The sequence below is a fragment of the Anolis carolinensis genome, chromosome 4 (genome assembly GCF_035594765.1).
Source record: "Anolis carolinensis isolate JA03-04 chromosome 4, rAnoCar3.1.pri, whole genome shotgun sequence".
NCBI classification, from domain to species: Eukaryota; Metazoa; Chordata; class Lepidosauria; order Squamata; family Dactyloidae; genus Anolis; species Anolis carolinensis.
The window spans coordinates 49,662,837-49,734,925 of NC_085844.1; the positions used below are offsets into that span (position 1 = coordinate 49,662,837).

A 72,089-nucleotide genomic window follows, 5' to 3' on the forward strand; every position below is an offset into this window, starting at 1 on the left:
CCATTAGGATGGGGTATAGACAACAAAAACTGTAAATATTATTTCCATTCCTAATATACCAACATATTAATTAGATCATCTCTGATGACCCCATATTGAAATGAAACCTTAGGTGTACTAGCCAGAAAAGCAAAAGATAGTGACTGTGAAGAATGTCAGAAAATGTCAAGAATTCATATGTATGACATGCAGGAAGCTTTTTATATCCATCATACTTCTTGCACAATTTTATGAGCAAAATTTTGCTGCAGCCCAGATATACAAAACCCCATTTTACTAGTCTGGTTTAGTGCAAGTGTTAACATATACTTTTCTTACATTGGGATGACCTTGTTTTATTGGAAAACCATATTTAGGCAATTGTTTTTTCTCCTCTTGGGAAAGGGACTCTTTTTGTTTCAGTAACAGGCAGGAACAGGGTAAGTGATTCAAAGCAAAAGAAAAAAAAAGAGGAGAATAAAAAAAGGTCCATAGTTCATTTAATGATGGAGCATCCTTATGTTAGAATGAGGTACTTACGTTTACTGCAAAAACCCACTTGAGGGAAACTATGCTTGAGTGGCTCTGTCTATTGATAACTTTAAGAAAAAATAATAAAAATGACTATTTAAAACACTTTACAAAATAGTCTAGGAGTAAGATTGCCTTTTTTGGTACTGAGGTTATGATTGCTGTCTACTTGATACTTCTGACACTGACACACACAGAGACACTGAATCTACAAAGAAGTCATTGCCAATTATTCCATGTATTGATATGAAGAAATCAGATTTTTCCCTTGTATCATTCTGCAGGCAATCTAGTCTAGATTAAATATTATACTACTTATATCATTGGGGAAAACTTAAATTGTACTAATGAATAAAAACAGTGTACTGCTATTCTAACATAAACTATTAATTATACAAACTGTATTTTTCTAAACAACAACAACAACAAAACTAAAGTGGAGTGGTTAAGATTAAATGTCAATCTGCAGAGTTTGTAACAATGCCAAAGTGGTTGCATTGCATAATGTCCAGTTAAGAATGATATTAAGAAATTTTAGAAATATCAATCCTCGAAATGTGCTGAGGAATTGATTCATGAGAACCACACTGCATGGATGGGGACGTTTGTCCTATCCCTCCCAAAGGGTAATCACAATGAACAATTAAGCATGTATGTTGTGATCAGATAAAAGCTCTTTTGCTGCCAGTAGGAGAGAAGAGTTCAGCTCTTTCATCTACCTTAGGCTGCTGTCTATTGAAAATTCAGGCCTACTTTAGTACCACAGGGATTTTTCAATTAGTTTCTAATTCTGCATTTAGCATCGTCTACAGTGGCACATGAGAATGTCAGTGGGATAGTGATTCAGTACTTGATTTTTACTCTGAGCTTTAAAAGAGCTAACCAAGAAGCCGAGGATATGGTTCAGCACCTTGGACAATTCCATTAGAATCTGGATTTAAACTTGGAGGAGATTTATTGCCTTACTGACAAGCCATTAGTGTTAGACTGTTTCAGTATAAAGAGAAAAGGACAGGTATCTAGGAACATCTTTGAGACTGATACATTCCAGCATGTAGTCTGACCCTCAGTCAGTCTGGAAATACTGTTTCTGAAGTAATCACAGGACAGTTCCCAAACTGGTAAGGAAAGTGTGATTAACAGTGTTGGAGAGGCTACATATACCTACCAGGATAAATGAAGTATGCTCCACAATTTATATAAAAAGAAATATTGAAATATTTCAATATACCTCACAACCTCTGAGGATGCCTGCCATAGATGTGGACGAAATGTCAGGAGAGAATACTTCTTAGAACATGGTCATACAGCCCAGAAAACACACAACAACCCCAATATTGAAATAGTCCTGTAGTATTCCATTCCTGCTCTGGATGATATGGTTAGAGCACTTGGCTGTTACACAGAATAAATGTTTGACATTTTCTTGGCAATCATGTCTTTTAAATAAAAACAAAACATACACACTCTCAAAGTCCTGGTTTTAAACCTTTTTTTAAAAGAAGTCCAAAACGATAATGGAAAGTAATGATTAAAAATGGACTTTGATCTTATCTACAGAGTTTTGAAGAACGGATAAACAAGACGCTTTGTTTGTTTTAGGAAAGGCATTGAAAGGCCTGGGGACTCTGACCCGTGCCTTCGTAATTGCCATGTTGTACATGAATGCAGAAACTTAGAGAAGTGCACTTGCATGAATACCTAAAGTGCAAATATTATTAGTATTGTGAACATGGGAGAGCCATAGCCAGATACTTGAAATGCTGAAGTTAAGGCAGGGATCCAAAGCCAATACACTTAGCAAGCCAGGAAGATGAAAGAACTCCCAATAACTATTATTTTGTATATCTTTGATAGGGTATTGAAGCTGGAGTTTCTTGATGCATTTCTTTCTAGCAAAGGATCAAGTATCCAACAAAATATCTACAACTATTTTGTCCATGATCCTGCATAAGGAAGTTGCTGTGGGCTAGAGACTGAGAACACAGCAAGCTTTAAAATGTAGTTTGGGAATACGAGGCCCCCAGTGGCAGAGAATGCAAAAGGCCCTGCCGAAAATCTCTCCCCCCCCCCCCCCCCCCACACACACACACCCTTTCCTGCATGCTTTGGATATCACTTTATATGCATGAAAATGAATTTCGGTTTTAATTAATATTTTGGAAAAATACAAATTAAAAACAAAATTATGTACAAGCCTAAATACTGTAGACTACCAAAAGAAGGAATGAATGGGTCCCAGAGCAAATCAATTCTGAATTCTCAGTAGAAGCAGATATGAGTGTTTTGGCCACATTATGAGATGACATATGGGAAAAGATGGCAATGCTAGGAGGAGTAGAAAGCAGGAGAAACAAAGTAAGACCACATTACTGATGGAGTGATTCAATCAAGAAAGTCATAGCCCTGCATTTGCAAGACCTGAGCAAGGGTATGGTGGACTCTTATTTATAGAGTTGCTATTCAAACAAATAAGTGAAAAAATAAACCAGATATTTTAATACTTGTTCATTCAATACTGTATTTATATTTTCTTTGGCTTTTATGCTCTTTCAGTTTCTGCAGTGATAGTTTTTAGACTGACATTCAAAACACTAATTTGCTGATCTATTGGTTATTTTATGGAACAATACTGTACATTGCAAATCACTCTGTAAATATGTAATTGAAAGAACATGGCATAAAAATAGTAAAATCACAAAAGTTGTAAAATTACAAATTAGGATGAGCTACTTTGGAATTAAGAGCCCTGCTATATTGACCATATAGCACTGTATAGTACAAGCCAACACAAGACCACAGTGACAAATCTGGAATGGGCTGCTAAAAAATGGCCAAAGGGCATAGCTGGGCAGGAGAAGGCCAACTGACTCTCTTGGAGTGGTAACTGTCCCTTTCCCTTTTTTCTTCTTCCCATATGCCTCTAGTTCACTGATACACACCTCTCCTGGAAATTGGGGCGGGGGGCGGAGAGACCTGCAAAGCAGTTTGAGGTGAAGCCTTGGTGAGTATAATCACCTTCCTGGCATCCAGGTTCCAGCCATGGCAATCTGATCATCTGTGAAACTGGTTCCAAATCTCTTCCAAGCTGCATTATAGTGTTGGCATAAACCAATTCATACAGAACACCATCTGGAAGAATGTAAAGATAGCAAATTCCCAGCTATAAGATAAAACAAACCTCATGACAGCTATAAATGTTTTTCGCCATTTCAGTCAACTCATTGCTCCAAACTATCTTCCACTGAATTTCTTCTGTCTCATTTGTTGTGGTGGGTAGGATCAAGTTCTATATCTCACAGGAATTCAGAATTGGCTCATTAAGAGCTAGTAGCCAATGTTTGCAAACATTATATAGTGTTTCTCCATAGTTGCAACATTTTAAAATTCTCATAGGTGAATATGAATTTGGTATCCTAGAAATGTGAGAATCTATGTGATACAGTATTTAAATAAAATTGTAACTGTGGTTTAGTGTATTTTAACTGTATTGTAACTTTTTAATCATGACTCAAATATTTTATTTTATTTTACATTTATATTTGACGTGTTCTTCCATTTTAGTGGGTTGTATCATGATATTTTTAGCCACCTTCAGTCCCTATGGGAAGAAAGGCAGGACAGAAATAAAGACAATGGCACTAAGGATAATGGTTTGATTGTTGAACAACAGCTGTGGAAACCAGAATTTGAATTCCCACATAGCAATGGAACCCTAATGAATGGACTTGGCCAGGCCACACTTTCAGCCTCAGAGGAAGGCAAGGGCAAACCCACTATGAACAAAGCTTGCTAAGACAACCTTATGCCATAAGTCAGAAACACCTTGAAAGCAAACAACAACAACAACAACAAACAACAACAACAACAACAACATCCCTGAAAGGAGCTATTGTCATATACAGAGGGCCAGAAGTCCTAAAACATCATCAGTATATTATATGAAATGGAACAATATTGATAAAGGACTGGTAAAGAACAAAGTTTTTATTACTTTGTGTATCTTATTTTCTTCTGACATTTCCCAGGCTTTTTTATTCTATCTCTTTTAAAGGAATTAAATCTGTGCACAAACTTCTGTGGCATTCAGCCAAGATTGAAAAGGCACAATAACAATTTCAAGCTATCATTCTATATTAGCGTCCATTTGTGGGAAATTGAAAAATGTTAGAAAAACATTTGTGCAAAAAAATCCTTTGTGAAGTTTTTACCTCAAATCTGAAATGTAAAGAAAGTATGAGGAGAAGCAGGGACAAAGGATAATAACAGAACACGAGACAGTTGACTTTTGCAGATTTCATTATTTATGAATTTCATTAAAATATACTTGGCTAGGTATCTCTAGGTTGTCCAGTGTAATTCTTGGTCAACTCCTATGGTATAAGTACACAACATTTGTATACTTTCTTGGTGTTTCATCTTTCCTTCTTTCCATTCTTTTCTTTTCACTTCCTCTTCAAATTTACTGAGCCATCACATTGAATTTACCAGATGGTTCCCAGTTATTTTTTTCCAAGAAGTCCATTTTAGCAGACCTAGTCTCCTAACAAGTATCAGGATAACTTAAGTCACGTATAAATTTTAGAAAAGATCACCCAGTATCTCATTTTGGTTTAGTGTCCTGCAGTAAACGTTTACCACAATGCAGTTTTTATTTCTTTCTCCATTTATTTTTACCCAAATGTTATCCACCGATTCAGTTGGATTACTTGTGTAAATTACTTTATAATTTTTCTCTCCCCATTTGATATCCTTCAATTGTTATATTGCAATCATGAAAGTCATCCTACTAAACCTCTGTTTTACTTATAAAGTCATATTTACCTTCCTGAACTGAAGTTTCAAACTCATCTTGTTTGTTTCCCAAATGCTGTGCATTCATGTGTAGGCATTGTTTGTTCTCATAGTTTATTTTACTGTGATTTTTACTGTGGCTCCTATTCTCTCGTTCATCTTTTCTTCTAGAAGTCATATCCTTGTGTTTAGAGCTTGGTTTCAAACAGTTGTTTATACTATTATCCCCAACCCCCATCAAGGAATTAATTCAAAGCCCTCTTGATCAGACCTCCATGTTTTTACAAAATACATTCTTCCCAGTCTTAGTGAAATGTAGCCAATCTGTATCCAGTTGTCCTTCATTCCTGCTTCACCTCTATGTTGGCACCAAAAGAAAGGGGAAGTAGAGAAACACAGTGTAGAACTTAAGCTTTATGGGATCAATGTCAAGTAAAAACAAAAGTATCACATAGCATTTAATATGGATTTCTTAGCCATGGTAGCTAACAGAATTCTTACTTATAAAGGATAATTATACATACATACAAAGATTAAAAACAGCATGTGTGGGTATATTAGGAATTAAATAGCAGCTTTTTATAGCTTCTGTCTATAGGGGAGGAATTTGTCACATTAAAAACGAATCATTATGAAAGATGATGCAGCATTAAATCCATGAGAGTCTGCTGTTTTCAAAGCCAGAACCCCAACAGTTTGTACATTCTCAATTCAGAACTGTGAGATCCTTAAGGGAAAAGATGCTATTTCTACAGTTATCTGACATGACTCAGAAGAAAAATGATTCTTGGTTTAAAATTTGCCATTAAAGCAGAAGGCAGAGAAAGAAAAATCAGTTCTTGGTCTGCTTCCAAGAGCCCCCCTTTTCCTGCCTCACATTCAAAGTGGTTATTTTGACGTAGGCACAAGTACTTTCAGTAAAAGATCTCCTAAGCAATCAAATCCTAACATTTTGTTCACAAATCCTTTTAAATGTATTGCAATATGAACAGGATTCTGGTAGTGCATTTTAATGGTAAAAATAATACCGAAGTGATTTGTAGCTTTAGGCCACAGCACAGGCTAAACCTTCCTGAGTCATGGTGTATCCAAGAACTTATGCACTGTAAGCCACAGCACAACAATACTATAAAGTCAGGGCTGGCCAGAACATCACACTAAAAAAGTACCTATCACGGAAAGCCTAGATCATGCTTTCAAATACAGCTTCAGAAGGAAGGAAGGAAGGAAGGAAGGAAGGAAGGAAGGAAGGAAGGAAGGAAGGAAGGAAGGAAGGAAGGAAGGAAGGAAGGAAGGAAGGAAGGAAGGAAGGAAGGCAGGCAGGCAGGCAGGCAGGCAGGCAGGCAGGCAGGCAGGCAGGCAGGCAGGCAGGCAGGCAGGCAGGCAAAATTAAGAAAAAAAAACTGAAATCCAAAACACTGTGGTCCTAAGCATTTTTGGATATGGGATACTCAAACTGAACTCCTGTGGTTTTCTGGACTCTTGGGGGCAGGGAGGGATGGGTAGGAGTTAAGAAAACCCATTATCACTCATGAAGCTAGCTAATAACACAGAGGGCAAAATATGTCAACTTTGATTCTGCCAAGCCTTTATTAAGTATATTGATCTCATTTGGGGTCAAAGTGCATAGATTATTATGAATGCATAGAACAAGTTCTGGCCATCGTTGAAAGGGAAAATATCTCAAACCCAAGGGTATTTAGATGTCGGTGGATGTCATTTATATGTAGGAATAAATTTACAATAGATTTTGGAGCTTCTCAGTCCACAATGGCTACCTTTGCCCCAGAAGAAGATGATTGGTTCTCCGAGCCTACAGTCAATATACGCAGCACACTAAAAGCAGAGAAACACATCACAACTGCCTATTTAAAGAATTGGGGGCGGGGGGGGGGGGGGGGGAATTAGGTCAAAGGCTACTGCCAGTTAGCAAATAGCTTGGCATGAAGAAAATAGGAAACAAAATCCCTCAGTGCTGCACTCAGCATTGGCAATAACTTCAAAACATATTAATGTTTAAACATTTGAAAATATTGTGATCCAGTTTTACATGCATGAAAACAGCTTCTTAATGGATGCGATAGATAACACAAGAAGCTGCTGACATGGATTTGTTTGTTTATTTTATTGTGAGAGGCAACCACTACAGTACAGCAGTTCACCGAAGGAAACAACTTTCTGAACTGCAGCTGTATAAGGACATAGCTTGTTAGAGAACATTGATCTGCATAAACAACAAGGCTTGAGCTTTCCATGCCCTGGAATTCTAGAGGCTGCCCTTTCCTCTAAATAGCTACCCATTGCTACTTATTTGAATGAAGTAATCACAGAATGCCCCACTAAAATTAACCATGCTGAGCCTGGAATTCTGTGAGTTGTTTTCCAAAAATAATGAGCAAAGCTCCTCACCACCATCACAATCACCTCGCTTTTCTAAGATCTGTTAATTTTGCTAGGACGGATTGGCATGGAACCTAATATAGTGAACAGATGAGTTTCAAAGGCACCTCCATTCCATGTAAGAGCAGATTGCTTCCCATCGCCACCACTATGAATACACACAAAAGGGAGCCAGATGATGTAGTGGTTTAGGCATTGAAAGATTCTTGAGAGCAGGGTTAAAATCCATGCTCAGTCATTGAATCCCACTGGGTGACTTTGCATAAGTAACATCATTTCAGTTTCAGAGAAAGGCAAAGACAAACCTCATCTGAACAATCATGCAAAAAAAAAAAAAAAGGTTCATTTTAGGATTACCATAAGTTGGATGAAGGCACACAACGATGACAAGAACAACAACAAACACATAGAAGACACACTCTCACCCTCTCCCTGTTGTCCTTACATGTATGGGCATGCAGATCCTTTATGGACAGTAATATCCTGACTAGGGGTAATTCTACATTGTAGATGCCCACTAGGCCACAATCAGGGCCGTAACCAGAAAAAAATTTCGGGAGGGGTTTTGAAAATTGGGGGGGGGGGGGGGGTTGAACCCCTAGCACCCCCTCCCCCGGCTACAGAGTTGTCAATATCTGCTTGAGATAGTGCCTAGAGGGACTCTTAATGTTTTGCGTCTCATAGACTTAGCATGGGGATTTGGTTAACCGGTTAAAATTCATGAGTAAACCAGGGTTTTTTTTAACCTGAAAATTTTCAGGGGGGGAGTGAACCCCTAAAACCTCCCCTCCTCGCTACAGGCCTGGCTACAATCCCCTTCTCTCTACCAAGGTATTTCTATGCATACCTTGGCAGGCACACAGATTTCCTTGTGAGGCTCTCTGAATACTCAAGACAATAGAAAGCATTACTTAAAGGGAACATTGGCAGCAAATGCCCTGCCTAAGGGTGTCTGTGAACTCCTCTTTGTAAATGAATTGAATACTTCAAAAGCTGCCAAGAGTTTGGAGTAGTATTTTTAACATTAATATAATTTTTAAAAATCATTTTAAGATAAAGAGCACACAGTTACCGACTGATTTCCCCAAATCAACATTCACTATAAGACCTCCTATTTTAAAGATCCTATACGCTCTCAAAAATTGTAAGAGGAGCCACTGCTCTGGAGTTGAATCAGTTCAGAACCATCCAAATGATTGATTGCTTTTCTTTTCTTCTCCATCTTTTTCTCCTCCATCATCCTCCACAATAGCCTCAGCAAGGAAGACAATGAGGTTTCCAGTTAAAACAACGGTGATGCCAATGGTGGAACCAATGGATTAGTTCCACTGGGGTGGGGCTGGCTGCTTTGAGGTTTCCCTCACCCTGATTCAACATGGTATATACCTTTCCCATCCTTGGAGTTCTACTCCTGATTGACCATTTCCTCCACTCAAGTCAGTATAAGAAAACTCAAACATTAAAGAAAAAAAAATCCAGTCTGGACAAAAATTGTAACTCTGAAAAAGAAGACATGTCCAGAAAATTGGATGATACATGGTAACCATAGTCTAACCTGAGGCTGTGCACATATAGGTACTTTTTTGCATAATACAAAAAAAATAAAGACCCCTCAGTACCCTTGAAACACCTGGAGTACACTAGCATGACTGTGTTTTGACTGGGGGGAGCAGAAGAAGGTCCCCAGAGAATACTTGGAGGGGGGGCAGTTGATGACCTCATCTTCCTGGGTCTCCAGGTTGTCCTAAGCTGGGTTTTTTTCCAGATGCCAACTGAATTTAGATATTACTTGGTTGCCTTCTCCAACCTCCCCAACCAGAACCAATACATGGACATGGCAATGAAGCCCATATGCATCAAAACTGCCCTCTGAGGTCAGAAGAGATTAGTAACTGCATGGGGAAAATGGAACACTCTGTGTATCTGATATAAGATAGCCACTAATGTGTTACTTTTAGAATTTTCTTTAATTAAAAACAAAAATGGTCTCAAACACTCCAAATTATTCTCCAATATCTGCAGCTTTGGGGGGAATAAATGTGTAAATGTGAATTGGTGCATCAGCAAAAAAAGGGGACATTAACAATCATTGGGATGATGTATAAAAGTAATGCATCCATGGTCCCATGATTGCATAAGGTAATGTATTGTAATTAATGTTGTCACCTGTAATTCATTACCTTCAAGCCTTGAAAAGTAGCTGGTGCTCAGAGTTAAAGCATTAATTTGAAATAGTGTAGAATCAATCCTCTGAAGAGACTGTTGTCACAATGATTCCTCATCTTCACCTCCATTGGGAAAGGAAACAACAAGCAACAGTGTGAAAATATTTTAACAATCCTCTTTAGTGGACTGTAAATTAATCAAAGATTATTTCAGGGATCTCAAAGGATATGGTTTTGTTCCAGCCTCATTTCCCCAGAAACTCTAATGGTTACCGCTGTGGGCAAGAGCACAAATAAATGACAGGTTGTGGTTTGAATAGTGTCAACAGAATTATACTTTCACACTAACCGATCTTCCTCTTATATACTTAATACAGTATGTGTTTTATATAAAGCCTGACTGAAAACAATAAAGCAGGATATAAATGGAAAGTCAATGGAGACCCGCTTGTTATTTTGAAATACAGGGTGTTTGAAAAAGAATTCCCTATTCACCATTTGGGGGCCCCTGGTGGCACAGTGTGTTAAAGCACTGAGCTGCTGAATTTGCGGACTGAAAGTTGCCAGGTTCAAATCCCGGGAGCGGAATGAGCGGCCGCTGTTAGCCCCAGCTCCTGCTAACCTAGCAGTTCGAAAACATGCCAATGTGAGTAGATCAATAGTTACTGCTCCGGCGGGAAGGTAACAGCACTCCATGCAGTCATGCCGGCCAAATGACCTTGGAAGTGTCTATAGACAACGCCGGCTCTTCGGCTTAGAAATGGAGATGAGCACCAACCCCCAGAGTCGGTCACGACTGGACTTAACATAAGGGGAAACCTTTACCTTTTTTTATTCACCATTTAATTTAAATGGTGAATAGGGAGTTATTTTTGAAACATCCTGTATATGAACAGCACCCTTCACTTTTCTTTCTTGAGCATTGACTGAAAGCATTTACCCAGATTCAGCAGTGAAACACCACTGTAGCAGCTGGAGTTGATCCACATGGAATGCATTCTACAAAATAGGTCATTGTGCAAATCTGAAATCTCAGCAATCCTTTAAGTTTCCAACCCAGCTTTGCCATGATTGACTAGGTGCTGCTGATGTCACAGAACATCTGAGGGAGGATGCCCTCAGAGGCAGGACTGTGGTGCCCGCCAGCCAATGGGAAAACGTTCCCCACTCCTAATGAAGATTCCTGCTCTCCAATGGCAGATGAAGAGCAGGGGAATCTGGGAGACAAAGGAAAGATGATGAGTCTTGAGTGGATTATCAGGTCCCAGCCAACGGACAAACAGAGGAGGCCATCAGGTCCCATGTGTTTTATTGTAAAGATAACAATATGAGTTCCCAGAGAATGGGTCCAGTGCCTCTGGCACTGCTTTCCAGTGAGTCTAAAAGCAGAAATATTGTCCATGCTGATAGGATTAAGAGGTCTGTTCCTGGGAATGTGGAAATATCTGTTGGAGAATGGGGTATGACTTCCTGGCGTACTAGTAGTCATGTTAGATGTAATGTCCAGATGACTGAGACAAAGGATGGGTGGCCCTGCGAATGGATCATGTCATCCTCTGCACAGTCAGGGGTCTATGGGATCAGTAGAGATGGACTGGGCCAAAGGTGATGGGTGACTGAGTCCTTCATATGTAGATGAAGCCCAAGAAGACAGCTGGATGAACTTCCCGGGGCATGAGGTGCTGGCGAAAGGTCAGCTAGAGGTCTCAGTTGGTGGCATACTTCTCCAAAAGGATTTTTGTATTAATGATATAAAACAGAACACATTAAATATACACAGAGAGAAGGGTCCATGGACGCCGAGGGAAACCCTGTGGATAGTATCTGGACACCCAGGGGAAGGGAAGACATACACAGAAGATCCATGGATACCAGGGGAATCCTGCAGATGACTGTCTCGGTATCCATGGGGCAGGTTAGAGTTGATACAAGGTTATTGGGGCAAAGGCTAAGTGAACGCAGGGAAAGCAGGAGAGAGTCCTGTATAAATTATACATACTAAAAGGGAAAAATAAATATCTGTGAGTACCAGGGCTCCCACCTAAAGAATCAGGGCACCCACAGAGGTGGGAGGTTGGTGAAGGCATTCAGGGAGGTGAGAGGGTGGGGTTTATTTGGGGGGGGGGAGAGAGTGCACCCCATTCCAGGGCCATGGGGGCCACGAGGGTCATATAGCCCAAGCGGCCACTGGGTCAGCTGCTGAAGGCAGAAACTAGAGATAAAGGACTCAAAAAGCGAGAGGAGATATAAAGAGGCAGCAATTGAGGCTAACTATGTTTATTTAAGTGTTAGAAACAATATAATTAGTTTAAAAAGGGGAAGATTATTATCAGAGTATATCCTAGATGCCGATAGCTGCTGCTGGGCTTCTTCATGCATTCGCAAGCGAATTCATGGAACTGCAGGCTCCCGCTATCTTCGGAACTCTCTGCTGTGATACTAACTTTACCATTTTAATATTTTGAGCTGTGGGTGGTTCATGTTCAACAACACACATAATTGCAACTCAAATTTCGATTTACTCAGTTCAAAACCAACTAATTACTTGTTTTCTCCATTGTCTGTAAACAAGAAAACCACTGAAAACCAAAACCCTCTACAATCAATTGTTCTCTTGTTTAAATTCTATATTCTCCTTGTACAAAAAGTATTCTGTGTCTTGATTTTATCCTCACTGAAAGCACTTCTGGCCTCAGGCCTTTACTGGAGGGCAATGAGTACAGAACATCTGATAGAGGACTCCTGTTCCCAGCAGCAAAAGTGTCTGGTGTAAATTTCATCTGGTTGGATCATTTCTCATAATTCCAGAGGGGATTTCCCTGCTCACAAATGTTGCTTAACATGATCTATGGTACTATCCAGGGAACTGGCTAGCAGTCTGAAGTGCTAGTTATTGATTAAACTTCCTTGTAACCTGTTAATCAGTCATTGAATTCTATTCTGTTTTGGTAGATGAAATAAATCAGAAGTCTATTATGAGTTTGATTTTAAAATTTACATTCAATTAGCTCCAAGTATCCACAGATTCTGTTTCCACAGATTTAATCATCCACATTTTTAAAATATTAAAAAATAATAAATAAAAACCCCTTCATTTTGCCATTTGATATAAGGGACCCCATTTTACTATAATGGGACTAAGGAAGTATGTGGATTTTAGTGCCAATAATAACAATAACAACAACAACAACAACAACAACAACAACAACAACAACAAAAACAACAACAACAATAAACATAGACAAAATTACAATCTGTCAACTGCAAAAGGCCACCTTACTGGGATCTGCGTGCATCATCCGAAAATACATTACACAGTCCTAAACGCTTGGGAAGTGTTCGACTTGTGATTTTGTGATACGAAATCCAGCATATATATCTAATTTGCTGTGTCATACTCTGTATTTGTGTCAATAATAATAATCATAATCATAATCATAATAATTTATTTGTATCCTGCCCCTTCTCTCGGAAGGAACTCAGGGTGGCTTACAGCAAGTACCTGTAGGAGTCCTAGATGAAATTCTAGCAGATACCAAGAACCCACTCTATATTCATGATAGTTGAACACTTCTGATAAAATTGTCTCACCTAGAATGCTCTATATACATATATAATTACAGATAATTTCTTATACTGTAAAGCAACCCAGTGGCCATTTGCCATAGAATGCAATGATCTAGCCCTTTTCTTCTTATACCTTGGATTCATTGCATTACTGTAACTTTGTGATCTTCATAGCCTTACATTAATAACATATTATAGGGAACAACTTCCTAACTGCTCTATTTGTGAGTAAGGAGGGAGCATGCATGAAAATATAACTAGCTGCTTCAGATTCATCTGGGAGCAGGAAGAGAGAGGAAAATTTCATTTGGGCTGCTCTAAATGTTGCTTGCAAGATTTTTTAAAACAAGCATGATATTTCTCATGTCACAGAACATTCAGAAGCAACTCCCTAACACAAACAGCAAAACTGTATTCCTATCTAGAGGCTGAGACTTATGATAATTATTATTCTGGGATATATCGCACCACCACCAACAACAACGAAAAAAATCCTAAAGATGTGTTTGCTTATGTAGTTCGAATTCTTCTCCACCTCACTGCATGGGACAAGAAGCACAGAACCTTACACTAAAATTGTAAGAATTTTAAAACACTGAAGCCATACCGACTGAGATCTTCAGGTCCCATCATGAGCATAGACACAGATAAGTTTTGATGACTGGCCAATTGTCTACAGTATTATAAAATCTGAATATTTATTGATCAAATTGTTTGCCCAGCTTCCTTCATTCTCTCTTCTTCCCCTGCTTTGTGAAGACAGCCCATGTGGATTCAAAAGCAGCATCTAGAAGTCCCAAGCCATCTGTTGTGAGAGAAATGTATCTTTAGTATTTGCTGCTTTTTTAATGTGTGGAAAAAGAGGCTTAGAATACACCCTATGCATGAGTGAGATTAACATGCATTTAACAGGATAAAGTGTTCCAGTGACTGAAAATGGCTTTACAATCCTTTCATCTGGAAAGATTGTTGTAGATGTAAGCTCTGATTTTGAATACCTCAGCATCCATCTGCTATTTATTAAGATCTCTGTATGCATCCTTGCTAATCGTAGTGAAAAAGTGGGGTCAAATGGCCATCTGAGGAACTTTAAAACCTCAGTGAAACTGTCTTGTTAATTCTGGTGTAGTCCAGAGCAGAAACTTTCTCGGTGATGGCAGTGCCCTGTGTGGACAGTGCACTGATCCAAATCAAACCCAATCCTGGTATGCCAAAGCCATGGGGTTGCTATAAAGTTTCAAGAAAACTCCAGAGCAGTGGTTCTCAACCTTCCTTATGCCACGACCCCTTGATACAGTTCCTCATGTTGTGGTGACCCCCAACCATAAAATTATTTTCGTTGCTATTTCATAACTGTGATTTTGCTAGTGTTATGAATCGTAATGTAAATACCTGATATGCAGGATGTATTCACTGGACGAAATGTGGCACAAATATCCAATACTCCCAAATTTGAATACTGGTGGGGTTGTGGGGGATGATTTTGTCATCTGGGAGTTGTAATTGCTGGGATTTATAGGTCACCTACAATCAAAGAGCATTCTGAACTCCAACAAAAATGGAATTGAACCAAACTTGGCACACAGAACTCCCATGATCAACAGGAAATACTGGAAGGGTTTGGTGGGCATTGACCTTGAGTTTCTGAGTTGTAGTTCACCTACATCCAGAGAGGCACGAATGCTCAATATGCCCAAATGTGAACACTAGTGGAGTTTGGCAAAAATAGACCTTGACATTTGGGAGTTGTAGTTGCTGGGATTTATGGTTCGCCTACAACCAAAGAGCCCTTTGAACCTCACCAACGATCTAATTGGACCAAATTTTCCACACAGAACCCCCATGAACAAGAGAAAATATTAGTCTTTGGTGACCTCTGAACCCCCCTCATGACCCCCCCAGGGGTCCCGACCCCAGGCTGAGAAACGCTGCTCCAGAGCATCACCCTACTTTTCTTAATGTGAAGGCTAAACTGGCTTAACCTGGTTGAACATATGATAATACTGGTAGTGGAAGATACTAGGGATTGAAGGCACAGTGAGTATGGTTTATTAGGCCTGTGTAAATGGCTTTATAAGACTACAATTCTTACTTTAATCAACATATATAAAATTGCAACTTTAAGTCAGTGAAAGCATCTGTAGGAACATACATGGACAGCTAGTAATCACTTTCAAGAAGAACATAAAAACAAAAACATTAACATGCTTGTTGCTTACCCTTTCTTCAAAACAAGGCTGTAGGTTATGATTTTGAGATATGATCTTTTCCATCAAATTAAGCTACAGTTGCTGCCTAAAGACATCCATCTGTCATTTCAAAAATCAAAAAGAAAGTATTTCATAATATGTAATCAGCCACAGGAGACAGTACCAGGCGTGAATGAATTTTTCAAGAAAATCCAGATATGAGTCAGGAAATAAAAGCACCGTATAGTATCAGATTACACGGGGACAGGAAATTATAAACTCTTAACCTTGTTCACAAATATATAGCAATAAATCATATGCTTTGCAAATTCCTGAAAATAAAATGCTACACTACAATGGGTGCATTGATGTATTACTTCAAAGCTATGCACTGAAATATGCAAGAATTCACCTTTAATTAGAAATTGAGGGCAGCATTTTTAAGGCATATAGCATGACTACAGATAGCTTTGTCATATGTTAAGGAAGCAATCTATGAAACATTTATGGCAATGAACTTCCATATAAAACAATTTTGATTCTGATGCACCATTAAAGATATCCACATAGAGTTTGATCTAAACAAGAAATTTGGTGCTGAATGCATTTGGTGCTTTTCTCTATTTAATTCACAACTGGATTAACTCCCATCCTCCCTGTTCCTCTAACTTCTTCAAGTGTCCCATCCTTTTATTGCCCATCCCCTGGGAGACATATCTTCTCAGAAAAGATGGAAATGAGAGTTAGAAAGTATTTAGTATTTCCCAGACTAGCGACTCCATTCACTTCAAATAGCACAAAACCAAGATTAATTTCTAGGCTGTGCCACAACTTAGTACATTAGATTTTTTAAACTTTATTCATTTTCTTAACCATTAGTCAATTAAATCTAATTTCTTTATATTAATGTCAGTGGTGAAAAAAAAGATCATAATTTGTTGCATTATCATTATAACATACTATCTGGAAAAAAGCACAAGCACTCTCCTGTTCCATGCAGAACCTAATCGCCCTTCATTCACATCAGACCTCTTGTTTCATGCAGAATTCTGCCATCATTACAGAAAAGTTATGAAGTTACAAGGAAATCCAGAAGTTTTTTCTCATCACTTTTTTAAAAAAAGAAACACAACACATTGCTCCTACTTTTAAGCTCTGGCTACACAAGTTGGAGAGGCAATATGGTGTGCTAGTTTGAGTACTCGACTTGGACTCTTGGAGACCAAAGTTCAAACCTCCATCCAGCCACAGAAATCTCCTGGGTGACTTTAGGAAAGTCACGTTCTCTAAGCCTTTGAATGTCAATGACAAACCTTGTCAGAATAAATCTTGGCAAGAAATCCATATGATAGAGTCACCATAAGTGAGAGTCACCTTGGAGACACATAGCAACATCACAAGTGAGAAATAAGATCAAACTTGGCTGCTCCAATCTCCAAGTGTATATGCACTACTTCTTTTGCTAAAGAAGTACTGTATACCATGTATACCATGGAGCCAATTTTGTATATTTGTATATTTGATGGATGAATGATGGTATACTTTCTATATCTGCATACATGTTTTTCTGCATAAACTTTGTTGTTGAACCAGACCACTGTTATTCCTAACAATACACACAGCTGAGAACATAATCCTGTAAAAATGGGACCTCTTTATAATTCTCTCAGGCCCCTTCTACACTGCCATATAATCCAGATTATCAAAGCAGATAATCCAGGTTTTATATGACAGTGTAGAAGAGGCCTCAGCTATGCTCCAAGTGCTATACCAACCTCTCTAGGAAAAGATAGCACAACACAACAACATACTGCAGGAACAGGAGCAAGTTGTTTCACAACTGCTCTGACTTTTTAGATTATATATTGAACTGTTGAGAGCATAGCACAGAGTGGTCACTTGGTTTAACTGGGTCACTGTTGCTAAATAAATAAGCAGTCTTGGCAGTCTGCCAAAGTTCCCTCTGCAGGAATGGACTGGTATAGTATGTGACACATTGGGTTGCATGCATCATATTTCATGCTGCTTTAAAGGACAAAGCTTGAGATGTGTGTGAGATGCTTACAATTATGGAGAATGTTGGTTAATCCAAAATGATTAGCCACGATCATAATAAAATATAATTTCCTCCCCCCATGGGCTAGTAATATCTTACAAAATGCCATGAAATAATGTAACAGGGGATCAGTTAATTAATTATTTGTATATTCCTTTCAAATACATGAATATACACAAGGAAATGGTCTCATTTGTTGTGGCAGTATGTAGATATTTACCTTTTCAGGATATTTCTATTAATAATTGCTGGGGTTAGTTTATGAGGATTAACAGAACATTTTTTTAAAAAAAAAACTTCCTTGTCTGAAATACTTTTTTTTTTTAAAAAGGGGTTAAATGATGCAGAAAGTCCTAATTCCATTGTGTTTAAAGGAGCCAGCTATTTACTTGTAAAAAGACTTACTCTAGAATGTACTATTTGGGACAACTACCAGACAGTTTCTAACATTTCATTTCTGGGGACAGTATTGAATTCTTAAAGTGGTCTTCCAGCTCTAGGGATTCTGGGTGACCACTCCAATTAGGTATGACTATGGGACAGAGGCAACTTTGGCTGTCTTAATGCATGGTCTTTGCCTAGAATGGAGAGTGTCCTCTTAGGCCTCTTTCTTCCACACAGATGTATAAAATTCACATTGAAGTGGATTATATGGCAATGTAAACTCAGATAACCCAGTTCAAAGCAGATATTGTGGATTATCTGCCTTGATAGTGTGGGTTATATGATTGTGTGGAAGGGTCCTTAGTTCATACTAGGCCTTCCCCTAGCTTTCAGTACAATTAGTTATGGGATAGGGATGGAGCCAAGGTTCTTCAGTGCTTCTGGTTTTTCCTAGAGAGATGAATCCCGATGATGCTTGGAGACTACCACTTGACACGTTGGCAGTAGTCCTGTGGAATCCCTCAGGGCGTCATGCTATAAAAATGAATTCTCTGGGTAAGGTGGTCTGGAATTTGGGAGTCGGGTGCCAACTGTATGCAGGTGACACCCTAATTTGACAGTGAGTTTCAAAAAGATGGACCCAATTTGAAATCACTCTAGCTCTGAACCATGAACTGACCATGAATGAAACTCGTACCACTTGAAAGTGTGTGGCATAAAGTTTCTAATGATTACTGCCAGCACACAATAAGCCTCTAATCTCAATCAATCCCAAGATGGTAACCCTGCAACATAAGGCCTAATGGAATATTTTCCATTTGCAGGGGCAGGGTTAGATTTGTTTCTGGCTCAAAATAGTTACTAAAACTCGATAACTTGATAACTCATTAACTCGTTTGTAACTTTGTAATATGTTGCCATTATGAAATATACAACTTTGAAATTGGGTTCATCACTATGAAACATCTTTGTATTATTCCTTCCTTTCTACTTCAATCCAAGGGATTTCTTTCAGTTTTAAACCAGAGTCAGTCATCAAAAATGGAATGAATAAGAGTAAACAAATTTAAACTTAATCCAGACAAAAGAGAAGTGTTCTTGGTTAGTGCAAAAGCAGGTTTGGAAATAGGGATCCAGGTTTGATTGCTTTCCTAGCAAGTTCATAAGGGATACTATGATCCTTCAAATAATCTGAACCACAGCCATATAAGACTTTAAGTTTATAACAAACATTTGGAATTGTGCTTGGAAATGGACTGGCAGTCAGTATAGCATCTGCAATAAGGTGGCTGAATGTTTCCTTCTCATTTAGTCAGGCCTTTTGCTATTAATTGGTTGTTGCAAAATGCTCTTGTAATGTGGATTTAATGTGACCTTTTATATTCATTATTATGTTTTAAATGCTTTTAAATTATTTTAAATTAGTAGTTTTAATTAAATTGCTTGTGTAATTGGCTTTTTAAAAAAATCTTGTGTACTACAAATTATTTTTTAAAATGAATTCTCAGCTTACTTTGTGAGCTTCCTTGGGTCCCATATTGAAAAAAAGGTGGGATATAAATTAAATAAATGCATGCATTTAATTCCAATAATCTGGTGATGCATCTAAATGTCAACTTAATTCAATGAGAACAATTAATCTATTTAAATGTGTGCCATCACTTTTTGTGCAACAATTGCTACTACTGGTATTAAAGTTGTTAAAATGTTCTCTTACCAAAGTAAAAAAAAATGGCTCTGTTTCTTCCATGAGGGGCAAAAAAAATACCATGGAAAATGGCCTAAGTGAAACTAAGATGATCATATCTTCATGTATTTTCCGGCAAAATTAGTGATAGGTATTATTTGGAGGTATTCTTTTTAATGTGGTCAATTCACAACATCCTTTTCCTTCTCACACGGTGTGAGATTATATTTCCTTTCCTTTCTGAGGTTCAGTATCCACAAACTTTATTTCATGCACAAAATGATTAAAATATTGTATAAAATTATATCCAGGCTATATGTACATAAAGCATGAATGTATTTGGTGTTTAAACTTGGGCCCCATCCCCTATATATTTCATTATGTATGTACAGTATATACAAATGCAAATATTCCAAAATCTTCTGGTCCCTAGCATTTTATATAAAGGATATCCCATTTATATAGCTGGAAGCTTTCTTCAGTCCATTTGGACCCCAGAAAAGGTGTTGTAAAATGAGAGTGTGGACAAAGTGTGTGTGTGCCAGAAGGACAGCCACCCACAATTGGGTTTTGTGTAATTGTAACTTATAATTTTTCCTTATTTCCCTTTTCTTCATCTTCTCCACTTTTGAAGATAGATACTGAAGGAAAGAAACAATAACTTCCTGCAGTCACAGTTTCTAGAAACAGCATAACATTTCTAGCTTCTTCGTTTGTGTTTACTGAGGTGAACAGATTCGGAATTAGGTTTGCTAGGCAATTTCCTGGGAACATAATAGTGTACTATTACAATAGTAGAAAGACTGAGAGGTCAGGTGAAATAATTATTTTGGTGTTATAAATCACAGGAAGTGTTCATTTTTCAGCTTTAAGCTCAGTGACCTCATTCACGCTATTTTTCAAAGTGCTGTTTTAGTAATCACGGTGCATCTCTCCAACTTCATCCAAGCAAGTTAAATACTTTATCATTCTAAACTGCTACATGTACATAGATGATAACCACTCTCAAATCTCCCCCTTTAAGAAAGGTACGATTTTTATCAGCTATGAAGTAATACCTTTAAAGCAAGATCTTCTGGCCTTCTTATCTACTTTCTTCAGATTACTAATGCCATCTTGTGGGGAAATGTTTCCACGGTGCCCATTCCCAAGCCAAGATCACAACTGATATTTCTATTTCTGCAATGAAAAAAACTTTTTGATAAAACCTGCTGGCAGGCACATCTCATCTATCTAAATCAGATTTTTTTTAATGTTCTAATTGTCTTGAACAAAATTGTTCTGTATGTCTGGAAATGGATAGGAACATGAAACATTTGCCTGTAATTCTAAGATTAGAGCAAACCTATCAGAATTAATTGCCATATGCCTCTTGCCCTAAAACCCATAAGATATCCTCACTGCGCAACTGCTTCAACTTCTAATCTCCATATTTTTAAACTACAAGTCCTTTAGTCAAGGCTAGCATGTTTAATGGCAAAAGATAACAACAAAAACAACAACAACAACAAAACAACACTTTATTTTTAGACCACCCTTTCTCTCCAGAGGGACTCAGGGCAGGTTCCAACACATATGGCAAACATTTAATGCCAACAAAGAACCATATAACAAATTACATCATAGAAAATAGAACAGACATTACTATAAACTTAATACCAAATAGAAATTAAACCAAAAAATAAAACAATCCTAACATAATCACGTAATATGAATTTAAACATGGTAAAAATTTAAAGCCACTAAAACCTTATTAAGAGGTAAAATAGTTGCCAACAACTAACAGGTTGAGGTCAATTCCAATATCTAAACAGGATTTAGTATATCTAGAAGATGTTATATGTCAAGACATTAATCTTCCTCCTCTCCATATGCCAAAGTGCAGAAGATGTGTTTTTAGCAGCTTTTTAAAGGCGAGGAGAGAGGGGACAGTTTTTAGTTCTTTTGGGAGGGAGTTCCAGAAGCGGGGAATGATCACAGAGAAGGTCTCCTCTTTCGTTCCCATCAGCTCTGCTTGAGACACGGATGGGGCCAAGAAAAGGGCCCCCTCTGTCGGTCGCAATGCTTGAGCCAGGTTGTAAACAGAAATGCGGTTCTGCAAATATTCTGGACCTGAACCATTTAGGGCTTTATAGGTAATTACCAGCACTTTATTTATTTATTTAGTTTTTATTTACTATATTTATTCCCCACTCTTCTCACCATGAAGGGGACTCAGAGTGGCTTAAAACTTTAGCCCAGAAGCAGATCGGGAGCCAGTGGATACACACCATATATCATGAAATATGTACATGGTGACAGCAAAACAGCCTGAAATTTCTGTGCTCCATCAATTTCACTTTGAAAGAGAGCTAAGAACAAGATTCTTTACTGTATATCATGTCTGGTAAATCACCATTTGAGAGGTAAGCATGTTCAAAGTCAATAAGCTTGGTTGCATCTCTAGATCAAAGATCTGTCACATTCATCTTTTCTGAAACTCTAGTACATGTGCTTTTTTAAAAAATAATGAATACGTTCTCTTGAAATTTATGTGGGATAAATTTTGCTTTTGGAACATTGATTATTTTTCCAATTGCTTTTAAAACAATACCTCCAACCAGGCCCGTAGCCAGGATTTTGATTCGGGGGTGGGGGTGGGGGGCTGAGTCTGAGTGAGAGAGGATCTACCTTAACAAACCTTTTGTATCGTTATCCCAATACCCCCATGCATATGGGATATATTGAGCATGGTGATCAGATCATGATATGAATAAACATAACAGTTTAAATAATAAAGGTAAGGCCTTCTCGCAGACCAACCTGAGAATTTCGGGGGGGGGGGCTGACGTCCCTCAAGACCCCCCCCCCCAGGCTACATGCCTGGCTCCAACAGTCACCTTGTGAAGTGATCACATGTCCTCTTTTACTGAGAATGTTTAAGCATTTTCTAAAGGATCTTTCTTGAAGGTATTCTCCAAATAAGGATATCTCCTATTTGAAGGATATCCTCTGTTTACTAAGCTGTCTTATCCTCTATTTGAAGGGCTGCCTAGTCCATGTCTGATTTCAAGAATGACAAGCACTTGAGAGATCAGGGTTTTTGAAGCTGCCCATTCAGTTAGCACTTGGACAGCAGACTTAGCAATTACAACTATCTTGGGTTGGGTGAGATATTTAATATGTCTGTCAGTTATTTAATCAGACCATTAGAAATATAGAGATGTGATATGTTGACAGTCATAATCCAGTAGGCATTGTTGACATCCACAAAGTTGTTGACAAAGTCCCTCACTTCATGGGATAAGAGAAGCATTCTCTTATATACTGAAAACTAGGAGAAACAATTAACTTTATTTGGTTTTAGGATGCATCTGCATTGTAGAATCAATGCAGTTTGATACCATTAATGCCATTCTTCATGGTAGCCGTAGTTTGGTGAAACATTCCAGTTTCATATATAGATCTGTATTCTTAGTCAACTACTTTGTTGATTATACTTAATTAAGTCATCTCTCCTGACCCTATCCCCACCAAACTTGATAAAAATAACATTCATCCTGCTCTGATCTCCTGAATAATTGATTTCCTTCTTCCCATACAGATCATGCCCAATAAAGCAAGTTGAAAGAGAAATTATGAGTGTGTCAATAATGTCATGATTGTGGCTAAGCAATGATATGAATATGGAACCTAAATTTAGTCATCCATAATTGTATAAAATGGTGATTCCATGTTTTGCATGATTAAAACAGGAAACAGAAACAAAACTGCCAATTTCATTCTAGTTTTGGTACAAGCTCATGCTTGGAATGCCGTGTACAGTTCTAGTCATTGCATCTAAAAAGAGATAGCTTAGAGCTGGAAGCGATGCAAAAAAGGTGACTGAAACAATCAAAGGACTCCACTGCGAGAAAGTGGTATAAGGGAAGATATGACAGAGACATGGCAGTGTCAGTAAGAAGAAACATGATAGAGTTGTAGAAAATTAAACATCATTACGAGAAAGTCTTCTCTCATAAAATTAGTTTCCAAGTTCATCCAAGGAAGCTGGATAGTGAGAGATCTAGGAAATATGACAGGAAGTATTTCTTTAAACAGCATGCAGTTCAACTGTGGGATTAAATGCTATCAGGTATAATGATGACTGCTAACTTGTCTAGCTTTTAAAGGAATTGAATTGGAGGTGAGTCAGGCTAGAAAAGGGGAATCATTTCAGCATAGCTAAACTATGGAATCTGACATGACAGCCACCTAGTTAGATGGAGATTGGACAGGTTAATGGAGGACAAGGCTATTGATGGATCCTGGTCATGATGGGTATACACTTCCTCCAAGCATATTTGCACATACCAGGCACAAGTAACTCAAGCAAGAGAAGATTATTGTACAGACTGTGGAATTTTCATAGGCATTTATTTGCCTACTGTGAGGAACAGGATGCTGAACTAGACCCTTTTGAATTAATCTGGAAGAATACTTCTTAAATTCATGAAATAAGAATGAGTCTTCCATACTTCATGTATCCCTTAATAGTATTCTAATTCCTATTACATCAGCATTATATAAGGAAACACATAGGTTTGGTAGAATACCCACAAACTGCGTGATCAATAAAAACACAGGATTTTGAACTAGCTAAGCTCTTCTTATGTCTGTTCAAACAGCTAGTGTCAAGAGCTCCTCTTCTCTCAGCCTTCCCCTCAAAAACTGTTTTTCAAAGGCATCAGAAGTGCAGGAGGTCAATTGAAAAACATATGTTGTTGCCTCCTTGCTTCCAAAAGACAGAATTTAATTTAGTTACTTGACATTCACATTCCCCTAGTGAATCATTTTTCCCCAGGTTGAAGAGAACTGAAGATTCTGAATTGTGCTTTGTTTCTTTTGACTGCATTGCCCTTTGAGCAAGGGGAGCATGTTTACTATAAAATAGGACATGCTGCCTTTCTCTGACTCTGATCAATCCCTTGAAAAGTAATGGGATGTTGGGGACATAGCCAGTAGTTAAAGAAACTTCTATTCTAGGCAGCAGCTCTTTATTGTCATATATGTAGCATTGTCAGAATCAAATCTATTGTTACTATTTGGGGCAACAAAACATTTCCAGGACCACTTATCCCAGAACTTGGGGAAAACGCTACCAAATTTTGATTCCACTCCTCCAGCAATCTTTTTGTTTTTTAACTTCCATTCTTACAGTTTTTCCCTTACTAGGAAAAATATCTTTTAAGGGTTGGGTTCCTGCAGAGAAACTCTTTAATGCCTTTTGATTGGCAGTTGTGATGGAGAACCCCTTCCAGGTTATTCCTCAATTATTTAACCCTGGAATACCATTCCCCACTCTTTGTTTTAAATCCTCTCTTGACTTTGATCAAAGAGATCCTAAGGTGGCTCCTAACATATTATTATTATTATTATTATTATTATTATTATTATTATTATTATTATTATTAATTTTATTTCTTATCTGCCTCTTTACATGGCTCAAGGTGGGTTACAACACTGCTAAAACACATAATCATTTCAAAACGCTCCATAAAATACACATATTAAAATGTATTTCCACAAAAAACATATTAAAATACACAAAAAAGAGATTAAACATAAGATGCAAGCTTAAAATTTGTCATTAAAACTGTTTGGGTAGGCCTGCCATAAGAGATGGTCCTCACTTGTGTCTTAAATTCTGACAGCTGATCTAGCTTAGACAAACATGTGTACTTCAGGCTTCTTGACTGGGTGCCCCTTGATTAAATACAGCAGCAGTAATATTTAAACAGCAATAGGGAAATGCTTCATTAAAAGCCTTCTTGGTAACAAGCAGAAAATAGTCTCATTATCAATTACTAAGTGGTTGCCTAAACCAGCAAAATAATTCAGTGGCTATTCAGAATATTCTGCCTGGGATTTTCCCTGGATTAACCTGTTAGCTTCACACCTACCCATAATGTACAGCTGAAATTGTATTGATGGCAACATATATTCCCAGCCCAAATTTAGATCAACACTACTTTTTTTCCTCAGCAGACATCAATACCACTGCATCAGCCCTCTTGATTGACACTTTCTGCCTCACTTATTAGATTTATTTTCATTGAAGAATATTGTGACCAGGAACAAGCTAAGTGGACAGCCAGTGAGCAGCATGGGGATGAGAAACAGAAAAAGAAACAAAAGGTGGAAGAGCAAAAGCAAGAAAAAGTTAAGAGAGGGAAATTCCATTTCCCTCTTCTTGTCTCCAGGAAAAGCAGCTTCTTGACACTCCTTCACCACTCACAAATGGAAGTCAGTAGTATCACTACCCATAATTGAAAGTTTGAGGCAGAGCCATTAACTCCTCGAGTGGAATTTATAAATCTTCTGAAGATACTATTTCAAATACATGAAACAAGAAACCTGAAAAAGGGATACTTCTCCTGAAACAAGGGTAAAAGCACTCGGGAACCCTTGTTGTTTTCCTGATCATGTTCCCGACGATCACGTATTCCTAAGACTTTTTATCCCAGTTTGGATTTACATGGGATGATACTGGATTTATTTAAAGTTTTGACCACACAGTTTATGAAAGAACCTATTAGTTATTTTGGAAAACATTCAGACATGAACATAATGTTTGTTACATCTTTGTAAAACAGTCCTAATGTGTTTGCTTCCCACGTTCTTTAATTATAAATAATATTCAGTTTGTAATTATTATTCTATCCTGTATTACTAGTGAGTCTATAGTAACAAGACAACCTTGTGTTTACACTCTTCCACCACTGCCCAGGGAGAAGAAAACCAGCAGCCTCCCTTTGCCCCTGCCTTCTGCCCAATGGTAGGCTGGGTATTCACATTGACTCTTTCAATATTTTGAGAACTGTGATAGGTTAATCTATAGAAGAGAGGGCTGTCTGTTACATCACCGCAAAGAGCAATCTATCTAGAACAGTGGTTCTCAACCTAGGGTCCTCAGATGTTTTTGGCCTTCAACTCCCAGCAATCCTAACAGCTGGCAAACTGGCTGGGATTTTTGGGAGTTGTAGGCCAAAAACATCCGGGGATCCCAGGTTGAGAACCACTGATCTAGAAGCACCCCATATATTTCCAACTTTGTCTTTAAATCCATGCTTCTCATAGTATCACCCACGGTGCACTATTCTCACAATGAGTTATTAGGTCTTTGTCCCTTAGGCTTCTGAGTTCCCTCTCTTCATTTTATCCTCCTTCTGTTTTCTCCATGCCTTCCTTTTCTCCTTATAGATGACGCACTGTTATATAGACAGATTGCCAGCAATTCCAAAATGCCACAGCAATTGGCAAAGGAGGGCAAACATACACTGTGAAAAAAGAAAACATAACCTTTCCATATATTTTCATGCTTTCTCCTGAAGATTTAATGTCACGTTGATGAATATTCTGTCAGTCAAAAGTCTGCCATTTCTTTCTGTAGGAGACTATTGTAGGCTTGCTTTTTGGAATTCTGTATAGTTTTGATATCTGTCATTTCTCAGTGAGAAACCAGGGTTTCTTTGAATGATTCATAAAATCTATCATTGACTACAATTAAATACATAAAGGATAAAAATGTCTATTGCAAGTATCTCATAGAAAAAACTTAACTTTATTTTTGCAAACTAATATAAAAAATAATGATGACATTCACTACTGAAATAGGAACATTAAAGAAAAATCTTCATTCCTCTGGGTACATCTCCCACCTGGGATTCAGTAATTCCACAAGGAATTAAAATAGCCCATGGTTTATTGGTATACTGCTCTACTAGTCATTGGAGAAATTAGCAGCTATCACTTCAAACAAAACTCAGAGAAAATTCAAGATGAAAAAGATCCTCAATGGGACTTTCTTAAATCTGCAATATTTAGAAGTAACTAGCTGTGCCCGGCCACACATTGCTGTTGCATAGTCTGGTGGTGTTGATAAAAAATTGTTGAGGAAGTGATGGTATTTAATATATGTTATATGCTTGTATTTATGTTCAGTATGCATAAGGTTATGTGTGTACTATGACATCATGCCGGCTTAACTGCAGTAGTACTTAAAGTCTGTTATCTTCCGCAAGTTTGGTCTCGATAGAACATTGCTTGGGTTCAGTGTTCTCTTTGGTTTCTGGGTAAACTTGATCTCCCACTTTGGTGAGTGAGTCATCTCTTTTTCCTCCAGTAGGATAGTCTGGTGTTATTTGAAAGGAAGTATTGGGGGCCCATTTTGTCTGAGAAGCGCTTGATTGTGCTTAAAGAAACGGCCTCGCAGCCCTTCGGAGGGTGTCTGGTAAGCAAACTGAGGTGTTTCTGAAGTAATGGCGGCATGGCTTTTTGCCTCCCGGCTCTTTCACCCTCCATCCCTCCTTTGGCCAGCATTGCTATCCCCTTTTCCAGCTTTTAAAAACTTATTTTCTTTTAATTCAGTCAGGGACTTTGCAAAAATGATATAGCATGAACGTTGGCAGGAGGAGGGTGGGAGAGCGAAAGAGCCGGGAGGGGAAAAGCCACACCACCATGACTTCAGAGACGCCTCAGTTTGCTTACCAGATGCCCATGGAAGGAGTGCGAGGCCATTTCTTTTACCTCAATCAAGCACTTCTCTGACGAAATGGGCCCCCATTTGGACTTCAACTCCCATAGTCCCAAATAGCTGGTTAGTGATTGTGGGAGTTGTAGTCCAAATGGGGGCCCATTTTGTCTGAGAAGTGCTTGATTGTGCTTAAAGAAACAGCCTCGCAGCCTTTCTGAGGGCGTCTAGTAAGTAAACTGAAGTGTCTCTGAAGTAATGGCAGCGTGGCTTTTCCCCTCCTGGCTCTTTCACCCTCCTTCCCTCCTCCCACCAGCGTTCACACTATGTCCATTTCACAAAGTCCCTGAGTAATGTCCTAATCCTTCATGTTATGCAATCCACCGGCCCCAGCCAGTGCAGTAATGGTTTTCTATGTTCGGTTGGGATGCTCGTGTGCTGCTGCCTGTCATTGATGTAGGTTTTCCAAGGGTGGGGGCTCTTCCGTGCATGTGCACAGTGCAGTATTTGATTTTTTGGGGTTTTCAGTGACTTCCAGTTTGAATTGTTTTTGGTTTTTTGGGTTTTTTTGGGGGGGGGTTATGTCTAAACACAGCCGGGATGGCCATGTCTTTTGTGGCTAAGTTTCGTGGGTTTTGGGTGTTTAGTTTTGCTGTTTACCTTAAAGCAGAAATGGTCTCTCCTTCTCCCATCATCGGAGGTCGCAACGACCGTCCCAATGAGACTTACTTTATGTACTGGGTCCTAGAGAAGTGCACTTGGAAAAGACCAGATGCAGAGCTTTTTCTATTTCTGCCCCTGCCTTATGGAATGCCTTGCCGCCCCATATGAGAGCCATGCGTGAGTTAGGGCCTTTTACCCTAGCACTCAAGACCTGGCTCTTTACTAGAGCTTTTAATCTATGTTAATTTTATCAATATTTGTATGTATATATTTTTACCCTTTACAACTTTATCTTGTAAATCGCCTAGAGCATCGTGGATGGAGGGCAATTAATAAGTAATTAAATAATGATGATGCTGATGCTGATGATGATGATGATATATATATAGATGGAAACTGCTATCCAGGACCTAGCAAACCTGGGTTCAAATGGGGATATATGAAAGTAAAGTCGCCAATTTTATCTTAAGCACTAAACCCTAAAGGAACCCTTTTCTTATTTATTTATTTTCCAGGGAAAATGTGTGCGTGCTTGTATGTGTATCCAGGGTAGATTGCAAGATGCACTCACTGCATGCAATCTGACAAGGATCTGTACACAAACAGAGAAGTCAATATGCTCTCTAGAAAACAATCTGGCACTGACATTTGAATGTGAGATACAGGAGTGGTTGGTAGGCTCCAGAGATGTTACACTTCAGGGAAGCTTATTTTGCATAACTCATAAATTGATTGAACAATTATTTATTAATATAAAACTCTTTTCACCAAAAAAAATTATCAACATGCCTGAGAGTAACATTGGCAAAGTTTTTTTAAAAAAAATGAGTGGAAATATAACATGAAATCAAGTAGATATAAAACACAACAATAGAAGATAATGGCAGCAACCAGCCAGTTAGACAGTGACAGAGGAGCATATGTGCCAAAGACTTGCCTGAATAAAGAGCTTTTTTGCCAGATGGTGGCAATCAAGAAGGAGCCAACCTAGATTCCACCATAAGGGAGTTCCAGAAACTTGGAGCAGCCACCAAAATGATCCCAACAGCAATGGGACTGAGACTGAGCAATGGGAAGAGTCTCACCCAAAGACTTTTTTTAAAATGGCAGGTTTGAATGGGATAATATAGTTGAGATGGAACCTCAGTCAGGTTGGTCTCACAGTTCTAACCATTGGTCTTCTATAATTCATTTCGCTCTTTACCCTCTATATCCCTTCCTGGATCTGTTGTTACATCATTCTGACAAGCTAATGTGCACTGAAAAGGTCTGCTGGGATACTGTCTAGCTCATTTGTTGTCCTATAAATAACAGCAGCACTGGGAGAGCAAATACATTGACAGAATATGTGATCCTACAATTCAATATTGTTAGCTGGCCATGGCAGAAAACCAAAATGAGATTAATTGACTAAAGACATCACCTAAAATAGCTGAGTTCCCTACCTGGCAAATGTATTCAAGTTGTCAAATTAAGCTTTCTAAGAAGAACAGTAATGTACAAACATCAAAGCAGAGATATGGCAACTTTTCACAGACATGCCAAGAAGTTCTGATGATAATAAAGGAATACTTTGTAAACTTAAATATGTTTTTAAATCATTCTTAAAATAAGAACTTGCACATTCTGTCAAATAAATGTAATACAATTGCCTGTTTATCTTTAATTGGGATTGTGACCTTTAAAAAAATCCAGCTTGTGTTTTTATCAATAGCAGCCTGAGGTGCAGAAATTTTTGCAGATTTTGGCCTCATCTACATTGCCGTATATGTGGTCAGTATATAGACTGATATAATGCAGTTCAATGCAGTTATTATATGAATTTACAGTGACCATATAATGCAGTTTCAAACTGCATTGTAGGGCAGTGTGGATAGGGCCTTTCTCTCCCTCCCTCTCTGTCTACTTCATACACATACATTCCAGGCACAGAGATCAAATGATTTGTTCTTTATTGTATGACTGCAATTACAGGGACAAGAACAGAACTGATAGAAAGGTGGCTCTTGTAATTTTTGAAGGTAGTGCAGAATTTATTTGTACAGTGGGCCTTATCCAAAACTAAAGGTTGATTGCCAGATATGTCTTCCCATGTAATTTGTTTCAGTTAAGAAAGATTGATTTGTACTCATTGCATTACACCAATAGATGAAATTATGCTTTCATGCGTATAAGTATTTTATGTTACTGGAATACCCTGATCCATGCCTAATCTATGATTGAATGTTTCCTACAAATGCATAAATATTTTAGTATCATGGGAGGAACAAATTAAACAATGTGCCCACTAAATACGGGAAATTACAAAGACGAGCAAATATAATATCAGTGGAAGCACACTATTTCGACCTATTTTTTGCAGCAATTTATGTAATTGCTTTGGACAAAGTCCAGCTTCTAAAATAGGTGCGCTTAAACCAAATAGGTTTAAGAATTGCAAGCTATAATGATGTAGTGAAAAGGTAAAAAGCATGATAGGCTATTATCAGACTATAAGATGAAAAGATATTAAATCTAAAACATACAAAGACATTAAAAGAGTTTTAAAAAGGTAAAAGTATACATATGTTCAATTGGTTAAAATCATTAGATGCCAAAGGCTTTAACAAAAGGACACATGTTAATTTGGCACCAAATTAAAGCCATCACTGGTGGGGTCATTCCACAACCAGGATGCCACAACAAAGATGACCAATTGTCACATTAGTATACAGCAGGGGTCCTCAAACTTTTTAAGTGGAGGGCCAATTCACTGTCCCTCAGACTGTTGTGGGGACTGGACTAAAATGAACTAGTCCAAAATTAGGATTGTTGTTGTTGTGTGCCTTCAAGTCGTTTCAGACTTAGGTCAACCCTAAGTCTAAGGTTTAGGACAGGGGACGAGTAAATGATCTTGGAGGGCCTCATCCGGCCCATGGGCCTTAGTTTGGGAACCCCTGGTATACAGTGTATTGCCCTCCCTAAATGGAAATAATAAGGTACTTTCCAGAAGAACTAAGTTTCTCTCTCTTGCTCTCTATATATGGACGTGTACTCATTCAAATATTAAGATTTCAAAGCAATTAGGGCACCAAACATTGAGTTTAATGTTGGCAGCATGTGCAGTTTCCTAAGACTGGTGTTATATGATGTGTGTGTAGGGAGGGCTGCAATGGTCTAACAATGGTCGCAACTTCCTAGTTATCTTCAAGGTCAATCCCAGGTTGCGCACATGGTAGTAGTACAATTGAGAATTTGCCACTGTTTGGATAACTGTGGATAACTTGTTCCTTTCCTGGCCCAGACTTGCTCTGCAGTTGTTTTGTCACCAAAACACACAAGAGCCTTACCAGAAAGGGAGATACTAGGGTTCAGACAGTAGATCTCACATACTGTACATCAGAGCCTGGTAGCGTGTTCTCTGCAGGCACACCATAGTCGTCTTCAAGGGCAAAGGCACTTCCCTCTAGCATAGGGAGGTATTTACTATTCACTGGACTCACAACCTCATCACATGCCGTTTCACCAACTCACCCCTCCCAAATGATGACGCTCCCCCCATCCCACTGGAGAAGCATTGTCAAAGTGCCACCGAAGTGTGCTGGCACTATTGCAACCAGCACAACATGGGAGTCTTGCTGTGTTAGAAGGGAAGAGTCCTACCTGGGCTTCAACAGGAAGTCCAGTGATGTTGTATGATGGGCAGTGTGACGATCAGTCACTGGACTGTCCCTTTAGCATCCTAGGACACTAAAAAGGTTAAGTGTGATAAGGTCCTCGTCAATGCATTTGTGCTAAATTTTATCAGCTAAGATGGGCAAGGGTCAAGCTTGTATGTTGGACGTATCCAAACCAGAATTTAGAAAATTAAAATTGCTCAGATCTAAGGTGTTCAGTAAGTATTTGCAAATGTTGCAAACAGACAAAAAGAGTAAATAACAAATTAGTCAAGTGGAACCTCGTGACTTTAGTTGAACAGAACATTTTTCTTACCTTTATTTTTGATGCTTGATCAAGTTGTGGGAGGTTCAAGATGGGAGTCTAGGGCCCCTTCCACACAGCTGGAGTAAAATCCCATAATATCTGCTTTGAACTGGGACATATGGCAGTGTGGACTCAGATATCCCAGTTCAAAGCAGATATTGTGGGTTATTCTGTCTTGATATTCTGGGTTATATGGCTGTGTGGAAGGGCCCTAAAACTGCAATCCTGATCAGGAGTTATAAAATATCAGTAAGAAAACCTAAGTCAATAAATCAGAATTTCTGTACTTGTTTCTTTACTAAACTGCTAAAGAAGGTAATTAATACACAATAATATTAATGCATTTGGACACCACTTTAATTGCTATGGCTCAATACAATGGAATCACAAGAGTTTTGCAAGCTCTTAGGAATTCTCAAACAAAGAATATTACAACTTCCATGATTTCATAGCCCTGAGCCAGGGCAGTTAAAGTTTTATCAAACAGCATTAATTCTACAGTGTAACTGCACCCTTGGTTCTTAGATCAAGCACAAATTGTTTCATCACTACACTCCGTTGTTTCAGTAATGAGGATACTGACAATACTTTTAACTTGAGTATTCTTCTAAGTGAAAATTTTTTACCGGCCACTTGATGGCATCATTGATCTCTATTTTTGCCTAGCTGAAAAACTTTCTAAAGAACTTCCATAGTAATATTGGCGGCATAGTGTGAATTTTTCCAGCAGGTGTCTCTTCCCAACCATGAAATATGACGGTTTTATTCTGCTGGATGAAGAAGTACCATTTGCAACGTCTTTCACTGTTTTTCTAGATACGGATTAGTTTTGATATGATATAACAATCTTTTTAAGAGACAACAGGATGCAGAAAGGACCGTCTAGCCGATTCATCATTCTGCAGTAACATTTTGATCATTAATCTTTCAGTTCAGATGTATGCAACATGGAAGTGTCCAGCAAAATGTAACCATATTATTTAAGAATTCTCTCAAGATTCTCAATTGAGAGCTCCACATTTTGGACACTGATTCAATGAAATACCGATCACCATGGCCAGAAATTAGGGACTCAGGGAGTTGAGGTCCCATATCTGTAGACTCCCTGGTTGAGAACCACTATTCTACTTTCAGGGGGAAAAAAACAAGTTGGTTCATTGTTTATGAAAATCTTAGGCCCCTTCCACATAGCTGTATAAAATCCACATTGAAATTGATTATATGGCAGTGTGGACTCATAAAATCCAGTTCAAAGCAGATATTGTGGATTATTTGCCTTGCTATTCTGGGTTATATGGCTGTGTGGAAGGGCCCTTACTGACCACTTTAAAGGTCATCACCTGAAATTCTAACAAATCCTTCACATGAGCATACTTTGGAATGATGCAATATTATAGGGAATGGCTAGATGTTAAACATAGATATTCCATCTACATTTTAGGCATAAATGTCATGTTCACTTGGGGCCCTTCCACACAGCCATACAACTCAAGAGTATCAAGGCAGATAATCCATAATATCTGCTTTGAACCGGATTATCTGACTCCACACTGCCATATAATCCAGTTCAATTTGGATTTTTACAGCTGTGTGGAAGGAGCCTAAGTACCTCAACAAACTGCAAATTCCAAGATTTCATAGAATTAGGTCATGGTAGCTGAAGTAGGATATACTGCTATAATTGTATAGAACAGATGCAATCCATCTATTGCAGAAAATGCCTTAAAGTGATCTTGATGAAATTCTATGAAACTAAAGTTTAAGGAAGTGCTCAACTGCTCATGTAAAAGGATTTTGTATAAAGCCACAACCTGGATTTGTCTCACTATAAGCAGCAATACTGTGTTGATATTTCTAAAAGCTGTTGCTCCATCAAAACACAGCTGTGCTTGAATCCTACTGGAATCTCGGCGACTTAGTTGTGTAGCTAAAATTGGACATAAAACCGTTATTCTCAGGTGATGTAAACACAAAGGAATTCTCATAAGTGCTACCAAATTCCCATTGATCACTTTCTATACCTTTGCCTACCACGTTCAGTTTGTGGTTGACAAAACGGCTCTTAAAATAAAACTAATTATAAATCTCAAACTACAACCTAATCATGTCTTTCTTGGAAATAATATTCATTTAATTCAATTGGATTTACTTATGCATATGCATGCATATCTTTGCATATACATATGTAAGATAGTGCTGTTTAAGTCCAATAATTGTTCATATTTTTAAAGATCTTTCACATGACTCTTTCCTTTGTGCCAAGAATGAGAATTGATTAAGACCAATAGCTGCTTTGTATGGCAACATCAACTGTATTAATTGCATTCTTATGTACTGATATCAAACCAATATAATTTTAAAATTTTATCTTTTGGTACCGAATGCCCCCCCCCCAATGGACTGTGAATCTTTTACACATAAAAACCCTTTAATAACTATACCTCAAAAGTGGTTCAATAGATGCAGTTCTTTCATGGAAGTGATGAGACAAACTAAACCAATCTTATTAAAATCACAGATGGAAATAAAAGATGGTGCAGAATCAGATACTGAGATCCTGTTTAGTTAAGAGCAGAACTAAGACTATGCTCAGTACAAAATGACTTTCAGAAACAGCTTAATTGTGTTGAATGCATATCCTATCCCCATGCAGCAACACATTTCCCTGCTCTTTCATCTCAAACATCTAGCACTTTGGAGCATAAGACATTTTGGCCCCTTCTATACAGCTGTTCTACACAGATAATCTAATTTGAACTTCATTATATGGCAGTGTAGAGTTGGATAACCCAGTTCAAAGCAGATAATGTGGATTATCTGCTGTGATATTCTGGATTTTATGGCAGTGTAGAAGGGCCCTGAAACTGGCTCACCTCTAGAACATTCCCTTGGGAACATTGTCAGTTCCTTTAGTTTGGATGCCTAAGCTGTATTTCTAAATGTCAGCTGAAGCTTTACATTATTGAAATGCTAGAAATGTGGATACTGAAGGAAAATTTCATCGGTTGGGGGGGGGGGGCAGAATTCTTACAGGATGACAATGCCTTCATTCCCCACTCTCTAAAGGCCTTTCCACACAGCCATATAACCCAGAATATCAAGGCAGAAAATCCCACAATATCTTCTTTGAAGTGAGTTATCTGAGTCCACACTGCCATATGTCCCAGCTCAAAGCAGAAAATATGGAATTTTACTCAGCTGTGTGGAAGGGGCCTAAATCCCTGTTCCATTTCATTGATTGGGATGACAAAATCAGGGTATCAACTTGAAAAATCAAGAAGTCATCCTGCATGCATTTAGAGTGGGTGGGAACAGTCTTATTTTTTTACTGGCATCTCCATACTGAATGTGACAAACAATGCTGCCTAATGTTCCAAGTGGGATTACTTAATTTTCTAGAGCTTTTTTTTCTTTCCTTCTGACAATATATTATAATAAACTAGGCTTAGGTATTATTATGTATTTAAAAGTTCCATCCTTATTTGCATTTTTTAAATCAGGATCATTAGTATCCATCAGCAAGTAGAGAATGGGAATTTCTTTCTGACTGTAGAAATAGTTGTGAACTTTCATCCTTTCAGTACCAAGCCCACAGGGAATTAAATGCAGGCCCTAACATTCAGTATAAGATTCAATGGAACAGTGAATCAAGAAAAGCCATTTGTGATTGTGCTAACTTTTGCAAAATCTACCAATAGATAAAATAACTGCGTATGGAGGTAGGAAAATGTCCAATTATCCCAAGCTATCTAAGGACCCTTCCACACAGTCATATAACCCAGAATATCAAGGAAGATAATCCACAATATCTACTTTGAACTGGGTTATCTGAGTCCATACTGCCATATAATCCAGTTCAAAGCAAATAATGTGGAATTTTATACAACTGTGTGGAAGGGGGCTAACAGAGAAGTAGAAATCATTTGGCTCTACAGATGTTGTTGGCCTGCAACTCTTGCCAACATTTGAAAGTATGCATACTCCCAACAATCTAATATCAAACTATCAACCAAAGAAATCAGCCCAGTTTGTTAGAAAGTGAGAGTGTTGTTCAATTTCTGAATTAAAACAGCATTCTAGACATCCATGCAAAACACTTCCCTTTCAAGGAAACCTGTACCGAAATGAGTCTGCTTCTCACTTTGATTCAAGTGTGACTGTTCTTTCATTTAAGTCAGTTGTGTCCTCTCTCTGGCATAATGGTATCTCTGGCCATCTGCAGCGGTGTAAACTCTCTTTCTGAATTCACCTTAAGCACCTGTTTACTCTGACTCATGCAGCCGTGATACAGACTCACCCAGGTTTTTTTGACAGAAAACCTCACACAGGCAACAACAGTCTGCTAATATCCTTCCAAGGCCATGTAATAACATGCCTTGCACCCAATGCCCGACGTCATTCATTCTAGCCCCATCACTTGGCTGACATGTCAGGACTTTATGATTTATACAGAAGTCTGACATGAGGTGCCCAGAGGCCAAATTCACCACTGCATTACTACACCGCCCTAGCGGCGTACTTCACTGGCATGAGACAATGGAGAATGAGAATATTTTTGTCTTGTATGTCACCTACACAGGCTGAGCTGATTTTGAGCTGATATAAATGAGCAGACTGCCACTTTTCCAGAATGACACCCACAAAGTGAAGAGCCAGACTGGCTTGATTCCAGAGTTATTTTCTGTACCAGTGCTACTGGAAATCAAACAGTTGTGGAAATTTTGCAAAAGGCAAATATTTCAAGTACCATGCACAGCAGAACTGTTTTCTTAACGCATTTTCCACTTATTGATAGTCTACAGGGGAATTTCACACACTCTGTCAAGAGAGGAATAAATGACTACATTGCTTTGGTTATTTGTGAGGTGCGGGGATAGTAATCCTGCTATTAATGCATATGTAGCACCAGCTACGTAGCAGGTTCTTGCTGAAAACAGATGAAAAACAGTTATCCAAGGATGACATTCACTCTGATTAGTAAAATATAAGTTATAAATTAGTACCTTGTGGTTATTGTTGGGCTAAAATTCCTGTCATTCCTTACCATTCACCATGCTAGTTTGGGTTTATGGCAGTTGGTATCCAAGAACATCTGGAAGATCATAGGTCCTCATTCTCTAAGCAGCTGATGAAAAAAGATACATGCTCAATAAAATGAAAGATAGACTGCTTCAATAACAAGACACGTAAAAGAATTAAGAAATGGTAATCCAGGAAAGGTGTTGTCAAAATAGATGTTGATTTAGGACAGTGATTCTCAGCCTTTGGGTCCACAGATGTTTTGGCCTTTAACCCCCCAGAAATCCTAACAGCTGGTAAAATGGCTGGGATTTCTGGGAATTGTAGGCCAAAAACCTGGGGGCCCACAGGTTGAGAACCACTGTCCTAACTCAACATCTATGGGACAGAAGCAAAAAGAGAACATTGTCACTCACATAAGAACTCTGCCCTCCCTAAATACATTTTTTTCAGTTCCCAAATTTCTAAAATTACAGTAACTTAAAAACTGCAGTTGAACATTTCAAAATGCAATGCAGGCATCTAAAGAATAGAGAAAGCAAAGCTTCCAAGGAAATGTGAACACAGCAAATGATTTTGTTTCTCACTCTCAGCTGTACTAAAAATTTGGGGACATACAATTATTGGGGGCACAATTCTTACATGGAGGGACAATGTCCTCATTTTGCTCCACTGTCCCCATAGCTACGCTTCCAAACTGAACATAATACATACAAAAGCAAACAGGTCTCCTAGTTTTTTATTGGAGGAGAAAAAAAAACATGTTTTTTCAGACTAAGTGTTCTTTTTTAAAAAATCAGTGTAACCTCTTACTGGTAAACACTACCCTTGGAGCGTCTTAACAGTTGAATCTCTGCTTGAAAGCAGATAACGTTACTTCTGCACTTGTTTTGGCATCTCCCAGATAAAGAAGTTATGCAGCCTGACAAAGCACTTTGCTCTTACAAGTCTTAACAGAACTACAGGGATTTTTTTCATGTCTCCATTCCAACACCTGTTGCAGACAAGGTGAGGGTGGTCTAAAGGCAACTTTCTTGTGCTCTGTTTTTCCATTTCATAAATCCTTCATTCTGCAGATCCGAGAACTGCATGGAGCTATGCAAATGCATTCAAAATTGCAATTATCCACCTTGGAATTAATAATAGCAATTAAACATTGAGGGCATGTGTTTGTTTTGTTCAAGCCTGTCTCATAGCTAGGGATCTCTCCTTGAGCTGAAGCTGTTCAGAAAAAAGGAACCAGAGAAATGGTGTGCACACAAATACGGAAAACAAGCAGTGCACTACCACACAATGGCATATGCAGGTTTGCAGCATATTTACTTAAGAGTATGCATGCTTACAAATGTGTGGTACATTTGCATGTAGTTGTAAAACTAGAGTATGAATTAATCTTTATGCTGTCTTAAAGGAAACAGCAATTACATATGCATATTCTAAATGAAGTTGAAGAACAGTATTTCACAGTTCTGTTAGTAAAATAGGGACAGTGTTGGGATTGTTGTGTGTCTTGTGCCTCCATTATGCCTCTAAGAGTCTCACTTGGGGTTGACTTGGCTGTAAATATTTGTCCTGTGTTCAGACCTTTAAAGGTGTGAATCCATTTCCTCCAGGAGAGGAAGAAACACAAAATGATTTACAGCAAGAAAGAGCTGCTGCCACCTCAGCTCAAGCACAAACAAACAAAGTCTTGTGACACCTTGAAAAAAAGGACAAAACAACTTTTACTGGGAATCAGTTTTGGTGAACTGCTGTCCACAAATGCTTTTACCACACAAAATTGATCTTTTAAGGCTCACCAGGGATTGCTGCTGTTGTGTTTTGCAGCAACATTCACCCCCTAAAATCCCATGTATGTATTTACTCAAAAACAAACCCAGCTCCTTTCAAAGAGTCTTACTTCCAAGTAAACTGACCACACTTATAGTCATCACACAGGATTTCCTAAGGCCCCTTCCACACAGCTAAATAAAATCTCACAATTTCTGCTTTGAACTGGAATATATAGCAGTGTGGACTCTGATAACTCAGTTCAAAGCAGATATTGTGGGATTTTCTGCCTTGATATTCTGGATTATATGACTGTGTGGAAGAGCCCTAAGATGCCAAATCTGTTCGGAATCCTTTTGCTCTTTCCATTATGGTTTCAATCCAACCCAAGTCCCTACAATCCTATGCCTTTCAATTGGACTTAAACTGTGAGATTTTCAACCTTATTACTAGGTATTCAGAGGCAAAAGAGTTCCTTAATTCCCTGAAACTTCTGAGGGAAACTCCTCCTCAATGCCAAAAATAGAAAACTAGCCCACGAGGAGGTCTCTCCTTGAGTTTCTTAGAGGACTGATTTGTCTTGGAAGGAGTTTTCCCTCTGCTGTTTGTCTTTCTTTTTTACATCTTCATCGCTGCCTATGTGGCCAGGCTGTGAAATTAAATACCTGTCTTCCTCCCACCTTGGTGGGATACAATCAAGGGGTGTGCATCCATACGGCTGAATGGATGCAGTTTGACACCACTTTAACTGGGCTGCTGTGAATTTTCCAGGATGTATGGCCATGTTCCAGAAGCATTCTTTCCTTATATTTTGCCTGCATCTATGGCAGTCATCCTCAGAGGTTTTGAGGTCTGTTGGAAATAAGACAATTGGAGTTTATATATCTGCCAACCTAGCAGTTCAAAAACATGCAAATGTGAGTAGATCAATAGGTACTGCTCCAGCTGGAAGGTAATGGCACTCCATGCAGTCATGCCGGCCACATGACCTTGAAGGCATCTATGGACAACACTGGCTCTTCGGCTTAAAAATGGAGATGAACACCAGAGTCAGACACAACTATACTTAATGTCAGGCGAAAACATTTACCTTATATTTGTGGAATGTTCAGGGTGGGAGAAACAACTTTTTTTTCTAACTGAGGCAAGTGTGTTGCAGTTGGTCACCTTGATTAGCATTGAATAGCCTTTCATCTTCAAGGTCTGGCTGCTTACTGCTTGGGGGAATCCTTTGTTGGGAGGTGTTAGCTGGCTCTGATTGACTGATGTCTGGAATTCCTCTGTTTTCTTTATTTACAATTTCTACAGAAAAAAAAGAAAAAATGAAAATGAACAAAATCTGGTTACTAATATTTTTTTTAAAAAAACAACTAAAATCAGAACAGTAAAGAACACCACTCAGAAGATAGGGGAATTCCAGACATGAAACAATCAGGGCCAGCTATATTCTCCCAACAAAGGATTCCCTCAGGCAAGAAGCAGCTAGGCTTTGAATCTGCAAGGCCATTCAGTGCTAATCAAGGTGGCCAATTGCAACATTTACACTTGCCTCAAACAGTCAAGAATTCTTTCTCCCATTCTAGACTTTCAACAGATATAGAAACCCCACTTGCCTAGTTTCCAATAGACCTCACAACCTCTGAGGATGCCTGCCATAGATGTATGTGGGTTTGTTTTTTTTTTTGTTTTTGTTTTTTTCGTGTCAGGAGCAACCGGAGTTGCTTCTGGAGTGAGAGAATTGGCCGTCTGCAAGGACGTTGCCCAGGGGATGCCCGGATGTTTTGATGTTTCACCATCCTTGTGGGAGGCTTCTCTCATGACCCCGCATGGAGCTGGAGCTGATAGAGGGAGCTCATCCACACTCTCCCCGGGTGAGATTCGAACCTGACAGCTTTCGGGTCAGCAACCCAACCTTCAAGTCACGAGGCTTTTATCCCCTGGGCCATCGGAGGCTCCATATATGTGGGTGAAACGTCAGGAGAGAATGCTTCTGTATCATGGCCAAACAGCCCGGAAAACTCAGAGCAACCCAGTTACGGGACATCGCCCATTGAGAATCCACGGATTTAGCTATCCTCGGGAAATACTCCTGGTGCCAATCCCCAGCGGACACCAAGGTCTCCCTATGGGTGCTTCTCCACTGTACAAATAATGCAGTTTTGACCCTACTTTAATTTAATTTGAGTTGTAGTTTTAAAAGTTCTTAGCCTTCTCACCCAATTACAGCTCACTGAGCCATGGCAGTGAACGTGATGCCAAACAGCGTTAATTGTACAGTGCGGATCTATGGGGTAATAAAGTGAGCAAGACCCTCATCCGCCTCGTGGAAGCCGGCAACTCTCAAGCCAGGCGCTTCCCCGCCCGCCGCTCCTTGCTCTTCGCAGCCACCCCGCGGGGCGGAGCTCCAGCCCGAGCCAAAACCCATCAACGCCTCCAAGGGACTGGACCCTCCTTGGAGAAGTGATTTGGGGGGCGGAGGAGGGGGGGGAGAGAGAGAGAAAGACGCCTTCGTCCAAACAGGCAGAGTTTGTGGGAGCCCTTGGTCCGGGATTGGAGGAGGAGGAGGAGGAAAAGCCCGGGTCCCGCCCCCTCCTGCACCTGACGGGCGGCTATTTAGTTTACAGCCCCTTCCAAGGAGGCTGGAGCGCAAGCCGGGAGCCGCAATTTTCGGGCTCCGACGCATGGGGGTGAAGGCAGGAGAACATGCTCTGAAGGGACTGGCGAAGCACTGAGAGCCCGGACCGTTATCCAGGAGCTTCATGCAGGCAGGGAAGGGAGGGGGAAAGCCAGCCTGCCTTTCAAAATGCCACGATCCTTCCTGGTCAAGAAACATTTCAACGCTTCCAAAAAGCCGAATTACAGCGAACTGGACACTCACACAGGTAAGTCCCAGGCTGAGTGGGAGAAAGTGTGGTCCAGTTGATATATTGTGGCTGCTTGCTTGCTAGTTTTCATACAGGGGTGCAAATATTAGCCAAGTTTGCAGGGAAACATCAATGGACATCCCTGTAAAGCAGGAATGGGCCAACTTGGGTCCTCCAGGAGTTTTGGACTTCAACTCCCACCATTCCTAACAGCCTCAGGCCCTTTCCTTTTCCCCCTCAGCCGCTTAAGCGGCTGAGGGGGAAAAGGAAGGGGCCTGAGGCTGTTAGGAATGGTGGGAGTTGAAGTCCAAAATCCTTGGAGGGCCCAAGCTGGCCCATGCTTACTGATTTGCTCTTTAGACCAGATCTTCTTGCTTATAGTTATACATACAGTTACAAGGGTGGTCTTCAACTCTGTATGGATCATCAGGGCATCTTCAATGATGTTATGCAGAATTTCATTCGTCTTAAAATGATTTTCTCTCTTTCCCCCCCAGTGATCATTTCTCCGTACCTTTACGAGAGTTACCCCATGCCGATCATTCCTCAGCCAGAGATCCTCAGCTCGGTGGCTTACAACCCCATCACCATGTGGACTACAACGGGGCTGCTGCCTTCCCCTTTGCCCAGCGACCTCTCGCCTCTCTCGGGATACCCCTCGTCTTTGGGAAGAGTCAGCCCGCCTCCAGCTTCCGACACTTCCTCCAAGGACCACAGCGGCTCCGAGAGTCCCATTAGCGACGAAGAGGAGAGGATCCAGTCCAAGCTTTCAGATGCCCATGCGATCGAAGCTGAGAAATTTCAATGTAGCTTATGCAACAAGACCTACTCCACGTTCTCCGGACTGGCCAAGCATAAGCAGTTGCACTGCGATGCCCAGTCCAGGAAATCTTTCAGCTGTAAATACTGTGACAAGGAATATGTGAGCTTAGGCGCTCTTAAGATGCACATCAGGACCCACACGCTACCTTGTGTCTGCAAGATCTGTGGCAAGGCTTTCTCAAGACCCTGGTTGCTCCAAGGACACATCCGAACTCATACTGGTAAGAGGGGCGACATTGTTGAGCATGCTTCATCCATTGCTGCACTACTTGAATGCTTTTTTGAAAGTTTTTCAGTGCATCACATGGCTAGTTTAATAGTATTTTTATTATTGTTGTGGCAAATAATATATTGTTAAACATAAATGTCAATGTGATCATAATAATAATGTTATTCTTATACCCCGCCACCATCTCCCCAAAGGGACTCGGGGCAGCTTACATATGGGACAGAAAGTCCACCAGCATAAAAGCAAACAATCCAATAAAAACAAAACCAACACTAAAATAAAACAAAACACTGTAACATACAACAATCCATATAAAAACAATTAAATATAAGAAAAAACAGCAGCATTGGGGCTCCATCAGATAATGTTCAACAAAGCCAATGACCATAAACATTTATTCTAGTTTGTATCCATTCTAGTTTGTATCCACCAGCTTCTTTCCCCTGTGTAACTGTCTCTCTTATAAGCAGGCTAGTTTATGTATGAGTGTAACCTGTTTTTGCTTCACTGAAGTCAAACTTTTGCTTCAGGGAGATCTTCAGGTTCCATCTGGTCAGTAGAATTCCTTGCTTTAGCTTAGGATATTAGGATGTCTTCTTCCAGAAAGCAGAATACATACGGAGGCAAGTCAGAAAGACTTAAGAGAGATCAGGTTTCCAACAGTCATCTGCAGAGTCAAGAACTGTGACCAAGCAGTGCATAGAGCAGCACATGCTGCAAGCCCTTTTTGTTAGGAAACGAGGACCAAATCTTTATTACTCTCTGATCAAGTGTCACTTGAGAATGAGATATACTGAAGCCAATGGAACTCAGCCTGAAAATAAATGTGTACTATTAACAGTCTGTTAGTCCTTTTAGATGTTTGGTCCCAGTTCTTAACACAAGCAGCATTACTATGAAGAAAATACCACTAAAGCCAATGGGAGTTGCCCTAAATAAATTAAACATGGTATTATAGCTCTAGACCAGGCATGAGCAAACTTTGGTCTTCCGGGTGTTTTGGACTTAAACTCCCACAATTCCTAACAGTCAGTAGGCTGTTAAGAATTGTGGGAGTTGAAGTCCAAAATACCTGGAGAGTCCAAGTTTGCCCATGTCTGCTCTAGACAGAAGCCCCGCTACACCTTGTTCCCAAATGAATTTATATATGAGCAGAGACCAATCTAGTTTACTGCATCTCCCCCCAAAAAAGGAATCTAATGCACAGTAAGTCCCCACTGGTTAATCAAAGATTAGGTGTATCTTAATGTAGTTTGATGGCACTTGAACTGACATGACTCAATGCCAGGGAATCACAGAAGCTGAAATTTTTCAAGATCTTTAGCCTTCTCTGGCAAAGAGTGCTGGTTTCTCAACAAACTATAAATCTCAGAATTCCATAGCAATGAGCCATGGCAGTTGAAGTTGTGTCGATCTGCATTAATTCTACAGTGTAGATGCACCAATTTTGGAAGGTGAGGAATAAAGAATCAGCAATGAGATGCAACACATTCTGATCCAAAAACTTCATACAGTGTTGCCAAGGTCTGGGTTGGGTTAGGTGATGCTGAACATCCCAAGCCATAATAACCCTGTGGTATCAACCCCCACTGAGCACAACCAATTTCTGCAGAAACTTTGGCTCATTATCCCTTAGGTGCAATTCAATTTAGCAGAACTTCTTCCATAGCAAGATGTAGCGGGTCAGAGTGCAAGCTAACAGTATTCATCAACTGTAGTGGCCCGTTGATTACTTGCACTCTCTTACTGACCTTTTATTTCCTTTTTTGTGCTGCCTTTTTGTGCATGATAGTTGAGCATTCATGCTGCTTCTAGTCCTGCCCCATTCCAGAGGAGCAGGGTACAATGCTAAAGCATCCAATCTGATGGGAGTTCTGCCACTCACATCAAGGGCATGCAAAGCACAGCCTTAGGCAGCTGAAGGTGTTGCACAGGATACAGTAAATGAATTGAAGGAACTTATGGAAATCTTGGGTGGAGCTCAGCCTACGGGCGTTGGCTGCACCTGCTGAAGCAAAAACTGTCAATGGCTTGTCATTCAATGCACGATGACTCCTTGCAAGCTCTTGGGGCATGAATTAATGATGATTTGTGATGTAATGAGGAGAATTTTTATTACAATTTAGAACTTTTTTTTTAGACCAGACTACCCCAGCTCCTTCTCTGCAAACACTTTACCCCTTGAGACAGAAATGTTCTCATTTTAGTTGACTTTATATGAGACTGATTGATTCTTTTTTTTCCCGTTACTCTTTCCAGGAGAGAAGCCCTTTTCATGTCCTCATTGCAACAGAGCATTTGCTGACAGGTCCAACTTGAGGGCCCATCTGCAGACCCATTCCGACGTGAAGAAATACCAGTGTAAAAATTGTTCCAAAACTTTCTCCCGAATGTCTCTTCTGCACAAACACGAGGAATCTGGCTGCTGTGTAGCTCACTGAGTGTACCTGGGCTCTGTGCATTTCTTTCTCCACTCCTTTTCAACTAGATAAGAGGAAGGTCCTTCCCCATCTCAACTCATGAGGCGCTTTATCTTCTCAAGTTGGCAACTCCCCCAAAGGTGCAAAACGTGAATACTGCAGAAAGAAGCACATGCCAAATGGACAAATTTTTTTGCAAAAAAAGGCCTTACATGCTTAAAATTCACATTCCAGCCAAATGAAAACATCCAAAGAATTTTTTTTCTATTTTTAAAGCAATCAGATATTAAGAGTTTTGGCAGATGCCAAATATTTCAGGTGCTTTTCAGTCTTCCATATCAAGTCAATAAATGTCCAAGAGGGCAGATTACTGGTATTTTTTTAATGTAGCATATTTGAGTAATGACCTGAAATGTCTTTAAAATGAATCATTCAAAAAGAAGAACAGAATGTATGTCCATGTGTTTGCCATATCTTTGCAAGTATGTGCCTTTGTAAACCAATCATGGCAGACATCCCTGCTGCATGCTTGATACATATTTCCTTTTCTTTTTTTAAAAGGTTCCAGTTGTTAAGTTGTTTTTATAATGGGAATAAGTGCAAGAATGAGGGTTGATGGAAGTTTTGACAGTAGATTGCTAACATTCTTATTTTCCTAAATGCACAAAGGAAATGCAATATCATGAGTAATACCCTCCAAGTGCCTTTGTAATGGATGATTTTGTTTTAAGTATGTGGACATAATGTACATAGTTTTATTTTTATATGACTGAATGTGTTCTGAATCATAATGAATTATTATCTATAGAAATGTCTATAGATAGGAATCTTGAAGAAAGCATAAAGCCAAATGTCTTATATTGTTTTCTAGAATTTTTGTACAATAAACATTTTGGAGTAATATCTGTGTAACTTGCATCATCTTAGGTCAAAGTGTTTACTTCATTCAGAACCCAGCCTTCACCGGTAAAATCTCCCCCATTCATAGAGCTTCTCCATTGAGAGTCAGGAGAAAGATATATGAGAATACATCTATTGTGTAGAATGAATGCGTGGTGGAGCAGTGGGTTAAATCCTTGTGCCAGCTGAACTGCTGACCTGAAGGTTGGGTTGCTGACCTAAAGGTTGCCAGTTCAAATCTGTGATATGGTGTGAGCTCCCATCTGTCAGCTCTAGCTTGCAGGGACATGAGAAAAGCCTCCCAGCAGGATGGTAACACATCCGGGCATCCCCTGGGCAATATCTCTGTAGACAGCTAGTTATCTCACACCAGAAGCAACTTGCAGTATGTTCTCAAGTCACTTCTGACACAATAAAAATGCAGTTTGACACTCCACATGATATACAAAGATAAAGCCTTGATTATAGGGACTCCATTCTGAGCTGTTGCAGTGCCAGGGAGCATCCACACTGTAGAAGGAATGCAGTGTGACACTGCTTTAACTGCCACAGCTCAATGCTATGGAATCCTGAGAGTTGTAGTTTGGTTAAGCAATAGCCCTCTTTGGCAAAGAAGGCAAAAGTCTTCCATGGCATTGAGTCGTTGCAGTTAAAGCAGTGTCACACTGCATTCCTTCTACAGTGTTGATGCACCCTGGCACTGCAACAGCTCAGAATGGAGTCCCTATAATCAAGGCTTTATCTTTGTATAGCATGTGGAGTGTGTTTATATAGGATATGAAAGCACCATTCACAAAATCCAGTTGGTTATGTCAGGTGGGACAAATGATTGCTCGCAATTCAATGTTTGTGTGTCTCATTGATTCAGTAGGTCTAATGTCGAGCCAACATGGCGTAATAGTTTGAGTGCTGAACAAGGACACTGGGGGACAAGGGTTCAAATCCCCACATAACCATAGACAACTTTAGGTAAGTCACATTCACTCAGCCTTAGAGAACACCAGGGGCAAATTCTGTCAAACAGACCTTGTGACAGGTTCACCTGAGCGTCGCCATAAGCCAGAAATGACTTGACACATAACAACCATGACAGTAGTTAAGAGCAACAATTGCATTTTGTTCTATGTGGCCAAATAGCTGTAAAAATGCTGAAGACAGGCTCATCTATGAAGTCAAAGTTATTCTGGTCAAAGGTGGATAGAAAACTATATTTGACATTTTCAGCTTACTTCGCTGGACTCTTTGAAGGAAAGGGAAATCTTCAAAATCCCTTCTTCAGAATCCACACTGAGTCTGAATCACAATTACTTTGTCAGAAGTAATATGTAACTTTCATATTATTGGGTTGGATCTGAGACACTTTACATTACTCACTTCAAAAATCAGCTTTAGATGCCATGGTACCATTCAGTGAAATCCATGGCACCATTTATTGAAAGCTCTGAGATTGCACAAAAGGTCTCTGGTTGAAGAAAAGAACAAGGTGGGTAACATTCCTTTCCCTCATCCATGCTGCCCTTAAGTACCCTGCAAATTTTCAGGTGATACAACTGTGCAAGCAAGAATTGTGCACTTTCCATTCAGAGTGAAATTCTACTAAGCATTATTCTGAATCAACGCATTATATATAATAATACATTGATAACAAATAGATAAAAGCAAGAACTCTAGTTGCACAGAAATCACCAAAGGACATACATAAGACAGCTGGATACAAGTAACTGAATACAATGAACATCCAAATACATCTCTGTATTTACTGTGGTGTTTGTGTGTTCCTGTTTTCTTCAATTGGTTTTCCTTTGCTCACTCAAGACATTGACCATGAGCATTCTTCTCTGAATACAAATTATTGATTTACCCTGAGCAAGCCAGAACCTTTCATCAGTTTCAAAAAATATTAATATGCTCACGTTGCTGAAATGGTTTTCCTTCCCATCAATAAACAGAACAGCAAATCCACTACAACCAGTGTTAGTAACATTGACATGATATGAATAAAACCTCCCAACAGGAACAGCATTGTTGAACTCAGTGTTCCTAAGATATGTTAAGCAAGATATTTCAATAGGATATCTTATAGGACAAAACTTTTCATGGATCTCACAGAGGACATAGTTGTAGCAGTGCCCCAGTCAGATAAAAATGGGAAATTTGATCAGTTTGAAAGCAAATGAATTGTAATGGTTGAAAGTTTGTTGATAAAAACACAAGAACAAGTAACCTTAGCATCACCAGCTAAACGAATTGATTGCCAAGAAAGTAAGGAGAATTTCCCCCACCTGCAATATCAGACAATGCCAATGGGCTGCTGAAGATCCCATGCAGTGGAGAGTGAACAAGGAGTTAAAGATTACAAATGCACAATGTTTGCAGAGCCCTTTGTGAAGCCTTAAATTAGGTAACTAACTTAAGGCATTCCAAGCAATTTTGGAATGAATGACATTTCTGGGTTTATTAAAAAAAGAAATGATGGTGGTGACTTGACTAAGTTTTCTAGGAGTTGACTTGACAAAAGTAGCTTTATAAGGAGACTAGACAAGAGTCAACATAAGAATTTGGTTACTTCAAAAAGATCGTTTCATAACAATCACATTTCTAATCACATGGTTTACACAGAACTTTCCAAGAGGAGATTGTTACATCCCTATCTGTTAGTGGAAACATAATGATGTAAAGCAACAATTTTGATCCTCAACACACATGATGCATATGTATGTGTGCCTTCTTCACATTCCCTGTGGTGCTCTCATGAATTTCATAGGTGTTTCTTAGGCAAGGAATATTCAAAGGTGGTTTTGTCAGTTTCTTCCTATGAAGTATAGCCCACAGAACCTAGCATTCATTGTCAGTCTTCCATCCAAATCCTAACCACAGATGATTCTATTTAGTTTCCAAGATCAGAGAGAATCTGGTGACTTTAGAGTATTTAGAAAATACTTAAATGGATAAACAGCTTTCTTTGTTACAATAGTGGCAAATTTTATTAAAAAGTAGTGAGTGTGCAGAAAACTGTTTGAATTTGATCCCAGAGATAGAAAAATCAGGAATGTATTTGAATAATGAAAGCTCCTATTCTAGAAAAGTTAAGCAAACTTCAGAGTTACACAAAACTATAATATACAGAACACACATCAGAGTAAAAAAAGTAATGATTAAATACTGATTAATTTAGAAATTGAGTGCAAATCATTTATACTGTTTTAAAAATTATCTGTTACTTTGTGCCTTTGAAGTTCTATGCTTTCCAGAAATAGTCTATTTATGTCAGCTTTCCCTTTCCACAGCAAAGTTTAAACAGTCACCTGTGTGAAAGTTAAAGCTTTGGCAGATGTTCACTATAGCATTATTTCCTACCTGTTTCGGAAACGTTTGGTTACCTCAAGTTCATTTGGTTCAGCAAAGGGAAATTCCAGCTTCAATTTGCACAGATTTTTTGCCATAGACAAACCCAGAGAAGGAGCTTTGGACCCTGAAGTGGTGATTTATTCCCTGGATGAAATCTTTGTTATCCCAATGGAACTACATCAGTTGAAAAATGAGCCACCTGCAAACAGTTAACATAGTCACAAAACTGTGTACACATAAACGAGGGTTATAAACAGTTGAACGCATGAATAGTGACAGAAGGAAATCTAACTGGAATGATCCAAATTATAACTGTAAGCCTCAATCTGACATTAAGCACTCTCCTACCACTAATCATGCATGAGTACACATGGAGATCTTGTGAATATCATGAATGAATGCCTGCCTTACACATGATCTGCTCATGTAACTACTGTGATTTGTGGGGTTGAGATGGTGCACAGTATGACAGTGTGATAGATATTTGACCCATAAGAAAAGTTAAGTAAAAGGTATAGGCAATCTTGTATTCCCCATATGTTTTTGGACTACAGTCCAAACTACTGACTATGTTGGCTGATACTGATGAGAGTTGTAGCCCAAAACATCTGGAGAGTAGTTTAAGGTTGCCTAATTTTTTGTTAATGCCCCTGTGTGATTTCCACTGAATCATGAATCCACACACAGTTGAACATGTTGTCATGGCTGATCATGTAGGGTTGCCAGTACAGCCCTCAGTTCACTGAGCTCATAGATGCAAATTTATACAGAAGAAAGTATGCCAGAAGGAGAAAATTAATGTATCACAACAGCCACTAACAGAAAACTACACAACCTGTAAAATGCCTGCTACCAAATAAAAGTAATCTACAAAAAAACAGATAAAATTAAGATTAAAAATAAACAAAGAACAAGTTGCTCCCCTTTAGCAAGTGGAATGAGTTGTACATTATGGGAAAAATATAAATACCAAGATTTAAACCAGTTTCAGCTCCAGTCATATGTAAAGGACACTAGTGTTTTAATTGTTTTCAAAGAGATTGATCACTTCACAACTGACAAATGCTTCTTAAAATGCAGTAAGGACTACCTGTATCAATCACCTTTCCCCAATATGGCCATGCTAACAAGGGAAATATAGGAGCTCAAAAGTGATTTTCCCAAACTCGCATAAGTAAACTCTAATAATTTATGGCTAACGTGGTTAATGAACTTAAAGCTTGTATGCTGGTCACATATTTGGAAAGGATTGGACACAAGCATCTCAGTTCTCACAACCACAAATAAAACTTTATCCTACTGGGCTGTCTAATGAAAAAGTTTGCATAATTCAAAAACACATTGGTACTTTTACTACACCCCCCCCCCCCCCCCAAATTAACACTTTTAAAATACACATTGGCATTAGAAAATATTTTATATTTTGCTTAGTCTTTTCTGAATCCAGCAATTTTTCAATAATCTCTTTCTCTGTTTTATGAACACAATATAAAGAGTGGAGAGGGATAACAGCTGGCTGCTTTAGGGGCTTCTCATACTTAACTTGGTATGTCTCTCTCATCCCTTTTCTGAGTTCTTCCACCTGATCGTCTCCTTTCAGTCTCAACCTTGAAAGAAGACATGGACATTTTTAGATCCACCCAAACAGAAATTTTAACTCTAAGAAAGAGGACTTTTGTGAGAACACAGGAGGCTAAGAATTTTAGAGTTGAAAAAAGAGCAGGTCCTGATAATGGATGAAGTATGGTAACCCTACTAGACACATTTCCCACCATGTTCCTATGTAGTGGAAAAACAAATCAGCAATTTGAAATTCAGTAATGATCAGGCTATCACTGCCACCATGGGATAAGCCTTCTGGGACTTCTGCAACACTATAGCTTTTTGATCAATCTTAGGGATTGAGAAATATTTAACTTCAATATTGACAGCAGTCAATACACACTGGTAAATCAGAAAATAAAGCCAGAAGAGATCCTGGCAAGGAAGAAATGGATTTGGTGCACTTTTTGGGAAGGAGCACATATTTGTCACAATCTATAGACTATCTCAGGCAGGGAAACTGGCATTGGAGCTGAAATTGTTGCCAAATATGTTGGTATCTATTGCACAATGCCTTGTGTATCCTGCTGCTGGTCGGCTTTGTCCTTGCAATTACCCAATCCATAGCTATTGATAGATAAATCCTGTCAATAGCTCCCAAACCTACAATTTTCAGATTAACTTTCTTGTTGCAATATGTCTGTGCTGTCATGCCAGCAGTAAAGTGATGCCGGGGTGAGATTCTTATCCTCTCCCACGCTACCACCCGCACCCACCACCCACCCCACTCACTGTTCCAAATAAGTCACTTTTCAGTTTATTTCATGTTGCATAATGTTTGCCCTTTTTTCAAAGTTGGAATTGTGAAATTGCTCTAAATTGAGTATTAACAAAGTACAGAAGAGTATGCGAAGGCATGGTTATGAAGGTATGGAGAAGTATAACCATGGGACCATGAATTATCAATTCTGTGCAAGTGCATTATTGAAGAGAGGCGGGACATTGAAAATGTTCAATGTGATATGTACAGTAGAGTCTCACTTATCCAAGCCTCACTTATCCAAGCTTCTGGATAATCCAAGCCATTTTTGTAGTCAATGTTTTCAATATATCATGATATTTTGGTGCTAAATTCGTAAATACAGTAATTACAACATAACATTACTGCTTATTGAACTACTTTTTTGTCAAATTTGTTGTATAACATGATGTTTTGGTGCTTAATTTGTAAAATTATAACCTAATTTGATGTTTAATAGGCTTTTCCTTAATCTCTCCTTATTATCCAAGTTATTCGCTTATCCAAGCTTCTGCCGGCCCGTTTAGCTTGGATAAGTGAGACTCTACTGTATATCTACTATCACAGATGATGCAATTGCAATGGAATAACAGTTTCATGCAGCAGAGTCCTTTTTTGTTGTTTATTCGTTCAGTTGCTTCCGACTCTTTGTGACCTCATGGACCAGTCCACGCCAGAGCTCCCTGTCGGCGGTCACAACCCCCAGCTCCTTCAAGGTTAAGCCAATCACTTCAAGGATACCATCCATCCATCTTGCCCTTGGTCAGACCCTCTTCCTTTTTCCTTCCATTTTCCCCAGTGTCATCATCTTCTCCAAGCTTTCCTTCCTTCTCATTATGTGCCCAAAGTACTTCATCTTTGCCTCTATTATCCCTTCCTCCAATGAGCAGTCAGGCAATTATTAACACAATCCTTAACCCTTAAAAAGAGGAAAGAAGGTACTGATAAGTCTTTTGCATGCATGGATTTCCACTTCACATTGGTACAGCTGTATAATATTATCATTGTGATGGATAAGAAAAGCAAGCACTTACATGACTGCCTGTCATCAAACTGGGCAAGAATCTGAATGAACTGTGGCTCTTGGGATGAAATGGGTTTTGAAGGCTGAAAAAGATAACAAAACATCGCTGTTGTGCATGGAACTTCAAGGAATATCTGAGAGGAACAGCAGTCAGCTCAAGTGACTGAACACCTTGAATTGTTGAAAGAGTTATTGACGCACATCATGCTTTAGTGTAAAATCAAAAGGCAGCATCTAAATACATCCAGAGTGAAATATGCCCAGGTTGCTCTGGCTAATTCCAGTCAGACAGTACTGGAGACATCAACATCTGAGACATGGCTTGGAATGAAGATCTAGTTTGGACATGTTGAAATTGAGATTCTGGTGAATCACGCAGACAAGAACATTAGAAGCAGCTGAAAGTCTAGATGTGGGTGAAAGGGGAAAGGTCATGAGCAGAAGAGATTAAGCTGTGGTTCACCAATTAACAGTACTAGAACATTTATATGATTGTGGCCAGGATTTCTTACTGGCAAATTTTGTGAACACATTGTGCCTTTCCAGAGATGCATGCAGGTAAATAAATATACAAGGAGTATATGTACGCTGTAGAATTAATGTAGTTTGAACCACTTTACCAGGCAAAGCTCAGTGCTATGGAATCCTGGGAGTTGTAGTCTGGTAAAATGCCAATATTTGGCAAAAGTAAGGCTAAAGACCTTGTAAACTATAACTACACTCCATAGCATTAAATCATGACAGCTAAAGTCAGGCAGCCCTCCAGCTGTTTAGGCCTCCAACTCCCAGAATTCCTGATGACTGAACAAGCTAACTAGGGTTTCTGGGAGTTGGAGGCCCAAACAGCTGGAAAGGCACAATTTGAGGATGCCTGGTTAAAGCAGTGTCATTAATTCTACAGTGTAGAAGCGCCCAAAGTCAAATGACAAAAATTCCAAGGCTATTACCAGCCAAGCAGGTGAAAATGTGTTATTCTAAACTAGTGCATACAATATAAAGGTATATATCCATTCAATCAATTTCCTTCAGGACAATTAGCCTGGGAAGCAAAGTTCTATGAAGAAGTAAATAGAAGGCATTTGCCCTCAAGCTACAGCATGGGAAAGAAAAGTCCTTTCAACTGTTATTGTACATGGAGTTGAAACCATCAGTTGTCATTCCAAGAGGCTTTCAGCATCCACTTGCATTACGGAAATGTAGTTACTAACTTTCTTCAGCCCTTTTAGTAAGTAGTGATGATACAAGCACTCTATATGTCTCTTCTACCAAAATTGTCTCCTGACTTAGACAAAAGAGAAAAGTCAAAAAGCTGAAATGTTGATTCCATACAAAATCCATACAAAAAGGAGATGATTTTGAGTCCTGTACTGGAAGAAAGGCAAGACATAAAATACATCAAAACAAAATAAAATATAATATGCACTGGATTATATGGAAGTGTAGACTCATATTATCCAGTTCAAAACAGACAATGTGGATTATCTACTTTGATAATCTGGATTATATGACAGTGTAGAAGAGCCTTAGATTCCTCTTCTTATCCACAGGAAATACATATCCTGGCAATGGAGTCCATGGATTTTTGCACTAATTGAGCTTTCACTTGGCCATCAGAAACAGTCTTGTTCATATAAGGTCCACAGTCTAACAATGATACAGCTTCTTGTCTTTGCTCATATTCTATGGTTTCTTTGTCAGGGTTTGGATTAGATCACTGGTTTTCAACCTGGGTTCCCAATATGTTTTTGACCTTCAACTCACAGAAATCCTAACAGCTGGTAAAATGTTTCCACAGTTTCTTCAGTTACAATGCAAGTGTGCATGTTTTGGGTTCTTCATCAGTACCAGCTGCTGCAATGGTTCTCAACCTGCTGCCTTCTTCGTTTTCAATATCTGGATTTTTCTTTTTTGCCATGAACTCAAAAACATTCAGTTGATTTGATCTTCTGGACTCAGGTGGGTGAAAGGAAATACTAGCAGCAACTAATAGGGTTTTAAGTCTCAGAACAGCAACTTAAGCTAGCAGACAATTGCACAGTAAGGAATGGCCTACTTCTGCTTTCATGCCTTCCTTTTATACCCCAGTCGGAGGAGCAAAAAGGATCGTTTAGGAAAAAATTAAGTATAAACTTTTAAAGGAAGCACAAAATATCATAGTTGTTAATTATATGGAAACATCGTAAATTGTATTTAAACTAAAGTTTTTCATATGGAGTTTAATCTGGGGAGTCCAATTCTGATGTCAGTTTCATTGGATTACATTGTCTTCATGTCAAAAAGATTGATTAAACAGATTCTGACCAAATTTTAAAGTGGAAATTAGAAAAGGAGAAAGGCCTGATGGGTTTTATATACAAGAAATTAGTTGAAAAGCAATATAAATTGAAACAAACATTGACCGAGATATGGAAAGAGGACCTGAATAGCAATGAGTCAGACATTGAATATATACTTGAAAAAATCAAGTATATAAGGGTTAGAGAAACACAAAGAAAAATACTGACTAAATGGTATAGAACCCCAATTCAATTAGCTCTTATAACTTAATCAATCACAATATTGCGTTGGCACAGATGTGGAGAAACTGGCTCCTGTATGCATATGTGATGGGAAAGTGACAAACTACAAAAATGTATAACAAAATAAAGAAGGAAATGGAATAATTAATAGGACATAAATTGGTATTGAATAATAAAGAATTCTTCTCCCAGAAACTAGACAAGAATGAAAACATCAAGCATTGGGGGAACATTATAAAATACATGATGATTGCTGCCCAAGCAACTGTGACCTTGGTTGGAAAGAGCAAAGAAAGTGGGAAGTTAAAAATGGTATGGATACCTAGCTGACTTTGTGCTCCAGGATGAAAGAAGAGCCAAATATACATCAGACCGAATCAAGAAGAGCTGGGATCTGAAATGAGGGAGATAGATAAAGTCAAAGGGAAAAAAATTATAAAGAACTGAACCATTCTCTCTTTATGCTTGATCAATTAAAATAATATCTGAAGGAAGGAAAGTACTGTTCCCAGAGGGTGGGGGGGAGGGGTGAAATACCAATAGACACAAGTGGGAGATAAAGGTGGAACCAGCAAGGTTAAGAATACTAAGAAAATAACATTTGATACGTATATTGAAACGGTGATGGATCCTTATATTATTCCACCTGTGTTTACAATAAAACATATTTAAAAAAAGAAAATATTGATTAAATATCCACAATGTCAAAACTTGTTCAGTTCCACTATGTCAACTATTGCAATATAAAATGGCAGCAAGGTAGGTAATGATAATGTGAATAAACTATCAAAATTTGGTAGAGATAGTGCTTGCAGTTCTGGAGGAACCCTAATATTTGCATTTTATAGACTTAGCATGGGGATTTAGTTAACCAGTTAAAATCCATGTGTAAACCAGGCCTTTTAACATGAAAAAAAAAATGGATAGAGGGGGTTTGAACCCATAACCCCCTCCCCCCTCAGATACGGGCATGTCTGCTTGTTCTATTTCATTACTCTTGACCCATGCCGTAAGGTTCACTCTGACTTATGATGAATCTATCACATAGTTTTCTTGGCAAGATTTGTAGAAGGGAGACTTGCCCAAGATCACCCAGTGGATTTCCATGCTGAAACAGGAATTGAATTTTAATCTCCTAGAGTTGTTGTCTACACCATGCTGGCTCTTAGCAAGGATTTCACAGGAAAAAAAATCATTTTCATTCATTTTACAAAGAGGTGTAGGCAGAGCCGGTCCAACAATGAGGCGAATTAAGCGGTTGCTTCGGGCGCAAAACATACAGGAATGCAGTCGAGACTGCTTTTTCTGTTGATTTGTTGTAAAACATGATGTTTTGGTGCTTAATTTGTAAAATCTGAATGTTATTTGATGTTTAATAGGCTTTTCCTTAATCCCTCCTTATTATCCAACATTTTCGCTTATCCAACGCTTTTATTTTTTAGTGATTGGTTTGGGGGGGGGGGGGTGCCAAAATTCTGTTCGCCTACACTTGAAAAATACCTAGGGCCAGCTCTGGGTGCAAGATGGGTGTATGGACGAATCTCCAGTTAGTCCCAGAATTCCCCGTGGGCCTGTCTACATAGGTCCCATAGCCCATTAGACCCAGGCTTTTCACAAAGGCACGGGTCTAATGGGCAATCAAATTAATTCAGGATAAAGCAGGATTTTCTTGCTTTGTCTCAAATTAATCCTCCTTTACTAAAGGTGTCGTAAAAATGTGAGAGAGCCTGGGATATGGGCCCTGTCTGGATAGGCCTTCAATCCCCTTCTTACTGATCACATAGGAACTCTGCTATGATCTTAGCAGATGCAACTGTGATTACTAGATACCACCAAGGAATGGCAGCAGTAACACAGATGACAATGGAACAATCCAGTGGGCTCAATACAATTTTGGCCTTTGCAGTTCATCTGGACATTAAAGGGTTCTGCTCAATGTTTTTGGACACCATCACAGTTGACTGGACTGGCACTGGATTTATATGGCCAGCGTGGACTGTTATTGTTGTGTGAGACACTGAAACAAAATAGTTGTTTTAATAGTTGTTTGTTAAATAAAGTTAAGTTGCCTTCCTGGAGCTTCTTTATAATAGTTCAGTCTCACATCTGCACATCACCTCATTATTACAAGCAGGAATTAATTACACCCTCAACTGCTTCCCCTCCTGTACAAATATACAAAGTTTTTGGAAGTCAGTAAGTAGTTTCAGAATTCTCTCTGCATCTTTAGAATATTTTCTACACAGAATATGTCTGTGTATTGTAAATCTTCCCAGTTGTAGCAACTTCAATACAAATCAATCTCTCTGTCACACACACACTGACCCCAACTCCACTAGGGAGACCTGAAGATTAGGACCTGTTACATAGTAACAGGTTACCACTTCCATCTTTTTCCATTTTAACTATAACCTAAGACACATTCTGGGCACAGAAATCTATATTTTAAATATTATTCTGGCGATGGAGCAGTGAACTCATTGATGACTTTTCCAGTTTCAATATTAGACCTTAAAGCACAAGTTCATTCCTCCTTTATTTACTTATTTTTCTGGCACCATAAGAAAAACTAACAAATAGGAACACAGGATGACATTGGACAGCAGAGAAACATGACCATGGTAGAAGACTAATTCTCAAAATGACGAAAGCAGAAAAGATGAATTTTAGCTGCCTGAATTTTTATTTTCCTCATGACTGTGTTTAGTGAGGAGAGTGGCCATGTGTCGTAACACTTCTGTAATAACTCATACTGACTGCTGTGACCTTTGCTGCTTCAGCCAGGCTGATTAGCTGCAGATTTCTCTGTTCTAATCTCAGTGGACAAGTCAACCCCTATTATTCTGGGTTTTTTTATATTTAAGGGAAATATACATAAGGATCATTTATAATCCTCTATTCATAGGGAGAGCAGTAAAGAGGGAATGGAAAAATAAATTGCAGCATGCCTCATAATCTAGTTTTTCACCAGAGTTTAGAAAAGTAATATTTTGAGCTACAGCTATCTCAACCCCATAGCCCAGGGGTCCCCAAACTAAGGCCTGGGGGCCACATGTGGCCCACTGAACCCATTTATCCAGCCCCTGTGCCGAGGAAGGTGCGTGCAGCGCAAGGGAGGAGGGAAAGGCACGCACCTTTCCCACGCCTATTATGTAATTATTAAGGGGTGCTTTGCTAGTGCTTTCGGTGCACTAAGGCAGAAGATGGTTGGACTAAATGGCCCACGGGGTCTATAACCCTTATTATTATTATTATTATTATTATTATTATTATTATTATTATTATGACACAGCAAACAAGATAGATATGCTGGATTTCGTATCAAAAAATCACAAGTCGAACGCTTCCCAAGTGTCTAGGACTGTGTGATGTATTTTTGGATGATGCCTGCAGATCCAAGTAGGGTGGCCTTTTGCAGTTGGCAGATCGTAATTTATTATTATTATTATTATTATTATTATTATTATTATTATTATTATTGACATTGAAGCTGGGTGGCCATCCATCAGGGGTGCTTTGCTAGTGCTTTTGGTGCACAAAGGCAGAAGGGGGTGGGACTAAATGGCCCACGGGGTCTCTTCCAACCCTCTTTATTATTATTATTATTATTATTATTATTATTATTGACACAAAAACACAGTATAACACAGCAAACGAGATATGGATGTTGGATTTTGTATCACAAAATCACAAGTCGAACATTTCCCAAGTGATGTATTATTATTATTATTATTATTATTATTATTATTATTATTATTATTATTATTGACATTGAAGCTGGGTGGCCATCCGTCAGGGGTGCTTTGCTAGTGCTTTTGGTGCATAAAGGCAGAAAGAGGTGGGACTAAATGGCCCACGGGGTCTCTTCCAACCCTCTTTATTATTATTATTATTATTATTATTATTATTATTATTATTATTATTATTATTATTGACACTGAAGCTGGGTGGCCATCTGTCGGGGGTGCTTTGCTTGCACTTTTGGTGCACAAAGGCAGAAGGGGTTGGACTAAATGGCCAAAGGGGTCTCTTCCAACCCTCTTTATTATTTTTATGATGATGATGATGTTGATGATTAACACTGAGGCTGTACTTGTTCCCATTTTGTTTGTTTACTTCAAAATAAGATACGTGCAATGTGCATAGGAATTTGTTCATAGGTTGTTGTTGTTTTTTTTTAAAAAAAAAAAAACTATAGTCCAGCCCTCCAACTGAGGGACAGTGAACTGGTCCCCTGTTTAAAAAGTTTGGGGACCCCTGCCATAGCCTGCTTGTTGGGGGGATGTGTGTGTGAAAAAGCTATAGCCACAAACCTAACTTTTTTGAAATAATCTTTTACACTCATTCTCTTTATCTCTCATAATCTAAGAGCTACTGTAGCAAAACACACATAGTCTTCTTAAAGAAGGTTTCAGGGATAGCTGTGTTACTCTCTTGCATCATAAAAAGGAGCAAGGGAAGGGAGGGAGAAAAGAAGGAAGGTAGCAGCACCTTTAAGACTGGGTTTTTTTTAATTTTAGCATGAGCATTCGTGTATATATTATTATAACAAAAACTTGAATGCTCGTGGTCCTAAAGGTACTGCTTAGAGGTGTGCATTTTTTGTTTGCCTTGTAATTCGGATCAAATTTGTTAAATTTTATAATTACAAGATAATATCCAATACATGGGTATGGCCCGTGCCCGAGTCGCTATTTGGATGCCTCAAGTAAAAATGAGACAAGTCCTGCATTTTGGGCCTATCTGGAAGGGCCCTGGGACTGTTCTTATTGAATCAGGACAGTTGGGGGCATATGGAATACAATTCTTTTTCACTTACAGGAAGCACTGGGATGCAATAAAAATTGCCAGCTGGAGGAAAGGGGCAGGGAGGTTATATTTGCTGACACCACTGCCCATACCCCAGCATTTTTCTCTGTCCTTTTTCAAGCAGTTCCAGGATCCCACCAGCTCTCCAGAACAGCATTCCTAGAGCAATAGGAGTCTTTAGCTAGAAGGAAGAACTCCCAAATCAGTCTCCCTGGCTTATGCCTCCACACTGTTTAGAATTTTCCTAAGTGCTATTAAGTAAATCCTGATCCCATGTAAGTGGATAAAGCACTGCCTTAAATATCAAATTCTCAACAATGTTACATTATGCCAAAGAGTACACTGGGTCTCTTCACATCACCCTTTTGGCGTGCCATTTTGCTGCCAGTCACCAGCAAAAGGGAAGGCACACAGGGTGGCTCATGGTTTGCTCCTTCGCCCATCATATGATGGAGACGGGACAGATGGGAGAAAGGGTGGAAACGCGCAGCAACACACATTGCCCTGATGCCCTTTCCCCCACCATACAGGGGAAAGTGGAAATCGGAGCAACATTTTCCTCCCCGTGGTGGAGCAAGTGCTTTTCAGCGCTTCCCATCCACTTTGAGAGGAATGTGAGTGGAGCCTGCCGTGCATTGTCTGATGGCACTCAGCAGGCCCTGTCCAAGCCATGAATAAAAGAGGCAAAACGGGGCTATTTTGCCCTGTTTGAAGATGTCCTATATTACTGAGTTGGGATTAGGGTGATAAGACCTGTCAGGAAGAACTGATGTGTAATCATAATTATTATCCTATATACCTGCCCAGTTCCACAAGGTCCCATTCAAGGATATATTCAACATCTTTAGAATATTTCAATCTCAGGACCACTCACATTGCAAAATTATAGCAGTGTGATTCAACTTTAACTACCATGATTCCATTCCATGGAATCCTGGGATCTGGCAGTTTAGAAAGAAGCATTAGGAATTTCATCCAGAGCACTCAAGTACTGCACCAACTACAAACCCCAGGATTCCACAGGAGGAAACCATGACAGTTAAAGTTGAATCATACTGCTATAATTCTGCAGTGCAAAAGAGCCCCAGTGTATTACTACTGTATTAATTATTCATTTACTCATTGCATTTAAATATTGTCTATTGTCTTTCTTCCCCAAAGCATGCAGCAACATACACCTCACCATTTTTATCCTTATGGTAAACATTTGAGTGGAATTACGTTAAGACACATGGACTTGGCCTCCCCAGTCCTAGTCTAACCACTACATTGGAAGGCCTCTCAGGAAAACTTCACAGACCTGGCATTGTCAATATTTTTCCGTTTTTTCCCCTGTAAGTGAGTCTTCCACAGAAGATCCTCCTGATGGAAATCCATCTGTCTCTCTTTTTGTGCCACAGACCAATACATCCTCTTATTATCTGAGACAAGCCCTCAGTAGGTTAACACAACTTCTATTCTGACATTAATCCAGATGTAAGAAGCCCTACTCCAGTGCTATCTGTGACCTGTCTTTGAAAATTGTCCGTCTTACAAGACCACAGTCTAATTCTTATCATTTCTGTGTTCCTAAGATTCTGTCCGGTTTTAATGACAGTGCTATTCATCTCCATAATCTATGTGTATCCTGTGCTTAAAAACTCTGTGAACATAATCCAGGAACCACAAAAAGGCATAATATCGGTTAGAAACTTTATTACTCAGGCCTTGGCCTTCCTTCTCCTTTGCATATTCCAGATAATAAAAACCCTCACATTGCAACTTTTGACAGGAAGTATGTGCTGTACATGTATTAGAGCTGGAATGTCACATGCCAAGTGCATTTCAAAAGATAGCCTGGAACATTTCCTCTGTTTTCCAAAATTACAACACCATGTAATTAAAACATCCCATTGCCTTTCCTCTCTGTGCTTCTCCCAATAGAATATGGGTCTCTGTATGTGATCCCACTGCGGTGAACCCTAAAGTAATAACTTCATCCATCTCCACACAGCTTCCCCACAGGGTTTGTTTTGAGAAAAATAGACTCAGTTGCTTTATGGGAAAACCTGGAAGTGGGCACAGTCCTGCTCTTTATATAATTCCTGAGTTTGGAAAAGTTGTTTTGATACTGTAACAATTTGGGTAAGTTACCTTTTAGGACTAGCCATGATGGCTGATTCATTCTGAGAATGGCATACCCTCCAACATTTCACAGATGAAAACCAGGACACAAGAGAGGAAAACTGGGTCATTTTTTGTTGCAGATGAAATGGTGGAATAACAGGTCCCTACCAAATTTAAAAACTTGGAGAATATGGATTTGCCATTCAAATAAGTTTCTTTATCAAGATTCACAGAATTTTCAGTTTCATAGTTGCAGATTAATAAAAATATGGTGTCATATATTGTATCAGCTTTGTCAAATAGATGAAAATATTGCAAAAGCTACTGGTGTTTTCAATCTTAATTTATGTGATAGTTCTGTAATAACTTGGTATTTTAATTACAATCGGACCTCAGTATCCATGGAGCTTTGGTTCCAGGATCCCACCAAAATGCCAAAAGCCATGGATGCTCAAGTCCCATTATATATGTATGAAAGTAGCACCCCTTATAAAACATGGTGAACAACTCAAATGAGTTCTGGAGAGATTCTGAGAATCTGTGAAATGTACAGCAGAGATCAGAACACTACAGATCAGTGTTCAGTGTGCACTAAAATCAAGGTTTGCTTTTGGGATTTTTTAACAAATATTTTGAGCCATGGTTAGTTGACTCCATGAATGCATAACCTGTAAAGACTTTCTCTATATATTTCAGATTTCAATATTAATGTCAAAAATACGTAGTATGACTTTACATAGGATTTGTGCTACATTAGAACAGTAAAGACAAATATCACTGAAGTAAAATAAACATTAAATATTAAATAACCAAAAAAATAAAATAAGGTGTAAACACTAAGCTAATTTGGGAATCTGCTATTGCAACACATCCAGTGTGGAGGGCCAACTGTACACTAAACTAGGGGCTTGAAAAACTCATTTTTAAAGTTGATATTCTTTCTTCTGTTGCTTTTAGTTTCTTCTCTCAGCACACTACAGAAGAGAGGCTTGCTTGAAAAAAGCAGGATGTCTCTAAGGCAGAATGACCAGTATCTTTGAGCTTGATAGCATTTCAGTCTGAGCTAGCTACTTTGCCTGCAGTGTTGCAATATATGAAGAGGCCATAAACCCTGAAACCTGCTGACTTAAGAATAATTGGCCAGCATGATGCCGCTGTGACCAACAAGTGGAACAAATAAAATTATCTACCATTTCAGTACTGCGATTGTTCTGTCCCACTGCATGACTCCATGAGTCCCCTAGAGGAACTGACCTGCTTATAATAAACAAATTGTTTTCTGGGCTCCATTTCCAATGCCTGTAGGGTAGCTACCAGAAAACAGTGCCTGCCTTATGTTAACTATATTTAGTGCTGTTTTTGTTGGATGATTCCAATGGTAGGTCAAATCCTGAGATGAAGCATAAAGCTGCTTCATTCTTCAGGTCTCAGATATGCAACATCTTACAAAAATTGTAACCGACTCTGTCACTGAAACTAAAGCTTCAATATCAGAAAAATAAAATGAGCCCTTCTGTAAATATTTATTAGACCTTACTTAGGTGATCCCTCATTGTCTGAGCATAATGCTCTTCCAAGGGTCTTATTTTTCTTGGAAGACGCCTGTGTGTGAGGTTTTTTGTTTTTTTTTTTAATGTGTGGAGGTCGGTGCACAGTCTTCACAGAGTGATGGTCCCAACCAGTGGCATGGCTAACATGACAACGGTGGCGTCTCAGTCTGTTGCAGTCTTCTTCCGCCATCACAGCCTTTGCAACATGTGCCATGTTGGCTTATGTCTGATCTGCCGTTGAGGTCTTCAGATTTTGCTTGGCCTGGAACCTCCCCTGCGACCCCTCCTGGAAGTACATGACTCTGACGATTACGCCTGCAGGTTCATTGGAACACGCAATCCCCCTCATCACAACAAGGTGACAATCCATCGAGGGGGATTTATTAGACCATTCAATAGGTGTTTGAATCCCCATTCAAATACTCCACATGGAGAGCAATCAGGATTTCTTGTGCAGAAACTTTCCTGCTTACAGTGATCTCAGTATCTTCTTAGCAAGTGTAAGAACCTTTTCTCTAAATACTGGTACACATTTTTGTGTTAACAGCACAGTTCCCTTTCTATCTCTACCTATCTCATTATCCTGGATCTGTCCCTCTAATGGAGGTGGGGGGGGGGCACTAAATTTAACAATTAACATTAGTATGTACTAAATTTAAAGCGTCACTCATCTAGCTCCAAAAACACTACACCATAAACTGTGACATCTCTGTGTTGTTGAAGGCTTTCATGGCCGGGATCACAGGGTTGTTGTATGTCTTTCAGGCTGTGTGGCCATGTTCCAGAAGTATTCTCTCCTGACGTTTCGCCCACATCTATGGCAGGCATCCTCAGAGGTTGTGAGGTATGGATAAACTAAGTGGCATCTCTTATGGCACCTAAATTTAAGCATATTTTTTTCTAATAAATGTATATGTTGAACATTATTTTAAAATATTTCTTTTGTGGCAGCAAGGCAATGTAAATCCATAGAAACAATGCATTCATTTGATTTACTCACTGTCATATTGTAAAATCAATGTCTAATAAACCAAATTTGCCTGTTTTCCTCTGCCAAACATTGGAGGCCTTGATAAAGAATAACTTCCCCAGAACTCAGCAGAATTGTTTTAAATACACATGAGGATAACTCGAAGCAAAACATAAGAGTGTAGGCCAAGTATTCATTTACTGGGGAGAGACAGATACTTTCCATGTTTCACGTAACTTTTTTACACACTATGTTAACTAGGCAATAAACTAGGTTTTCCCCTATGAATGTATTGCTTGTTATTAAACTCCATAAACTGAAACCTGCTTCAGAAACATATTTAGTTGGGTACCTTATCTTTAACACCCCCACATAAGCTTATGAAGTAGGGGGGGTCCCCAAACTGGGGTCCCCAAACTGAGGCCCATGGGCCGGATGCAACCCTCCAAGGTCTGAACCCCGCCCTAAGTCTGAAACTACTTGAAGGCACCCAACAACAACATTCCAAATTAACTTTCTCATCAATCAAAAGCAGTCCACAATTACCATTGAAATACTGGTGAGTTTATATTGGTTAAAATTGTTGTTCATTTTAAATATTGTATTTTTCTTTTGTGGGTTTTTCTTTTGAGCACTACAAATAAGATATGTGCCATGTGCATAGGAATTCATTCTTTTTTTTCTTCTAACTATAGTCTGGCTCTCCAACAGTCTGGAGGACCGTGAACTGCCCTTCTGTTTAAAAAGTTTGAGGACCCCTGCTTAGGAGTATTCAAAGAGAAAACCTATCATGGTATGATAAAAGCTCCATCAGTCTTCACATACTAGGCCAACAATTTATTTGACTTGACTTTGTTTAATTTCTACATGAAAGCACAATGGGCAGTGAGTATGTTTTGATTCCTCAGTTTTCAAGTCTGTGGTCTTGGTATAGGCAGAATTGAGACAAGGAAGAATTGTCCAGTTCTTGAAAAAATTGCAATAAAGGAAGGTGTATTGCAAAAAGCAGAGGTACGGATGGTTATGTATTCATGAGACAGAGAAACCATATGATTTAGACCATAATGATTAGAGTGAAAGCACAAGCACCTGAAAAACTTCCATAAAGCATTTTGGTTTCCTGCTAAAACCAAAAGTATAGAAAGCAGTGCCACACATAAATATTCTACTGCATCAGTCAGAAATAATACTCTGTGTTAATTCTGTGTTAACTTCATTCCCTAGACTTCCATTTACACTTTTAATTGTGACAGCTATAGCATATTTCTATCAGGAGCCTAGGAAGTATATAAATTCAGATAAACTGGTTAGTGAATATTTGTCAGAAATCACTTGGGCTAGAGTTGGGAGCTCACGGATTGCATTCTTCTTCTATATATAGTAGACCATTAAGGACAGAGGTGTCCCTTATTTGAGGGCCAGAAAGTTTGTCCCACATAAGGCTGGTAGGGCTCCCTTATTACATTCCTTATATAAGGATGAGAAAGATTTCCTTTTACACAGATTAAACATTTAAGTGTAACAGCTATTTTGGAAAATATGGTTATTTTGGAAATATTAGACATATAAATGCTATAATATAAGTTTAAAGGGCATTATTATATGAGGAGATATGTGAAAGCGAGTCACAGGAAAAATCTTACTATGCCCTAAACATTAAAGAAATATACAAAAATTATTCCATATGATAGAATAGTGCAAAACTAAATGATACAGGAGCAATCAGCCATATATTGCAGTGTGACTCTGGCATTTCTCAAAAATGTATATTGGCCTATTTTATCCATCACCACATGATATATTTCTCAATGAAGTGTGTATGGGACCAAACTGAGCTCATGAACATTGCAAAGTTAGGCAATGCTCCAGAGTGTGCTTGAGTTCAGAATAGCCCATGGCTTTGAAACAATTCAGATCCAATTCAGACTAGTTGGATTGTGGCCATGACCAGGAAAAAAGGTGGAGGGGTCAGAATGGGGTGCCCCTAATGACCACATAGAGATCTGTGGCTGACTAGAGACAGCAACGATGACATAGCAGATGAGATTATTGTTTAGGAGGACTGACAAAGTCTTGGCTTGGCTGGACAATGTGCATTTCAATCTGCCATCACAACAAGTTTGAGAGGACTCATGTGATTAAGGGATCTTCTATAGATGGGAGTAACTGAGGGCCCTTCCACACAGCTATATATCAAGGCAGAAAATCTCATAATATCTGCTTTGAACTGGGTTATCTGAGTCCACAGTACCATATATTCCAGTTCAAACTGGATTACGATTGCAGATAGTACCAGAATGCTAAAATAGTTTCATGTGTAAAAGACCTTAGTTTCCATAGTGCTAAATATGGTAGGGAATAAGAAAAAAATTAAACCACTAAACTTGGCTGCATTATCTTGTGGTATAGTTTTGCTAATAGAGACTTTATTGTATGGGGATACCAAATCGGCACAGAAGCACGGTCTCTATAGCATGACACTGTGTACAACCTGTTGCCAGTCTACCATCTCTTTGCTACAAACCCATTCCTCCAATTGATGAGCAACCTCCCTACTAGACTTTGATTGTGCCACAGTTCCAGAACATACCAGTTCCATATATGCCTGATCCACTTCTGTGCTTGCATGTTGTAACATAAAAGAGTGAGATTGTCTCCCACTCAGCCCAATTCCCCCTCCTAGTATTTAAAGATTATTTTAACTAAATTTCACATAAACTGTGGAGTTTCTTTATTATTTTTTAAATAAACTGAGGTTTTCCCCACCCCCTTTAAACAGGGAGTGTAGTTGCAAGACCATAGAACAGTGAAGCATTGTATCTATGGCATTATGGAGAGGTGTTATAGTGAGAGTGACCACTCTAATATCTACTGCTAGGACCTGGGATTATGTGAATGTCTCAGAAAGATAGCTTCATGCAATACAGTCCTCAGATCTGGATAGAACTCTAAACCTTTGTAAATATTGTTATTACAGGCAAGAACAAATTATGTTACCATTTTTTTATTTCTTAGAGAAAATCATAGATATGGCACAATTTTAGAAGACAATTTAAAATTTGAGGAATTTTCTGTGCAAAAGGGGCAAGTTTTTGCACAGAAAATATGCAGAGAATCCTGACTTCTGTGAAGAATATTTGTTTTTTGTGCAGAAATGCCATTACTGATGTTACTGCTGTTTTCTGTGTAATAAACCAATGAATTAAAACTAGCAAAACAAAGGTTATGTGTAAAAAATGCATGAACTATTTTTGCACAAAACAAATACTGTACTACCAAGATTCTCAACTGTATAGAATTCTTCCCTTCAAGCTTCACAGCTCTTGAAGAACTCTCTCCACATTTTCTTTACTTTCTAAATATCTTTGACATATTATTTACACCCGTGCTTCCAGGCTTTGCTAATTTTTGCATCTTTTCTGCTGAATAATCCAAGAACAATCATGGCAAGCAATTGCATTTTGAATTGTTACAGAAGCCAAAGCGTGAGGACCATCATGCTGTCCATAAGTACACAGAACACTGAGCTAAACTGACTACATAAGGAGGCTTGCTAGAATGTTATATTTCATGTTTGGAAAGTTACTTTCTTAGACTACAACCTTCTGAATGCCACAGCATGAATGTCCATAGGATTTTCTAGCAACTTCTTCAAGCTCTTTGGGTTCGATCAATCATCAATTGACTTCTCCTTGCAGTGGGTAACTGCCTCATTGCCTCTAGCAGGAAGCACTATTTTCCTTTTGTTGGTGCTGTCAGGGAACTTGAATATGTTTGAGTGTGTGGTTAGTATTCTGTTTTGTTTGGCAAGGTGGGCCTGAGCCTCAGTTAGCATTTCCTAAAGCAATGGCATGTTCAATGTTCGCATCAAGACAGTTGGACTAATGGCCCACCCTCTCCTACGTTGCTTGACATCTGGCTCTCCAGCTAAGCTGAAAAGCATCTCATGACACTTACATGATTGGATGAGATCATAATCATACGCTAGAAGCCATTAGGCCAGAGCTGGAAAGCAAAACAGAGTGCATTATGTCGCCGGCAGAATGTACCCATTTAATAGAATTAACATAGTAAGCCAGGTTCAACACCAGGGAACATCTGGCTACTATTTACATCTCCTGTTTAATTTGGATGCTGGAGTTTAGCTTTCAAGATGGCAGGAGAGAAACAAATTGAGCCCATCACTCTGTTGTAGTTTAGAAAAAGCAAGTTTTGTTTATACTTTCTCATATTAATACCTCATCCACTTAGCCAACAGACCCCATGAAAAATATACTCTAATCACACAACTCCCCTTAAGTAAGAGAGCTGTAATTCAGTGTAATGCTTTGTCGATGAAAGGGAAAAAAGATTCAAGTAAACCTAAAGAATCGAAATGATTAGGCAAAATCGGTCCATAAGAAGCAGAATTTCAAAGGACTTAATCTTGCATGATTTTGTTGCCACTTTCTGAGAAAGCTTATAGGGAGTGCAAGGAATTGGCAGTCCTTCCATTTCATATTCATTTTGATAGCATCAATAGGAGTCATTTTCACTTGTTAAACATCCAATTTGTAGGAACAGCACTTGGGAAGCTGAGGGTTTTTCTAAGACAACTGTCATTTCAGTAAGGATCTGAAGCGAGGGAAAGCAAGTGTAGAGTTTCATTAAAAGAGAGCATCTGAAAGCAAAGTTGGCCAACTGACAGTACAATGAGCTAAGATCCAGGATGCTCATGTTTATAAACAAATGGCAGCAGACTCAAAATATAGCATTGCTCAAAGCTATGATCTATTACTAAATCAGGAACCTGGGAGGTGCAGAAGTAGAAACAGAGGGAAAATTATTCCACTCAGGCACCAAACAGTGGCAATAGCAAAGCAAATTAGTGCTAATAAAATCAATGCCCCTCTAAAGACCATTTTAAACTACCCTAGTGAAAAAAATGATGGCTTCACTTTAATTGCCATGATTGCATCTCATGCAATCCTGGAAATTGTAGGTTAACAAGTAATTAGAATTCTTTGGCTGAGAAATCTAAATACACATCCATAAACTGTAAATCCCAAGACTCTATAGGATAGAGTGTAATGTGTGTACATCCCTAATAAGGAGAGAGGCATTAATTGCTTTTTAAAACTGTTCTTCAGAAAATAACAACAAAAACTGGTTTCACCCATTAATCCATATTTTTCCTTTCTTCATGTCAGAATCCATTTGTTCTTTCCTTCATGATAAAATCAAACTTCTTACATGACAGAATTCATGCAAATATATTTCATGATCGAATCAATACTTTCCCTACTTTGTGATTAAATTCATATTTCCTTCATGATAGAATTCATGATAGATTTCATCCTTTCCTTACTTTATGTTACATGTCATCCTTCATGACAGAATTCATACTTTCCTTGCAATCATCAGATTGCTAGAGGTACAACTAGTCTGTGTAGACTATTCCTTCTGAAATAAAATACTGTCAGGAAGTTATATAGACATCCTGCCCAAGAGCTTTGACACTTAAAAGTGCCCAAATGATGGGAAGAAAATCATTAATGGCAGACCTGATGGATTTGTTTGTTTTGGAAGCAGTCTCCAGCTTGATGCAATCGTGCTCAGTGTTTACCTGCTGCTCTCTAACAAAGAGACAAGGTGCTGCACGTTCTGTGTTGAAGTGACTAACTAGCCCTCTTGTCTAGGCTTGAGCAACTCATACCTGAAACATACTTTTTACTCCCTCTCCTTCTCCTCGGCCCTATCTTAGAGAATTCTGATAGAAGCTCTTGGGGAAACAGGATGCCAATTGGATAATCAGCAGGAAACAAAGCCTCCTCAGAAATGATAGCAGCCTCAGGGCCATCTAATTACAAGTCCCTGCACTGCTTGAAGTTACTCAGCTGACATGCCTGAACTGTGCAAAGACCTTGGAATGAACTGTTATACAAAGCTCAATGTATCACATGGTTGTGAAGCAGCTGCTAAGTAAATGAGAAACAGAGATGATAAGTCACATACCCTCCTGCTTAAGGGAGGAAACAACTCCTTACTTAAGGCTGTACTGTCGTAAGCCCCTTCTACACTGCCATATAAAATCCAGATTATCTGCTTTGAACTGGATTATATGGCAGTGTAGAAAGGGCTGTAGACAAGCATGAAGCTTACAGAATGGAGAAGAAGTTCTAGACTACAGCCTGAAGTTGTTTACTTCACTCAGTTTTCTCCAAGGGATTTGTTATGTGCATATTTAGGTCCTCTCAGGCCTCATCTACACTACTATATTAAATCTAGATTATTTGCTTTGAACTTTAGCAGTGTAGAGGGGGGCGCAGTAATATTAGTAAAAGGGAATATTTAAGCAAAGACCAAGCTAGTGGGGACCAAAATGATGACTTAGGTGTGCTTTCCCTGCCTTTTCTTTTACCAAGGGGCTAGTAAAAAATTGTGATGGGAAGTTAGAGGAACTTCAGCATAACTTTGCCTTCTATGTGTATGTGTATATTTTTCTCAAATATATTAAGAGTTGATGATTTTTTTTTAATTTGAATGGCAT

At 39.0% G+C, this 72,089-nt stretch overlaps 1 protein-coding gene and 2 long non-coding RNA genes across 3 annotated transcripts; 2 read left to right on the top strand and 1 right to left on the bottom strand.

Annotated features, from left to right (window-relative positions):
• Positions 1–2,655: 2,655 nt before the first annotated feature.
• On the top strand, positions 2,656–4,584 carry LOC134298877 (uncharacterized). Its single transcript, XR_010005991.1, has 2 exons — positions 2,656–3,514; positions 4,075–4,584. It is a non-coding gene; the product is annotated as an uncharacterized LOC134298877 (long non-coding RNA).
• Positions 4,585–11,130: 6,546 nt separating this feature from the next.
• Positions 11,131–40,956, bottom strand: LOC107983102 (uncharacterized). The gene is made up of 6 exons (XR_001730556.2): positions 40,749–40,956; positions 37,873–37,994; positions 32,549–32,627; positions 20,811–20,931; positions 15,656–15,745; positions 11,131–14,241 (listed from the first exon to the last, which is right to left on the bottom strand). It is a non-coding gene; the product is annotated as an uncharacterized LOC107983102 (long non-coding RNA).
• A 1,188-nt stretch (positions 40,957–42,144) lies between these two features.
• On the top strand, positions 42,145–46,894 carry snai2 (snail family transcriptional repressor 2). The gene is made up of 3 exons (XM_003223506.4): positions 42,145–42,540; positions 43,020–43,565; positions 45,833–46,894. Exons 1-3 carry the CDS (start codon positions 42,462–42,464, stop codon positions 46,012–46,014), a joined length of 807 nt encoding a protein of 268 aa, XP_003223554.1. The 5' UTR covers positions 42,145–42,461; the 3' UTR covers positions 46,015–46,894.
• The last annotated feature ends 25,195 nt before the right edge of the window (positions 46,895–72,089 follow it).

Bases quoted from the DNA above. Each gene is read 5' to 3' on its own strand.
- snai2 (XM_003223506.4), top strand. From the start codon at position 42,462: ATGCCACGATCCTTCCTGGTCAAGAAACATTTCAACGCTTCCAAAAAG. The intron at 42,541-43,019 runs GTAAGTCCCAGG...TTTCCCCCCCAG, and splicing joins CGAACTGGACACTCACACAG to TGATCATTTCTCCGTACCTT. The intron at 43,566-45,832 runs GTAAGAGGGGCG...TACTCTTTCCAG, and splicing joins ACACATCCGAACTCATACTG to GAGAGAAGCCCTTTTCATGT.